We start from the raw sequence: 72,089 nt of genomic DNA, 5'->3' as shown, positions 1-72,089 counted from the left end.
AATAATGAGAATCATTTATTTGTTGTACATCAAGCAGTGCAAATAACAAAGCCCTGTACTTCAAGAAAAAGAACTGCTGTTAGATGGAATGTTATTAAAAACAGAAGAATTTCAGAAATCCCATTTTTTTAAACGGCTTGCAGTTTAACAGTTTGTGCTATGGCTACCTAGAAGGCAGTGACAGAGGGCAGGCTGCACGCAGTAAAATAGACTAAGAATTGGCGTAACTCAAGGGTAACGCATTAAGAATTATTTACTTACTGTGTTTGTGCGGGGTTATAGGTAGGTAGCTTCTGAAGTCTTTTCGCTATGAGTATTGATGAATGTGAAATAGTTTGATGTAGTAAGATATGCTTAGAGCATATGCTTAGAGCATCCTTCAGACAAAGACAAGTAGAAGAACCCGGTTGTGATGCTCAGTGGAAGATGTAGCAGCTCTGCTACTGTATTTGACTATATGTTGATGTCTCTGTGTCACCGTTTTAGAACATCTTGATCAGGTCTCAGCAGATATATTTTTTCTACAATTATTGTAGTACAGAGTGCTTATTTATTCAGTTTATAGATTTATTTTGTTGGAATTTGACTTGTTTTCTTTGGTGGCTCTGCAATGTTGGTTCAGTTAAATGAACTAATGGTGATGTCTCAAAATGGCTTTACAATAAGTGACAAATGCTGAAGATTTCTTGTCAAAGTCTGTTTTTGGAAGCTATACCCATTTAATCAAAGTAACCAAATTATCTTGTCCCCTTGAGTGAGCCATAAAACCAGGCCAAAAAGCCTTTGCAACCAATTTATTAGCAGAATTAACATTGTCACAAATGTCAAATACTATTCCAAGAAAACACTTTCTATATAAGCTGTAAAAGCATACTGAAACATGTCATCCAGTTGGCATAACCACACCCATTTTGGGCTCTTGCTGTGTAATCCAGGTGCATACCTGTCACCTCAGAGAGATGTCATTGTTCAGCCAGTATAGGCTTAACCATCTTTACCTCAAGGAATTGCTTTGAAATTAAATCAGCTCAGTCTTCCTGGTCTGCTAACCCCAATGGGCCACTGAATTATAAAAAGAAAAGAGGGGGAAATATGAAGGGGGTTTAGGCCACAAAGTAGTAGCCCACCAGTGTGCAGGCTGCATGCTGATCAACTCTGCTGGAATCACAACTGGCCACAGGGTGTTCACTGGAACTGTAATATTTAAAGTATTCATTGGCAGAAAGGGCTAATTGCAAGTTGAACAAATCATTGCAGAAGTGATGGATGCCATCAGAACTGTAAAAGTCCTTATCTGGTATAGCTAGATCGCTGAGTTCACTATCTTGGAAACCAATGGAATTTGCCACCTTGTTCTACACAAAAATAGTACAGCCCCCCACCCTCGTTGTTTTCCTTCTGCTGCAATTGGATTTGACTGAATTCACTGAGGTGGTGTTTTTTTGATACTGGTCATTGTGGTTACTTCACTAAATATCGAGTTATAAAAGATTTTTCCTTGAGATGTTATAATGGAGGATGGAAAGGATGTAGTTGTGGTACCTTGTGTGGTGGGTAAAGGGGAAGGAAATATGTTTGCCAATTTGTTAGTATGTGCAAGATCAGGGTTTCAAGTGGATCCTAATGAGATATTACCTTTATTTTCAACTGTATAAACAAGATTGGTTTAATCATGTCGAAGGGGGTGTTTCGTGAATTTAATTTCAGTTATGTATGTTGCATATAGAGACAGCTCAGTTTTCATTATGCTCAATTTGAATGTATTCCAGGTATTTTAGGTTATTGTAGGTGATGATACTTACACACGTGATTGTCCAGGGACTGACAAAAAAAAAAAACTGTTATTGACATTTTGTTAACCAGGTTAGTCCAGTTGAGCCAGGGGCCCATTTTCAGTGGACACCTGAGGAGAAAAGCTCTAGAAATAATACAAATAATTATGATATTTACAAAATATGAAAGTAGGGTCACAGAAACCTAGTACAAGTCCTGACAGCATGGAGCTGCCATATTTTTATGCATTTCTCCTGGCTTTGTCAGTCGCGTGGAATGTAGGTGGTACGAAGGGCACAGCAATATGTAAGTGTTGTACTATTTGACTATGGCCTTATAACAGATTGTGACTGTTGCATAACACCTGCAGAAGGTAATGTAATGAATGTCAACAATTATCACCTGTGTCTGGGCATGCATAACTTTGCAAGTCATTAGCACAGTGCACCATGCATAACTTTGCAAGTCATTAGCACAGTGCAGTTACAATATAGCGCTGAGTCATTGTCACTTTTCAGGTAAAACTGTCAGCAGCTGTCACTGTTATTCACATAAGCAGAAGTCGTTATCACATTGATGAATGCACGACTAACATTTTGCTCTTTCTCCACTTGCAGTGATTGCAATATACCCCCACCCCCTCCACACTACTTTCATATGTCTTGAATAAAATTTCAAGAAATATCAGCAGTCTAGGAGGAAAATTGTAGACATTACATCTTCAATTGCTGTTTTTCTTGAGACAGTGGCTAGAATAAGAGGCTTTGTGGTGTACTTTCAGAATAATTTGAGTATATATTATTATTGACTGCCTTGCATCCTCTCATTTGACAGAAAATCATAATTTTTTTTCAGTAAGGCAATGACAATATCCAAACTCATGTGTTGTATGTATTTGAGGCTATTCTGCACTGCGGTGGTAACTTATTTCCTTTGCTTTTGAACTATGAAGTCATTCTGTTACGTTATTTATTATAGTCTTTCTCTTTTTTATTTATCATTAAATATATAACTCCCTTTGTGAGTGAGATCTGTTTGGTGAGCTAAGTAGGGTGTGAAGTAGCTGGGGATATATATATATATATATATATATATATATATATATATATATATATATATATATATATATATACATATATATATATATTTTTGTAGGAGCATTGATAGTGAGTACCAGGATTTTCTTGTGTTTATGGTAATAATTTGTGGAGGGACGACAAAGAACCTGCACCCACTATTGTTAGTTCTTTTATTTTCCTATGTGGCTGAATTTCCATCTTCTGTGGTTATCATCTTGAAAATAAAGTTCCATATTATTGAGGTGTATTTTTTGCAAGGGATGTGGATACTACTGATTGGTGACTGGTAAAAATCGGTTTTGCTTGAGGCAGGACTTCAGGCCCTTCAGAAAATGTATGCTAATGTAAAACCTGTTAGTCTTATCAAATTTGTAAGTTGATATCACACTAAGAAAGTGAGATGTATGCATTATTATCATTGGTTTTGTATTATGAATCTTTAATGTTTTATAATGATTGATAAGTGAAGCAGTTGGGAGCATGCAGTATAGGACATTAGTGTTTCTTTTCATTTTAAATGCTCATAATAGACCTCTTGGTAATCTTGTAGAATAGGAGTGGTTTCAAACTTTCTGTGATCTGTTGTGCTTGTTCTGTAATAACCTGTTGGTGGTTTACTTTAAGGTCTGTGTAAGAGTATTTAGCTATGCTAGTAAGTAGAAGTGCAGATTTTCACGTGCCTCTCTGCAGGTATATTACATCTGAATGTTGTATTGTATTGTTTTTCAGGTGTGATTTCAAGTGTAAAGCAACACAGCCACCATCCAAAGATGCCATCTGTTGAGGAGAAAGCAAGCAGCATTTACCTGTTGGGTGAAGAAACTGACTGTGATGGTTCTAGCAGTGGTTCAGACAATAGTATGCACCTTGATGTACCACATAATGCCAACCAGAGTGAGGATGATGATTATGACTCAGATGATGACATTCCACTCGCACGTCTGCGTGAAAAGGCCATTGCCTGTGATAAGGATGATGCTCCTGTGCCCGCCATTCCTGAAAGACCACTACCAGTTGCCAAAGCAGACCTGACCAGTAATTATGACAGTGACCAAGACAGTGAGGATGATGTGCCACTTGCACACCTAAGGAAGGTGCCCACACACAAGTTGGCCACACACTATGGCCACCAAGGGCATTCAGAGTATGACGCAGATGATGACATGCCGTTATCTGTGTTCACGAAAGCACCTGGTCTGACTGACACAGCTATGCAGTCCTCCACAGTGCATGGCACTGCAAGTGCTGATAAGGGTGTGGATGTGTCTTCGACTGTGCATGATGTGGGAAGTAGTCCACAGTTTGGTGCTTTTGATGGAGATAATCCTCTAGATATGAGTCCAAGTAGCTCCTTGTCAGAGACTGATATGGGTGTGCCTCAGCAGGGAACTTGTGTCAACAGTTCACTACCAACTGCAAGCAGTACAGTTGCTACTGGCATTGAGAGAGCATCATCTCTCAACCCTTCAGCCTTTCCCATTTCCAACTCTTCCTTGCGACCCAGTCAGGTACGCCGAGCATGCCCACCACGTAAAATCACGTGGGAAAAACATCTTCAAACTTTACACATTGAGGAATTTGTGGGGCCAGTAGGACCAATAGATCACTTGGGCTCAGATAGCACAGAGATGGACTTCCTGAATTTGATGTTCCCAGAGGAGCTATACACCTGTATTGCTAATGAAACCAATCGCTATGCTGCACAGAGGCAGGCCGCAGCAGGCAAGGTTGATACGCGGTGGAGTCCTGTGTGCCCAGGAGACATACGCACATTTCTAGGTGTCAGAATATACATGTCTATTGTACATGTTCCTGAATTGAGGCAGTACTGGGAAACGCACCATGTATATGGTCGCTTCCCAATAGCAGAGTACATGACCAGAGATAGGTTTGAAAAAATTCAGCAGTACTTCCACTGCAATGATAACAGCCTGAGCCTACCCCATGGTGCTGTGGGTCATGACAAGCTACATCACGTACGGCCAATACTGGATGCAGTACTTCATGCATGTAGGGCACGATACAATGTGCATCGTGAGGTGGCTGTAGACGAAGCCATGGTTGGCTTCCGTGGACGCTTGACATTTAGGCAGTTTATGCCTGGTAAGCCTGAGAGGTATGGCATTAAGGTTTGGGTGTTGGCAGACTCAACCAATGGGTATGTACGTGAATTCCAGGTATACACTGGAAAAACGGAGCAGAATACAGAGGTCGGGCTCACACACAGAGTTGTAGTTGACTTAACTAGGGGACTGATTGGCAAGAAGCATCACATTTACTTTGATAACTTCTTTACCTCTGTTCCACTAGCACAGCAATTGCTGAAAGATGATCTATACTGTTGTGGAACCATGCGCACCAATAGGTCAGGATGGCCTCTTACATTCAACAGACAGGCCATTGGAAAAGCAGCTCGAGGCTACTACAAGCAATTGCAGAGTGGACCACTGCTAGCTACTGAATGGAAGGATAGCAAACCAGTATTCCTCCTGTCAACTAACTGTAACCCAACCTTGCCAGTCTCCAGCACATACAGAAGAAAGCATGATGGAATAAAGACATCAGTGCCATGTCCACCAGTTGTAAACATGTACAACAGTTACATGAATGGGGTGGACAGAGCAGATCAGCTGAGGACACAGTATCCCAGTGCCAGAAAGGCCCGCAAATGGTGGCTGTACTTGTTCTGGTTCTTATGGGATGTGGCCATTGTCAATGCTTTCATTATATTCCGTGAAAGTATCAGACATCCGCAACTATCACGTTCTGGACGTATTATTCCAGCAACACAGTTACAGTTCCGAAGGAACCTAGGCTTGCATCTACTTGCCAGTTACACAAAGAGGAAACGATGCACTGAGATTACTGTCCCAGAGGCTGTGAGCAGATTTGAGCATGGCTCTCACTTTCCAGTGAAATGGCATAAATCAAGATGCAAAAACTGTGCCAGCAAGGGTAAACGTGCTGAGCCATCATGGGGATGTCCAACTTGCAAGGTCAACCTGTGTGTTGAATGCTTTGGAGAGTACCATGGCCATAAATCTCTCCCATAGTGCTGTGGGCCTTGAGTGTGCCACTGATGTAATGGTTCCCTCAGGCAAAGGCCACATGCAAAAAAACACAGCCTGGGTCAGTCTAGGCTTTTACATTAGCTCCTCCCTTCGGCCCATTGCAGAAAGGACACATGTAAATGGAAGAGGCAGAGGTAAAGCAGAGTGCCTCAACTGCATTTTCAGTGTACATGTGCTCTTTCTGTGCCCCCTTGTGAGTTAGCAGCCAAGCCCTTCAGCAACAATGCCAGGAAGGTCCCTCTTCACTTTTGTTTTGCCAACTGCTCTTAGGTTGGTGGGTGCATCACAGGGGGCATACCCGGCCAGCATGGATCTTGTGATCCACCGGGATCGCACTTGGGAACCTGGAGACTCTACAGCACAGTTCCATAGTGCTGCTGTCCTCGGTAAGCATGGGCTTGGGTGTGCCACTGTGATGTACTGCAAAAACATGCAAAAAGACACAGCCTGGGTCAGTCTTGGTCTTTTGACATGTTGCCTTGATGTAGCTCTCCCCTCAGTCTCCCTCCCTTCCGGTAGGTCAGGACGCAATTAGTGAGTTACTTCAGTCCCTCATCCCTTAGGTCCATTGCTGAATGGGCACATGTAAAGAGAAAAGGCAGAGGTAAGGCAGACTGCTGGCACTGAAGGAGGTCATGAGACCATAGTGGTATCAGCAGTCTGAGTGGGCAGCCGGCACAGCTATGGGACACTACAGATAACCAACATCTGGAGCCCCATGCCTGTCCTTGGCATATTAGTGGAGCGGCGGTCCTTACCCTGCTTTTTCTCTTTACATGTGCCCTGGCTGTGCACCCTTGTCAGTGTCCACCCATGCTTTATTTCAGATAAGGTAAGACTGTCTTCTGCTGTTCTGGGAGTCACTGGAAAGGGAGCAGCCAAAAACCTTACGCTGTCCCATCGCCGAATATTGTGTTGCTGGGTGCATCACAGGGGGCATACCCGGCCAGCATGGATCTTGTGATACACCGGGATCGCACTTGGAAACCTGGAGACTCTACAGCACAGTCCCATAGTGCTGCTGTCCTCGGTAAGCATGGGCTTGGGTGTGCCACTGTGATGTACTGCAAAAACATGCAAAAAGACACAGCCTGGGTCAGTCTTGGTCTTTTGACATGTTGCCTTGATGTAGCTCTCCCCTCAGTCTCCCTCCCTTCCGGTAGGTCAGGACAGCAATTAGTGAGTTACTTCAGTCCCTCATCCCTTGGGTCCATTGCTGAATGGGCACATGTAAAGAGAAAAGGCAGAGGTAAGGCAGACTGCTGGCACTGAAGGAGGTCATGAGACCATAGTGGTATCAGCAGTCTGAGTGGGCAGCCGGCACAGCTATGGGACACTACAGATAACCAACATCTGGAGCCCCATGCCTGTCCTTGGCATATTAGTGGAGCGGTCCTTACCCTGCTTTTTCTCTTTACATGTGCCCTGGCTGTGCACCCTTGTCAGTGTCCACCCATGCTTTATTTCAGATGAGGAAGGGAAGATGTTCACTGGTTCAGAAGGGGTGGCATTCACCTAACTGAGGAGGCCATTGCATTCTTCTTGACCAACCTCCACAATGGCGTGAGGAGAGCCCTGCATGATTGTGAGAAGAATGGAAAACACCCATGACCAAGCTGGACCAGTATAGTAAGTAAAACACTATTATGAAATGTGTTATGTAAAATTTATTTCTCTGAGCTTGGCAAATAACTGTTATGGAAATTATGATATTTTTTCATATTTTGGTAAATAACTTTGCAAGGGAGCATCTGAATGTGCCAAGTAATATCTCATTTTGAAGACAGTATTGTTGGTTCTAATATGGTAAAAGAATTGTGCCAGTATGTTTGACACATGTGCAGAAATCAAAGTTTGTTTGAGCCTTATGGTTATGGAAATTATGATATTTTTTCATATTTTGGTAAATAACTTTGCAAGGGAGCATCTGAATGTGCCAAGTAATATCTCATTTTGAAGACAGTATTGCTGGTTCTAATATGGTAAAAGAATTGTGCCAGTATGTTTGACACATGTGCAGATATCAAAGTTTGTTTGAGACTTATGGTTATGGAAATTATAATTTTTTCATATTTTGGTAAATAACTTTGCAAGGGAGCATATGAATGTGCTAAGTAATACCTCATTTTGAAAAGATTATTTATAGTTCTAACATGGTAAAAGAATTGTGCCAGTATGTTGTACTCATGTGCAGAAATCAAAGTTTGTTTGAGACTTATGGTTATGGAAATTATGATATTTTTTCATATTTTGGTAAATAACTTTGCAAGGGAGCATCTGAATGTGCCAAGTAATATCTCATTTTGAAGACAGTATTGCTGGTTCTAATATGGTAAAAGAATTGTGCCAGTATGTTTGACACATGTGCAGAAATCAAAGTTTGTTTGAGACTTATGGTTATGGAAATTATGATATTTTTTCATATTTTGGTAAATAACTTTGCAAGGGAGCATCTGAATGTGCCAAGTAATATCTCATTTTGAAAAGATTATTTATAGTTCTAACGTGGTAAAAGAATGGTACCTGTATGTTGTACTCATAGGCAGATATCAAAGTTTGTTTCTGACTTAGGTTATGGAAATTATGATTTTTTTCATATTTTGGTAAATAACTTTGCAAGGGAGCACCACATTGTGTGAAGTAATGCATCATTTTGAAGACAGTGTTACTCCTTACAACATGGTAAAAGAACTATGTCTAGGCACTGTACACATGTACAGATATTACAGTTTGTTTAGTCTTGTACAAATATGAAAATTATACATTTACAATACTTCTCATTATTATGCCCATATCTTTGCGAGGGAGCATGGTAATCACACAAATGATGCGTCATTTTGAAGCTGACATTCAGATGCACAACTTCTACTCTGATATGTAGGCTCTGTCTGTTACAGGTGATGAGATATTATGCTTTGTTTATTTATCAATTATGAGAAATAATATACTAATCATATTTCTGTGAATATCTCATGAAAGGAGTGTCACACAGTTATGGTTAAAGTATCATTTTAAAGCTGACATTCATACTAACAAATTAAATTCAAATTGTATGGGTCTGCATGGTACATAGACCAAGATATTGTGCTTTGCTTTTCCAAAAATTAAAAAATTGCACAATATCAGCATTCCTTGCCAAATATTTCATTATGACTTTGATATGCACTATCAACATTTACACTGTTGGAAAGGTCAGTGTCTGCTGAACAACTTTCGCGTTTACACTTTTAGTGTAGCTCTTATAGTTAAAGAGTTATGAGCATTTGTTTTCTGTATAGTATTACAAATGGATTTTCTGAAAATGAGCTCAGGCTGCTCTGTTGTTCCTATGGTGGAATTCAGCAGGCAGCTTTTCCTGAGCTGCTCTGGAGTGAATGAGTTAAAAGATGTTTACCAGAATATGGGGGATTTCAATGAGGAACTATATCACAAGTTTGTGGGCTAACTGTTCTTTAGAAAAGGGAAGTAAGGCATAAGACCAGACATTACGAGACTTGTTTAAGGCAAAAATGGAAATCATCATCATCTGGATTTGATCACAGCATCAGCCTGAACTGAGCATAGAGCCATTTTGCCAGTGTCGGCCCTGCCTTGACTGAACAGATAGCTGCACTGAATAGGATTGAAGCCTCCTTATCAGTGGCAAAGATGATTTTGTTTATGCATATACCTGTACGTACATGATTTATTAGTTTTTCTGTTTATTTAGTAAGATTTTGTTTAATAAATTGTTAAGTTTGGGCCTTGGTGTCTTGTGTCATTTCTAATTCTGTATTAACCTCAGACTTTAAGGTAACAGACTAGTTCATACTCTTACTACCCTTATCCATATTAACCTACATGACTTCTCCCCCTAACCACATCCTTCTAAACTGTATTCCCCCACCACTTACACTCCTCTTAATCCTCCAGTCTTTATATAACCTTTCCACCCTAGATTCCTAATAATATACCACCCCAACAATTCTCCTTCATTAACATGTTATCTCACCTCTTCAAACCGCAAGGATCAAAAGAAAATATAAAGAGTTACCCGACTGATAATAGGCACCCAAAATATACCCATAACTCACTAGAGCTAACTATAGACATGGACATTCACCTCAATCCAGTACCAAATAAAAAACACAAGGCCTGCAACCCAGAACCATCCCAGGGCTAAATATAATCTCCATAACACACAGGCAAAAGCCCAACCATTCCACCACTGCTGTTCCTAATACAAAATTATCCTTACTACAGATCTTTTACATAAGTATCCAAAGTGTTTGTAATAAAGTAGCAGAACTACATGCTTGGGTATGCTAGCAATCCTCCAATATACTCATCATAACTGAAACATGGCTATTTAAAGGCAGTTTAAAGACAATGGTGGGAGGGTCCAGGGGAGCTGATTGGAGGAAAATCTGGGAGATCAAAAAATCAGGAGCCTATACCAATGCTTACAGGTTACTCCCTTATTTGAATATTCCTCAAAGACCCATATGGGTTTACCAGCTCAGCAGCCTGTGGAACCTCATCCTCAGTTAAAAGGTTTTTATTTTCATTGATAGCAGAATAGGATTGCAAACAGGATGGTAGTTACTTACATTTGTTGAATTTCCCTCTTTATGCAGAGGTAATCCAGAAAGCTCGAATCAGGTCTGGTGTCCTGCATGTGGCTCAGGGTCACAGGACTAACAACAGAGTACAAAGGATTATTCCAGATAAAATCACTTTAGCTAGCAGCTCTGGGAGACTTTCTCTCTCTGATGCCTTGCCTGTGGGAGGAATAAAGACACCGTGTTGAAGTTTCATAATTTGCTTCAGGGAATATGAGCCCCACAAAGGCAGACACAGACTCTCATGTTACATGTGATGCAAAACAGGCTAATAAAGTCCTCTGATACCCTCATAAAAGCAGGGATTTTCAAAGATCAAAGTATAAACCACTCCACAAACCACTCTTTTAGATGAACCAAACCAGGAGTTTGGAAAAAGCAGTCGCCAACCACGAAGTAGTAATCCACAAAGTTTTATTAATGCTAACAACACACAATGCGTTTTCATCCTCAGACTTCATCAGATAACACAATCCACAACAATACACATGCTTATATAATTCCTCACATTAAATAGTTAACTAATTAACCAATAAAACCTTTGCATCAATTAATGGAATAAATATGTAAGGACAAATACAACTTAAAAACATAATATAAAAACCACATTTAAAAAACTGTTTAACAATAAATATTAAATTAATAAATGTGTATATGTATAATATATAATAAATATATGTAAAAAAAATTGGGGGGGTTGTGGGAAACCCGTCTTGAATATAGGGAGCTATATTGGCAGGTATTTTTGGATGCAGGAAGGCACCCTGGTCTGAATGAAAGTATTTCACTTGCACCATTATTAAAACTAAGAGCAGCCAAATTATAACATTTTTTTCCTGTTATCAGCCACTAGAGGGTAGCATTGCAACGTTTTTACATATTTATTCTTTTAACTGTGTTAAAAGGTGAATTTTTTACAATATATTTATACTATATATTTATATATATATTTTTTACGGTTCCCTATCAGAAGCCTGAAACACTATAAGCTTGAAAATCAAAACCCTGAAACCAAAAGCCTAAAAATTAAAAATCCCAAAAACCCAAAATCCTGAAAACACAAATAATGCTAATATGTCACTATAAAGACACTAATATCTACCAACTGACCCTGACCCTAACCCTAACCCTAAGGTCCGTCACTATTGCACACTCACCTGACCCGCGCCCTAACCCTAACTCACTTAAACCGCCCCTAACCCCAATATTTGTCACTACTGCATACATGCCTAACCTGCGCCCTAACCCTAACTCACTTAAACTGACCCTAACCCTAACATAAAACCAACCGCACACTTACCTGAACCCAACGCATGACCTAACACCACAGGGCTAACAATAGCAAAGCCACAATGACGTCAGTATGTCCATTTTGTGGTTTCAGGATTTTGGGTTTTCGGGATTTTGAATTTTCAGGCTTTTGGTTTCAGGATTTTGATTTTCAAGCTTATAGTGTTTCAGGCTTCTGATAGGGAACCATTTTTTACATATATTTATTATATATTATACATATACACATTTATTAATTTAATATTTATTGTTAAACAGTTTTTTTAATGTGAGGAGTTATATAAGCATGTGTATTTTTGTGGATTGTGTTATCTGATGAAGTCTGAGGATGAAAACGCATTCTGTGTTGTCAGCGTTAATAAAACTTTGTGGATTACTACTTCGTGGTTGGCGACTGCTTTTTCCAAACTCCTGGTTTGGTTATTTGGTTGCTGTTGGAGTTTTTTTTCCCTTTTTTCTTGGTTTTTACTCTTTTAGATGAACCCAATGAAGCTCAGGTGAACATGTTTTCTTAGATATAGTTCTGTACTGGCAGTTCATGGTGTGTTGTCATGTTTTGTTTGTTAAAAATAAAAATAAAAACCTTTTAACTAAGAATGATGTTTCACAGGCTGCCAAGATGGTAAACCCTCATGGATTTTTTGGGGATGTTCAAATAAAGAACTAAGCTCTAAGCTTTGGGATTAGCTCTAGTTTTTCAATCTCCCAGATTTTCCTCTAATCACCTCCCCTGGACCCTCTCACCATTGTCTGCCTTTAAATAATTGACCTGTTGAATGTAATGTATTAGAACAAGAACATTTGTCCATCTACCCACCTAACTGAATGAACTACTTGAAACTTTAACAAGGCGTCTTTACTCCCACCACAGGGAGGTCATAACAGAGAGAGCATCTAGATCTGCTAGCTAAAGTGATTTTATCTGGAATAATCCTTTGTACTCTGTTGTTAGTCCTCTGGATCACAGGTGGGATAATGGACCTTACTCAAGCTTTCTGCAGTACTTCTTTTACTTTTGCATAAAGGGGAAATGTTAAGATATAAGTAACTACCACCCAATTGCAATCTTCTACCTGCTATCAAAAATACTAAAAAAGTATGTCCAGTCCCAACTCAGCCAAAGCAGCGCACAAAATAACCTCCTCTCCCCATCCCAGCATGGTTTTTATTTCACTATATCACTACAACTGTCCCATTACATTTCACAAACACAATGCTCTAAGGAATGATGGCAAGCTTGTATCTGCTCTCTTTCTTGGCCTCTCTAAAGCTTTCAACATTGTCTCATACCCTATTCTACTCTAAAATCACTCAGACCTAGGCTTCAATTATACTTTTATTACCTAGATGAAAGCTACCTTTCTATCTGATCGCAAGTTATTAAAGGGCACAGACACTTCTCTATATTTTTTGCTGTTTCTGCTAGGGTTCTACAAGACTTCACCCTTGGCCCTATATTCTTCAATGTTTTCTTTAACAATCTCTCAGAGGCTGCAAAGTCACCCTCTATAGTCCAGTACACCAACAACTCCAGCCTTATCTCTAGTGACCACAACCTAGGCAAAGTGCAAAAAGCTACCCAAGATTCCTTTTCTTCTGTTGCATAGCTAGCCAACTATTAATTACCCCTCAACCCCCCCAAAAATAAACTCATTATCTTCACACCAAGAAAAATCTCAGTTCAGAAAGTCTCCTTTGTCAAAATATCAGCAAATAACACCAAAGATGACACTGGCCTCCAAACTAAACTTCTAGGTGTTCGCATCAATGAGCACTTAAAAATTGACTATCATATTCAAGATACAGTTAAAAACACCATAAAGTAGGTTCCTACTACAGAATCAAACAACACCTTACTGACTCATCCAGGAAACACTTAGCTTTAACACTATTTTCAACATTCCTCTACTTTGCCCCAACTCTGCCCCAATTTTCACTAACTTACAGTCCACTCATCTGATGAAGCTTGAACAATGACACCACAAGGTAGCTAAGTGTCCTATCAGTGACCCTAATAGGTCCCATCATTGTATAGCACTCAAATAAGTAAACTGGCTCGAACTATTTCACTATCTATTTTACTCCCAACACACCATAATACACAACCTCATTTACAGACTCAGCAAATGCACACCAATTATATCCCTATGCTGCACTGAAAAGCTTCTCCTACAAGTCATCAAATCCAACAATGCAGTGGGTGGTGCCCTCTTTTCTAACTATGCTGCTAGAACATGAAATCCCATACCACTGTCACTAAAACAGACACAACATCCTAAATCATTCAAATTTCCATCTAAAATCATACCTATCCAGTCATTGGCTCCGCACATATACCACACCTACATAATATATTTCTTCCATAACCTCCCCTGCCTCCCCACTCCCCAGTACCCTCACATACTCTTAAACAGGAGCAGGCACATCTGCAATAATCAAGATGCTTCCCTCTTCTGTCTACTGTCTTACTGTCTCTGTCTAGGATAACAAGTCTATAACTACTACTCCTCTCAATCCATACAGTTCAAACTCTCCTAATTACTACCCTGTTATCATTAGTTTTCTTGCTATTATTTCAGTATAATCATGTTAGTGTGTTATTACTACTGTATCATTTGATGTTTCTCTCCTGGATTTTACCATTGTAATCATGCCATCACAAGTTATTTTTCTATTTTTTTTTTCATTATTTCAAAATTGTTATGTATTATAATGTTATTATTTTACTGGTGGGGCTTTTCTATCGGGGCCTCCACAGAAAAAGGATCTCTCACCAGTCAGACTCTCCCATTCAATGAAATGCAATCAATAAATATATTTTTCTAAACTTTTTAACTCTGTCATAAACAATTTATTGTTATGCATTACTGAGATAGGCCTGTAAAAGAATGGCAATTTAAATACTTTCTTTTGGTATTAGTGATACTGTTGCTTCTTTCCATCTTTCCACAAAACAGTAACTTTATTAATTTCTAACACCATACTGAAGAGTTGTAGTAGTCCAGGTAGCATACTTTCCTTGTCAATCACCCCAAATTCAATTGTCAATCCATCACTACCCAGTTTTATTCTTCTCACCTGTCCTTTTATAACCTCAACTGACTCAGAAACAGTCATGGCTCATTTACTGCTAATTAAAAATAATTACAAATCTCTCAAGAAGGCTGTAGTCTCACATTCTCCATTGCTCCCCTTTTGTTTTGGTCTAAATAAGACCCTATCCTCACTGGATTCCTAGTATAATATGCTCCACCCCTCTTCTTCAAACCAGTTATAATTTTCTGCTCTTTGTTCTACATCAGACTCATAGCCAAAGTCTTCTGGTAGTAAGGAGAGTTATAGAAATACCTGTCTTTCAGTGACTGACAAAATAATTTCTTATCCAAATAATTCTCCTCATTTTCCATTAACTTTTTACACTACTCCCATGATTGCTTCATCTCCATTTTCCTTCTCAGATTGCAAATGATCTTAACATAACATGAGTATTATGTCTAACCTCCTGCATATGATGGATTTTAAAATAATCCCATTCCTTAACCAAACTTTGATAATTATCCACTATTTCTGTTGATGTTACTTTTATTAATTCTTTCTGCCAACTAACAAATATCCCTTGTTTTTAAAAATACATATGGGCTCTTCAATGCTTTTCTAAAGATGTGGAAATGAATGCACACATATTACACTCCAGGAAACATGACTCAGTATCACCAGTGGATGCAATCTTATCGCCTTAACAAGATACTCATCCATTCATTTTCTGAAAGCCCATTTTATTGCTTAACACTCTTAATAATGTTCACCTCCCAAATCAAGCACATCTGTATATGACAATACTGATGTAAATCTGTATCTATCCATTCAGTCATATTCAGTAGTAATATAAACTGTATCTGCTTATAATGTTAACTGAAATCTATAAGAATAACCGGTTTCACTTTATAATCTCGAAATGCTGAAATCTCAAATTTCAGCATTTCAAGACTATAAAGCCGAGTTTCAAAATGTGGAAAGTGCATAATCGCGAATTCGAATATCTCAAATTTGCGGTTATGGCTTTATGTTACGTGACGTGCGGTGCTTACGTTAGATGTAGTTTGATGTGGTGTATGGATTTGCATGGAGTGTAAGGTAAGTGACTGTTTTTTTAAGGGTTTTGGGTGGGAGTTTGAGTGTGTGTTGCATTGTTTTTAAGTTGTATGTGTGGGTTAGGGTAGGTAGGTTAACGTATGAGTGTGTAATTGTTGGATGTGTTGGTGTTGGTGTTTGTGTTTGTGTGTGTGTGTGTGAGGGACTGTGAAATGTCTGGGTGTGAATGTTCTGTCTGTTACTGTTTGTGTGATCTCGAAGTTAGTATATATAAGTAGGGGGGATGTGGGGGTGCATGGGGGCTTGCCCCCTACTTTTGTGTAGTGTAGGTATTTGCGTGTTTGGTGGGGTTTTTTTGTGTTTATTTGTTGTGTGGTGTGGGGTGTTGTGGTTTGTGAATGGTGTAGTGTATGCTGTGTGTTTGGGTTTCTGGTTTCTGGTTTGTGAAGTTTTGGTTTTGTACTGTTTCAGCTTTATGGTCTCGAAATGCTGAAATTCGAGATTTCAGCATTTCGAGATTATGAAGTGAAACCGAACAACCATATAGTGTTGATTCTGATTTAATGTCGGAAACAGAAGTAAGACCCATTAACATGATATATGTTTCCAAATATCTCCCTCTATATGGGACATGATGCAACTTAGGTCCTCCTCTAATTTCTAATGCAATTGTTATTTACATTCCAGTCTCCCATATAAATAACAATTTCACCTTGGAAGACTATGATCTCGTTTATCATCTAAAGAAATTGTCTAAACTGCTTACAGAGGTAAACATACACTATATAATTGTTATAAATATTGCACTTGTATACCATGTAACTCCACATAATGTACATTAATGTCCAGTAGAATATCCTCCACCTGCAAAAGATAAGTTCTTGATATCAGCAGAACCACTCTTCTTTTTCTCATCCTTGATCCAATAAAAGAAGATGAATCAAGGCACAGCCAGTACTCTCTTAGTAAGGTATCATGCAATAATCATCCAAATGTACTTGTTACAGAGCAGTCACCAACAGGTTTAATCGTATTGATTTTATTTTTCTTAATTAAATTAGTTAAATCCTTAACATTCCATGTTATACTTATAAAGCTCATCCCTCCTCTCTGATAGTTTTTCTTCTCTTTCTAACCATATGTTTATGTTATAATACACTATTTTCCCTCTCATCTTATAATTCATTCTCTGTACAATATTGTAGATTTTCCTTTCCTCTTATCACATTCAAATACTTATATTTATCCTGCTCAAGGCAGGACAGATTCAAAAAGTGAACCAAACATGATATAAAACTATTTATGACAAAATCTAAATGAATAGCCACTCTAATTTAAAAAAAATATATACAGTCCATTGATTTACTGATTCAAAGCTATTCCAAGGCCTGTGAGTCACATGACCATTTCTCTAGGATGGCCATGCTTATTGATCCTGGAGTAAATTTGTGGACAATCATCCAGTCATCTAGTTTATGTTTAAAGGAAGGAAATTGCACTGATTAATATGCAGGGGAAGTTTATTCCAGAAGTTTGGAAGGCACTGAGTTATGAACCTGTCCCTCCACCATGTTTTATTCATCTGTCAGTGAAGTTATAGATCCCTTCTTCTAGTACTGATGGAGATATTTGACTTGTGAAGAAAAAGGAGGTCAAGGACAATTGGGTTTCTAATGGTAAGATAGGTGAGGCAGAGATCTCCCCTAAAAGTCTGTAAGACACTGAATAGAGGGACAGAGCTTCCATCCTGTTTTGGTAGCTCAAGGACTTTAAGCCTCTGATTTTTTGATTAGGAACCTTTGAGTCCTTTCTAACTGTTTGATATGTTTATTGAGATACTTTCCAAAGGGGCCACTGAACTCAGTAACTGGCTTGATCAAAGCTCAGTATAATAGTGATCACCTATTTAAACATTGATGATATTCCTTTGGCAATTAGCTGGGTTAAATGCAAAAATGTACTTAAAACCATTGTCACACTAGCCGAAAAAGAGGTAGCTATCAACCGAAGTGCCTAGGCCGTTAACTACATATTCATTTTGAAGAGGTGTCTTGTCTAGACAGTGTGATGATAGGATGGCTTGCCAACCAAAAGTGATGATATTACACATTTTAGTATTTAGTTTGAGCACACGGAGAGCTCAATCTTTAAACTTTGGGTGTCACAGGGTGACTTAATAATCACATCCAGTTTTCAATTGTCTGCAAAATTTGTTAGCCAGAGATCTTGGCTCTCTGTTTGGAGATTTGAGAATTAAATAACAAAAAGGAGGGGTCCCGGCACTGAGTCCTGAGGAACACAACTTATCACTTTCATACTTCTGATGAGGTACCTCCAACTCTCAATGTGTGGATTCTGTCTTTCAGCCAATCTAATATCCATCTTACCACAAATTGGTCAGTTTCTAAATCTATTGCTACATTTTTTTCACCTAGCTCAACAGCCAGGCTTGCCTATATCATCATTAAATTATAACCAATACATTTTCTCAGTGCAACAACCCACTTTTGACTAGCAGCATGGCAGCTAGTAGGACCAGGAGGGAAAGAATGGAAGTGAGTGGCCATCACTGGCTCACCCATCATGGGCATATGGAGGCAGCTTGGTTCTTTGTATCTGCAACACCTGCAGGAATGTAGTTGTATCATCAGCTGCAAGTATAGCCAAGTGTGCCCAGACTGCAAGTGGTGTTCTACTTGGTTGGGAGGTTTTGGATGCATGGCAGCTTGCATGTACCTTTCAAGGACTTTGCAAAGATATCAAAGGGGTAGAATAGGACAGTCTGTAGGATCTATACATTGACCCACTTCTTAATACATTAATCTCACCTCCACAGTGGGAAAAATGGGCCAGAGAGCTCTTGATGGTGCATGAAGGACAGCCATTGGGATGATCTTGCTTACGGACTACTAAAAAAACAAAATGCCAAGTGCCTCATTAACTCTTTGTTGTTACCCAAATCATACTATACTGGACAAATATGAAATAATTTCACACTCACAGTAATAAATCACTATCTCTCCACAGTCCCAGCAGCCATTTCCTGGTAAAGTAACACTCTAATGTCTATGCTGTTAAAAAGAAACATGCTATTCCCTACTCATACCTTAAAAATCTGTAAACAAATCACATTTTTGTAAAACAAACTAGTAGGGTCATTACTTTTCATCTTAGTTTCTTGACCATTGCTTAGTGATTTACCCGCTACATTGCTCATTTAACAGTGTCAAAGAAAGTTTCACCACCATCTGTGAACCATAATCACTAAATTTCCAACTACTTAAAGCCATTTAGATGTATTTACAAATTAAATAAAATTTACACACACTAATTTTCATTAAACTTATTTTTATAATCCCTATACAATTTAAATAGCTCTACCAATTCATTCTCATTAAGTGGGAACTCCCTTTCCCACTTACTTGTTGAGTTCCCCCAGATCACAATAAACATTTTAATTCAACATAGATCCAGTTTTTTTATCACGCTATGCAAAAAAAAAAAAAATCCACAATTATCTCTTACAAACATTTAGTCTAAACCCATTCTTGAATAGGATTTATATGAGTGCAGGTGAATAAAGGCTCTCCCCTAGATGAAAATCTTTCCACTTTGTTTTTAGCATCATAATATTAATACGTTATTCTTAAAGAAAAAACACTTTGTTTAACTTGAGTAAACATTTCTATTTTAGATTCACTTAAGAAACAAATATATGGTATATATCACATCTTCAAATCACCCAATTTTCTTTCTCACCTTCTTTTTTTGTTCCCCTGTCTACCGATCATCTCCTCCTCTCTTGGCAAATCAACCCAGTCTGTCCATAGCACTAGTGTGATGGTTGACTGAGAGGGGACATTATTCATGAAACAATCAGGAGTAGTTTGTAATTTTTGAGCTTTTTGTCCCTAACAACACTGTTATATATGTACTGCCCTTGGGTTCGGCATACAAGAGAAGTGTCTGGTGAGTCCATGTTACTTGCTTCCATGGGTAATGTAACCTCTCATGACTGCCTAGCCCATCCCCCTCCTTAAAGCAAGCATTCCTGCATGATGTCTGATAGCCATCAGGGATTCCACTGTGGGAACTAGTGACCAGGCATGAGCCTACCCCCTCCCATGAAAAGAGGTGAGGCAATGAAGCTGAAAAAACTCTCCAACCTATACCAGATCCAATATTTGCCTGCGCTGTTACTTGAACTCAGCTCACTTGAGTCATAGTCAGGGATTTATTATTCTATGCCAATGAAAAACATCACCTAGTTTCATTTTCAGCAATATCCCTGCTTCATTTATGCTTTAAAATTTGTTGAGTCCTAATTGTGTAGAAATCTCCTAAACAGTTGTAATTTATTTAAAGCAGGAATATTTTGATAATTCACTATTTACTGACACCTTCACCTCCTTATCTTTAGTCTCTGCAATCTGTCCTTGCCACTCTGATCCCTTAGGTTCAGACTAACAAATGGCCTGGAGTGCATTTTGCAAATCTGTAAATGTTTTAAATCCAATTGGAAAGTATACTCAACCGTAGCCATAACTTGCTTAGATGACGTTTATGAACACCAAAAATTGCACATTTCTCTGACTCATACATAAGCTAGAAGCACTGTCAAAGTGCATCTGTATATCACCAGTTTTAGAAATCTTCCCCATATGCCAACAGAAAGGCAAAATCTGATCATTTACATTATATGTTTCAAAACTCACCAACAGATATATTGACTGTCTCACTGTTTCCACTGCAACAAGCACAAAAGGTGTATGTGCTCTCTCAGTGCTTTCTTATCTAACATATAAACCATTTCCAAATGACAACTTTATATTGTACAATTCCCAAAAAAGATCTGTCCTTTTTCCAGCACTCTGACAATATGGATAATCTTCTGTCAGGCAATACCTTCAAAGTCCACTTGTCTTTTCTTAATTCTGCTAGCTTAGTAACAGAATATGCAAGTTTTCCTTTAAGTCTTATTCTTCCTTCTGCAAAGACTCAATAGCATCCACATGTGAATTCACAGCATCTACCAAGTTAGCCAGTCTCTTGCACTTCATCTTCTGCCATAAAGTTGCACGCTGCTCATTTACTTCTGGTTCTTTATTCATAAATGCTTCCATGAATTTAACTTTAATCTTTGTACTCACTCAGAAGTTCTGCAGCTGAACATCTACTGACCACACCACTTAAGCTTCACTTGTCATGTTTTCCATCTTCATGATCATCATTAGTTGCACTTCCAACTGCTTTCCCATCTTATTTGTCAGCTTATCCGTTCTGTGAATTACATTTGGCACCTCCCCCTTTCTTATTTTTTTCAAGAAACAAATATTTTAAATTTCACACTGTTTCTGACAAAATAATAAATACTAGCTCACTCATCAGCTGGGAAACATGCTAGTCATCTATGCAATTTATTTATTTATTTTTTTCATTTCAGTGAGCAAGTAAATTAAATGGAGTGAATCTCAAATGTTTATTTTCAGTAATGACCTGGTTACACAAATAGCAGAAGGTAAAAATCCAAAAAGCATTAATATTAACAACAATTAATAGCCTACGAATATCAGAAATATGCATTACTGCTTGACAGGCATTATATGCAAAGATTGCAATTGCAGTATAAAGGTACAGATGTGGCAAACAGAAATACTGTCAGTAACTGAGTTTGCAGACATCAGAGAAGCACTAAGGTGCATGCTAGCATTTGACAGACAATATTATAATGAAGCAGAAGGTGCAAAGTGACAAAATGATTAACTAAGCAACTCAGGGAGAATGCTAGTATCACCACTGGAAGACCTACATGACCTTTCTGACACTGACATGGCTTTAATCACAGGTATTGCTGATATCACTTTGCATAGGTCTTGTTGTGGCAGTAGGTCAACAGAGAGGAAATCATCTAACAGCTACCATTTATGACAGTGAGAAGGACAGGATTATTTTTAAGGACATTAAGGAAGTCGGGAAATGTGATACTGATTGAAATAGTAAAACAAATAACATCCAAAGGAAAAAAATAAAACCTACAAGACCTGTTGTGGACATCAGATTTTTTAAAAGACAAGTAACTACAGTGGGTTTCATTTTTGAGAGAGAGAGAGAAAGAGAAAATCGCAATATTTATGGTACTAAACATTGTGGGGTTGGGAGGGTGGCTTAATGGCTAAGGTGTTTGCCTTACAAACACAAGGTGCAGGGTTTGAGTCTCACAAGGGATAATCGGTTAGGCTTAAAATGGCTCACAAGGGCAGTTAGCTTAGTACTAAACTATGAACCTATGCTGTTTTTAAAACAGAAGATTATAGTCATGTCTCTGATCAATGTATGTGTTTGAGACATGGATGCCAAGAAATTCACCTTGCTAGCAAAGGGATGTAAAAATTGAGAGGTGAGTCTTGGCATCCACATAGAGAACACATAAATAGTTGACTACATTTAGAGAGATCCAATCATAATTCTTGGTAGTACATGGAGCTTTAGCTGTCCCGATATACTATACATTAGAAGAGAAAAGAGGAGGATTGTAAATTATTTTATTACATTGAAACTGCTGGAATACTTACCATACTCACACAGACAGTGACCAGAAATGAAGTGTACCTCTGATGATAACAGCTTAAAAAGTTGTTAAACACTTCAGTCTGTCTTTTTGTGTGACAGGGTGAAGTGTGGTACAACTTTCAAAGCTGTTTAGCTTCTTAATGCTGTTCTGTGGTGGTGGCCACTGTTTATGCTCATGCACTAGTCTAGAGCACAACAGTTCTAAAGGGTGCACAGCAAAACTAAGTACATCTTTAATGTCAGAGAGGTACATAAAAAGGGTGTCTTTTTTCAGATTTTTGGGCTCTATTAGCACACTCCATATACTCCAAGAAAATGTTAGCAGGAAGAGCTAAAAATGTATAAGCCTTTTTTTTATAGAACAGTAGAATAATAGTGCTTACTAATGCTACTTTTCCTGCTGCGGTGGTGGTGCCGCGGTAACGTTGTTGCCTCACAGTAAGACGTTGTCCCGTTCGATTCTCAGCTAGAGCATCTTCTGTGTGGAGACATGCGTAAATGGGCGTACCTTCGTTGAAGGTTGTGCATCAGGGCTGGCAACTCGGCACGTAAAAATCTACTGCCAATCATTAGCGGACCGGAGTTCCACTGTGGCGACCCACAACTGGGAAAAGCCGAAAGACAACAACAACTAATGCTAGTTCTCCTAATCCATAATTTTTTCTTCTGGTAGAAACTATAAAAATAATGAAATGGAAATGGGAAGTCTGCTTTAATAAGAAAGCAATTAAAAAAACAATCAAAAGACACTGATACAGATATAGCTCATAGGTTCATAGGTTTATACTAGGCTAATGACCACTAGGGCCCTTAAAAACCTAGCCATGCATCCCCAAATGTGATTTATATTTGATTTATAGGGGTGATTTACTGCCTGAAGGGCGGCCACGGTGGTGCAGCGGTTAGTATTGTTGCCTCACAGCAAGAGGTTCTCTGGTTTGATCCTCTGCTGGGGTGCCTTCTGTGTGGAGTCTGCATGTCCTCCCTGTGGTCGCATGGGTTTCCTCCGGGTGCTCCGGTTTCCTCCCACATCTCAAAGACATGCTGTAGGTGGATTGGACACTCTAAATTGGCCCTAGGTGTGAGTGAGAGTGTGTGGTGTGTGTGTGTGTGTGTGTGTGTGTGTGTGTGTGTGTGTGCCTTCCGCTGGGCGCCAGGCTGGCAACTTGACACAGTAAAACTCTACTGCCAATCATGAGTGGACAGGTGCTCCGCCGTGTCGACCCCTAACCGGGAAAAGCCGAAAGAAGAAGAAGGGGTGATTTACTGTCTTTATCCATCAGAGCCATAGCAGCCAGACCACAGGTAAATTTCTGATTACCCATCCATTGTCTCAAGTTGTACTTGAATAGGGATAGGGAGGAATTCTTCTTCACATGGATGGGGAGCCTGTTTCAGAGAATGGGAATTCTCTTAAAAACATATCTCTCTCTCTCCAACATGTCCTTTTTATGTTGCAAGCAAAATTTAGGCCTTTTAATCTAGTAGATGTGATGCTGTTTGTTTTGCAGATGTGCAAAAGATTCATCAAAACAGGGTCCGGGGATGGCTCTTATGCCAGGCAAAGATCACCTCTCAGAAGTCTGATACCGAACAAAGAGACAGGGCTTTGAAGTGATCAGCATAGGACATTGTGTTTACTCCCTGTGTTCTTTTTGTAAGGAACCTTTGCAGACATTCCAGTTGCTGCATGAGTCTGGCCAGGAACATACCGAATGGAGCATTATACTCTATGATGGGGCTGAAGAGGGCTGAGTACTGAAGTATGATGACCTCTCTGGACCTAGACACCATGCCCTTGCTTATAAGCTGTGCAACACAGAAGGATTTTCTTACTACTTTGGACATATTTTGGTTGAAGGTTAGGTTACTATCTATATGAGTTCCCAGCTCCCTGACTAGTGAATTAACGTTTAATAGTGTTTTATTGATGACATATTTACCTAAGGTGGCACACTTTCCAAAAGGTACTATAATACATATCTTGGTATTGCATTTTAAGCCATGGCTTTGCACCAAGTGTTTGTCTGTATTAGACCTTCCTGAAAGGTGTTCTCATCTTGGGGGAATTCAATGACTGCTTCCAATTTGCGATCATCTGTGAACTTGGTTAGCCAGAGGCCTTTGACATTAGCTTTGACATTCGAGAAGTGGATGCCAAAGAGGAATGGGTCTAACACAGAGCCCTGGGAAACTCTACTGGTGACCAGCTTCTTTGTGGAGGTGGCCTCACCATTTCTAACCTCCTGGGTCCTATCATTGAGCTAGCTAGCTATCCAGAATGTTATAAAAGGGTTTATACCTAGTTCTGTAAGTTTCATAGCCGGCCTTAGGCATAGGCCAACTAGGCGGTCACCTAGGGTGCCGCTCTAGCAGGATGGGGGCACTGGATGGTGTGGTGGGGGGGCGCTGTGGAGCCCTTTTGCCTAGGGCACCAGTTGACCTAAGGCCACTACTGTTAAGTTTGTTGACAATGACTGAGTGGGGTATTGTATGAAATGCCTTAGTCAGATCTAGGTAGGCAATATACACAGTTTTCCCTCATCCCCTGCCTAAGTGACCTTTTCAAAGAAGTCCACCAGATTCAGTAAGTATGACATTCCTTTTACAAAGCCAGATTGGGATGATCCATTGTCTGGAGGTCTCCTATGTCCTTGTTGATAATTTCCATAATAATTCTTTCCATGGCTTTGCAAATAATACTTGTCAGACTAATAGGTCTGTAGTTTACAGATCTGTTGAAGGTCCTCTCTTATGAAGGGGGGGTGACCACTGCAGTCTTCCATTCACATGGCACAAAGTCTGTTTTAAGACTATAATTAATTATTCCAAGGGTCCTGGTAAGTTGTATTTTAGACTCTTCAGGAGGCATCCTGGAATGTTATTGGGGCCCACTGAGGCCATGTTCTTAGCTTTAGTGAGTTAAGGCAGTACATGCTTCCTAGTTATAGTTGGAAGAGTTATGTTTGAGGGTTTTATTGGAGGGATGGTTGGGGTAAGAGGGTTGTAAATTTGATTTTGAAATTGTCTGCTAACAGGTCTGCTATATTGTCAGGATTGGTGAATGCGGCACCATTAACCACCAGTTCAGCACATTGATGTGTGCTACCCTTAAGGTTTTTGATATAGCTGTAGAAGGCCTTATGGTTATCTTTCACCTGGGAGGAAATCTTAATCTCAGAGCTGGCTTTGCTTTACCTGATTACCCCTTTTAGTTGCCTATTTACTTAGATGAGAGACTTTTATCTTTATGGGAATTACCTTTCCTGATTTTTTCCATATTTTCTTCATTTTATTGTATATCCTGTTTAATTTAGGATGCCACCAGGGTGGTTTGTTTCTGGGGCTAGTCCTGGGCTTACTTCTGGTAGGTACAGCAGCCTCTGTGCAGCCACTGTACATAGTTTCTGAGAGCAATTCAGCAACATAGGCTGGTGTGTTCTCTGGGTTTGGAGGGGCACTGAATTTTGACAAACATTTAATAGCAAGTAATTTGCCTTGGAATGGTTTCTAACTGTTACTGGTTTTAATGGGATTATGGAGTTGATTGTGATTTCAAAGGATACAGCTTTATGGTCAGACATTACCAGGGAGGACAAGACATGAAGGGGGTACAGTGTTCTCTCATATTTGTGAGCACAAGGTCTAGTATGTTGAAGCCTCTGGTGAGTGTATTCACTATTTGGTCAAGGATGTTTGTATTTACAAAGTCCAGAAATCTCTGTGCCTTCAGATTTGAGGCAGTGTAGGATTCCTAATCTATATAAGGGTAATTAAAGTCTCCGATAAATAGGGTGTTAGGTTGCATGCTAAGTGCCGCCAGTAGGTCCAAGTATGCATTGTGAGCTTTTTGGGACAAGGAAGGTGACCCATAGCTGGCTAGGATATGGTACAGGATTTGTTTCTATGGTGATCTGCACTTGGACAAACTCCAGCATGTAATCCTGTTTGACCATCCTAGAGGTATGCTCATTACTGATGCATATATCCAGGCAGCTACTGGTCTAAAAGTGTGCAGGCACTGAAACCTTGCATTGATGGGGTATCTCTGCTGCTCTAAACCATGTCTCAGTAACTGTACAGATACCTATATTCTTAAGTGTGAGGAGGACTTGGAGGGAGTATAGTTTTTTTTTTTTTTTTTAGGATCCTGGCATTGAACAGTAACACACAGAGGTTCTGTTGAGATGATTTTGCTATGTCGGTAGGTTTGTCAATTAGGCATTGCCTGAAAAAAGGCACTGTGTGGGGCAGATGAAGCTTTAGCCAGTATTCAAAAATCTAGAGGGGAAAGGTGCAGACCCATTTTTGGCAAAGCAACATGGTCTATTTGACCATGTCCTCCCAAGCTGACAAATATTGGATCCCCATAGACAGCCAGTTGTTGAAATCAATCATTTTTTGCTCATACTGTGGCATCATCCTCGGTGATGGTAATATGCTGTTCAAAGTCAGGCTCATACCAGCCTGACACACATAGTCTGAAAGCTTCATCCAGGGAGGTACATCTCAGGTCATTTACACCTACATGGACTGTGATGGAATTATACTGGCACCTGTGAAGTAATAACTTGAGTGCCTATGGGATTTGGTGGATCCTGGCTCCAAATAAGCAACTAACAGTACCTTCTCCTTGTTCAGCCTGGTTAAAGGGGCATCAGTATATCTTACAACGGAGTCCCCTATGATGAGAGCCCTGGGAAGTGTGTTTTTTTGCTTTAGGAGCTTATTGTTTGGGGCTCCACTAAGAGTGACATTATGTGTGGCGTTAGTTGGTGGTTTTTTTTAGGACCTTTGGGTCTGTTGAGGCACAGCTTTTATAGCAGGTGGACTAGGTGACCTTTGTTGTTTAGGAAGATTGCTTTAAGTGCTTCAGCATATGTTAGTCTATGTGTGTGTGGTGTGCTATGTGAGGTGTGTGTGTGTGTGTGTGTGTGTGTGGTTTCAACAACCTGATGAGGACTTGTATGCAAGAGTTTAAGTCTCCAGTGTCATTGTGTAAATTACACTTCTCAAGTACCATGCCTGATTCTTTAAGGATTAACTGGTTGTCAGTAAACATGAGATACATTGTCTCAAGATGCCCATATCCACCAAGCTGGCTACAGAGATGTTAAGAAATTGCATTCCATACTGTCCAGTCCTTTGATCTGTGAGCTACAATGGGGTAGTGCATTGGTGTCAGAAAGGTATTAAGAGTGTTTTGTTTGTGCAGACTAATAATAGTGGGGCAAATTAAGATGAGCAGTTCTAAATTCTACTAACTTTAATGTTTACATAATTCTGAATTCTACTAAATCTGTAGGCATTGCCACTCAAGGCCTAACTAGCTGCTCTAAGCTTGTTGGCACACATGATTTTTGCAATATAGTGCTGCTTTACAGGTTACAGTTTTATGAAATGTTCTACAGAGAAAGTTTGCTTTTTAGGTGTTTACTACTGTACAGGACACTGCTAACCCATGCAACCATGGAGAATTTATAGCAGCACAGAAAAAAAACTGAAAACTAAATAATGAGCCCAATGGTCAATAAAATGACTACACTATGAGTCCTTTTGTGTATTTCCCAACTCAGATAGATCAGGCAAACAAACACCTCCTGCCACAAGATGAATAAACCTAGTCCTCTTAATGTAAAAACACAGTAGAAGAGACCCACAAGTGCAATGCTAACACAAGCAACTTAAAACACTGAGCTGGAAATACCTTGCTGAAGGCAATTTCAAGACAGTAACAGTGAGAGGAAGAGCTTTTTTTTTTTTTTTTTTACAAAGAAATTCAGTGAAATGCACACATAAAAGCAGGAAAAAAAAGTAATCACTCAGAATAACAAGTGCAATTTAGCAATAAATGGTACTTGACTTTGCCTGGGTGGCACTGGATACAAATAAAACACTTCTGGAATACAAACTAGGTGTATACGGTTTGCTGAGCTCCAGGAAAATGAGCAGAGTATGTAGTAAAGGAGGTTTACTAAATAATACTGGTTTGCTAGGTGGACACTCAGTAACACAGGTCTATGAAAAACAGTGGATTGGAAAAGTACATAAATGGCTTATACAACAGTCAATAGCAATGAAAGAGGGGAGGGAGGGACTTTGAAAATCAGATTATACGGAGTAGAGGTCAAAGACACAGCCTTATAAAACACCATCACCAGAAGTGTGGGAGGCTTGAGAAAGTTTTAAGAAACAAGAGGCTAGCTACACAGGCTAGCAATCAAATAAAGGCAATATTGGAGTTCTTTCAGAAATTTTAGCTTAATGTGTTAGTGGGGGATGGGGCAGACAGAATGCAAGCAGGTAAACTATAAGCAGAATATAAATGCACTGGAGCAGAGATAAATTTCTCACTATTGAACTTCTGCTACAGTTCAAGGCACAGAACTATGACTACATTTACCAGTATCATTGTTTAAGGAAACAATGTCGTAATAAATGATTAAGCACAAATCTGGTAGTATGCGGTTCTGCCACAACAGTGAATTAAACTACAAGACTTTGGCCCAGCAGGGTTTAAAATATAAACAGCTAGCTTTTACAAGTAATTCTGCTTGTGGAAACAGAAGCACAGAAACACAATATTCCCACAGCTGCTAATTAAAATACAAGATGAAGGTCCCAGAACAAACTAAAAAATGCAATCAGATGGAACAGATCAGAAAAGTACAAAGTAGTATCACCACACAGGTTACAGTGTTCATTTAAATATTTAAGCAGAATTGAAATAATTAAAATAATTTAATTTTCTTTCCTTTTTTGTGAAAAGCTAGTTTCTCACAGTTCAACACCTCTCCATGTCTTGGATAAAAGACTCTTGGCTAACATGAGAACCAGGCCTATAACTCTTGAGTGTAACTGTTCTATCTGTGGCTGCAAGTGAAGTGATTTATTAACCTCACTTTACAAGGAGATCTTATTGCTTCTGCTCCTCTTACCAACTTATTGCCCTAGCTGGAAGGTTTAGAAAGGGTAGCAGGTTTGGGTCAGGCTGCTTTGTTACTAATTATGGATTTAAAATTGTGCTGAATGCTGGTATTTTCCATATTTCTTTTTTTAACATCTTTATTAAATCTTCACAATTTAAGTTGCAACATGAGGTGACATAAATTAATAGAAAAGAAAATGAAACTCAATAACAGCATAGCCTAGGGGAGAGAATTGAGCTGCTCCATTAGGATTAGAGAGCAGTAAGGGTCTTTTAGGTTTGTGGGGGGGGGGGCTTAGGGTTATGGAAAAGGAGTGCTGTTTTAATGTCAGGAGTGAAAGGGAATTTTAGGTTTAGTGAGTGGGGAGTGGAGATTTAGGTTTAGACAGCAATCGGGGACTTGGATTAATGATGGGAGTCCTATGGTAAGGGTCGGAGACAATGTCAGATTTTAGGATTAGAGTTAGGGTCCTGGTACAGACATGTAGTTAAGTAGGGTTGCATGGCACGATGCATAGATAATTTACTAGAATCAGGTTGTTAGGCTGGTGGGAGCTAGGGTATTTGCCAGTCAAATCAAGTGGCAACAAGTAAGTGCCTTTTTTTTTTAATAACAAGAAGCATCTTCATTAAATTATCACTTATGACATAGGTAATCATGCATTTATATAAATGAAAACAAACCATACTGACATAGTCTTAGTTGCAAGCATTTTAGATCACAGACTGTACTGACATAATTTTAGTTGCAAGCATTACGCATCACTTAGAATCTACCCAATCATTGTCAGTCAAACATTATATAGCTCATTCAAATCCTGCCTTCTTTTAAACCTCATTCCTCCCCTCTATGTATTGTTCCCAAAGTTCCCATTTTTTCCTATGTAATTTGCTCCTACCCCTTTTTAAAGATCCCAATTCAGTTGTTTTATCTCTGTTACTACATTCACTTCTAGTAAAGTTGGTTTACACTTTAAATTCCATTTTCTAGTAATAGCTTTTTCTTGACAGCCTTCATAATTAGACTCAGCAAGACCTTACTATGTCTAGGCAATTCTGATTCTGTATCATAGCTCAAAAAATAATTTCCCTAGTTACACCAATTTTCTCAACGGTATCCCTGATAGAGTAGCCTGCAGGGAATCTTTAAAGGCTGCCAACTCATTATACTCCCACAAAATATGTTCCCACAGGTAAGTGCATCTTGTGCTAGTAGCATATGAGCATTTCTAGTACACCTGGTTATTCTCCCTAAGCTAGGCAAACATCATCTTATATCCATTTCCTACCAGGAGAGATAAAATGCTCATTTCAAGGGAACAGGCTCACTTCTTTGGGAATTTGGATACATGACAAGTTGCCTTATTAGCCAATCTCCCCCCAAAATGGTATCATTTAACAGTAAGATTTCTCCCCCTAAGCAAATTTTGAGGGTTAATATGACTCTTTGTAAATCAGACAATCTGGAGAGTCTTTTAAAATAAGTTTTTGTGTCACACTGCACACTAGTATAAATTAATGTTCAGGCCCTTTCAAGTGAGTAGGAGGCTTTGATACTTAAGCTTCTATTTACATTTCAAGATACTAAAAATGTCAACAAAGTTATGGCTTTTCATACCATAGTGTAGCTTCATATAAATCTTAAGGGAATCTCATAATGACATGGTCAGGGATTCTCCAAATACAGAGGAAAAATGAAAGGGGGCCAGGAAAACATTAGATAAATACATACAATACAAAGCTAAGTTTGCAAAAAAATACTTTAGGGTAAGGGCTATAGAATTCACTCTGTCTAATCAAAAATTATTAACCATGAAATAAAGACAGCAACAAGCTGAGAGAGATATTAATAAACTTAAAAAACAGTTACTCTTCCTCTAAAGAAATTTTGTAAATCTTTGCATCATATTATAAGCAATTAATTATACTCTGAGTATGCTCATTGTGTCTCCTCCATTGCAACAGTCCTGCAATACCTAGCTGAAGCTGACCTTCCTAAAAAGAATTTATGTACTCACCATAATGTTCCATGTTTGTAGTCCATCTCGCCCTTCATTCTTACATATGGGTTCGGAGCTGGTCCTTGGCTCCAACCCAGCCGATTACAATGCTCGAAGTCTCTCAGTTGGCTCGTGGCAATGTAGGTATCCCATAGTTCCTTAGTAAGAATCCCCAGATCTTGTTTGCTGCTGTCTAAAAAGTGATAGAAGGTATTTCCACAAGGAACAACAAAGATGGAAGGTCTCCACCATAAGGAATATAGATACTATCTTGTCTCCAGATCCTCCAAGGATACATGGATGGGGGTAGGAGGGTGGGTTCATAAGAATGAAGTGCAAGATGGACTACAAACATGGAATGTTATGGTAAGTACATAACTTCTTTATGCTCTGTAGTCCTATCTCGCCTTCTTTCTTACATATGGAACAGCATCCCTAGCACCTTTTTCTCGGATGGCTCGCGGGAATATACTCCTAAGAACCGTGGAACTAAAGGAGGCTCTGCCCCTGGAGGCCAGATCCAATTTGTAATGAGTAATGAAAGTATGAGGGGTAGCCCAAGTTGCTGCTGCACATATACTGTCCATTGGAATTCTGGCTTGAAAGGCAGCAGATGTGGATGCGGATCTAGTAGAATGAGCTTTAATTTTAAACGGGAGTTCTTTGCCATTACAGGAGTAAATAAAAGATATACAACTTGAAATCCAGTTTGATAATGTTATCTTGGAGACTGGCATACCTCTTCTTGTCTCCGAAAAAGATACAATTGATCTGATCTCCTAAACTCTTTGGTTCTATGTAGCTAGAACCTTAACTGTCTGTGAACATCAAGCTGATGAAACGTATATTCTGCTTTGTTTGAATGATTAGAAAAAAGACTTGTAGTTCAATAGTTTGATTCATATTAGACTGAGAACAAACCTTGGGGACGAAGGATGGATTTATACGAAGGGAAACTCTGTCTCTATGAAAAATCAAGTAAGGAGGATTGACTGAAAGTGCTTGCAACTCTGACACTCTTCTGTCGGATGTAATGGCTACTAGAAAAATGGTCTTCCATGAAAGGAACTTTAATTCACAAGTATGTGTGGGTTCAAAAGGCAGAGAAGTAAGTTTAGAAAGAACAAAATTTAGATCCCAGGGAGATATAGGTTCTTGAAAGGGAGGCCTTAGCAAGGTAGTGCCTTTTAAAAATGATTTATACAATCTGTGAGCCATAAGATTAGGTTTGTGTTATCCCAAATGAAAATTGGAGATCGCTGCTAATTGAACTTTTATTGTAGCAGCAGCTGATCCCTGATGAAAAAGTTTGGTTAGGAATTCTAACACTAAGGGAATGGAGGCTGTGTAAGGATCTATGTTGTTTCTCGTGCCCAGAAAGAAAATCTTTTCCATTTGCTAGCATACAATGTTCTCGTAGAAGGCTTGTGAGAAGACGTCAGGATATGTGTAACTGCAGTGGAGAAATCATGAAGCCTGACTAGGGGTGGAAGTGGCGCAGCCACACTGTCAAGTTGAGGGTGTGGAAACAGGGATGGAAGGTGCCTGACATATGTGTCAGAAGGTCTGGTACTGGGTTCAGAGTCCCGGGATCGTCCAGAAGGTGAGGCCCAAGAAAGGGGAACCAAATCTGATGAGGCCAGTAAGGAGTGATAAGAATCATTCTGCTTCCCAAGGTCTTTGCTTTCTGGATCACTTTCGATATTAGCGGAAAGGGAAGAAAGGCATAAAGAAGTCCCGAGGGCCAACTGTGAATAAGTGCGTCTCTTGGTGTCTCCCCCAGTGGGAGGATAAGGGAGAAGTAGCTGCTGCATTTGGCATTCATTGGGCTGGCATACAGATAACAGCAAGGCTGTCCCCATTTGCGGAAAATCTGTTCCGTGACTTTCTGGTTCAGAGACCACTCATGAGACATCAAGATTGCCCTGCTGAGCTTGTCAACTATCACATTGGTTGTCCCTGGGATATACGTTGCAACTAAAAAGCATTGGGAAGATATCACCCACTGCCAAACATGAAGAGTCTCTCGACATAGGGGGTAGGATCTGGTTCCCCCTTGTTTGTTTATATACCATACCACTGATATATTGTCTGATTGGATTGCTATTGTCCCTAGAGGAAGAAAGTTGTGAAGTGCTTGCAACGCTAGTAGCACTGCTCTCATCTCTAGGACATTGATATGCAAGTGAGCCTCATGTTCTTCCCATGTACTTTGGACTGTCCTTCCTAGATATTGCCCCCCCCCCCCACACACACACAACCTATCTGGGAGGCATCCATGGTCACAGTAGCAATGTGTTGACGAGGAATGAATGGTGTCCCTATCATTAGTTGGTTGGACTGGATCCACCAACGAAGGTCCTTTCTGCAAGATTCTGTTATCAAAATGGGATGAGACAGAGGCAGTTACTGAAGAGACCACTGGGAAAAGAGTAACCACTGTAGAATTCTCATATATAGTCTAGCTAGTGGAACTAGAGTTATAGTAGAGGCCATGGTTCCTAGAAGTTTGAGCACTGTTTTCACTTTGACTTGGGGAAGCAGGCTGTATAACTGTTGTCTTAGATTTTGTATTCTGTCTGCAGGAAGGCCATCATTGCGAATGTGTCTATTTCTGAACCTGTAAAAGTCACATATTGAGAGGGCAACAAGGCAGACTTTTCCCAGTTTATAGTATTCCCTAGGTGAGTGCAGACTCGGATGGTTGAATCCCTGGCTTGTAGAAGTAGGTGGCTGGTGGTGGCAGTCAGGAGCCAGTTGTCCAGGTACGGAAACACTTGGAATCCAAGACGTCTCAAGTGAGCCATTACTACCACCATGCATTTGGTGAACACCCTGGGGGCTGTGGTGAGACCAAAGGGCAGAGCACAAAATTGGTTATGACTGGCTCCCAGTCATAAGAGTAAATGACTACCCAATGCTCTGTCCATTTTTATGTGGTAGTACGCATCTTGGAGGTCTATGGAGTACATCCATTTGCCTTTTCCTAACAGAGGGAGTATAGACTGCAGTGTTACCATTCAGAACTTGGACTTCTTCACTGATTCATTTAACTTGCTGAGATCCAAATTGGGCCTCTAGTCCCCTGTTAGTTTTGGCACTAAAAAGAATCTGGAGTAAGTTCCAGATCCTATCTGGTCTGCGGGGACGGTTTGGATGACTCTCTTTTGAAGCAACTTTTGGACTTCTATAGTTGCTTGATCACCGTGATTGGGTGGAACATCTGGGATTTTCTTGGTGGGATGAGGTGGAAAAGAGAAGGGTATGGAGTATCCTCTGGAAATTATTCTTTGTACCCACTTGTCTTGGGTGATTTCGTCCCAGGCTTCTAGATACAAAGATAAAGCGACCCCCGACTGGCTCCAGAGAAGCGCACTCAGTCCCCACTTCAGGAGCACTGATAGGGATGTCCATGAAAGGAATCGTGGCCACCCTGGTTTTGCGGACCCCCCTCCCCCTGCCTCTAGGGCAATGTCTACCATTACTTTCTCCTCCTCTGCCTCTTGAGAAGGAATCACCTTGTGCGTCCAGGGAAAATCTCTAAGATTTCTTGAACCACATTTTCCCGCATCTCTGACGCTTAGGGTATGGTCTAGAAGGGACGGAAAAATGTACTCCCATAGCAGAGAGAGTTTTCCTTTCCTGCTCGCACATGGTGAGTGTATCTTTTACCTTTGGTCCAAACAGAGAGGAATCGTCAAAGGCGGCAATGGTAAATGTAGATTTGAAGGACTCCACAAAGTTACATAAATGCATCCAGGAGTGTCTCCTAAGGGAAACTCCTGAACCCGCTGCCCTGCCCGCTCCATCTGCTGCATAAGATATCAGCGTCATGAAGGAGTTAACAATGGAGTTTAAGGTAGACAACTGAGCAGTAACCTTCTCAGGGACTCCTTCAGCTAAAGTACCTTGGAGAGTATCTTCTAGCTCTTTTAGGAGATCTCTTTGAAGCCTAGTGAAATGGGTAAGGTAATTCAGAGATCTGAGTGTAAAAGCTGCTGAAGAGAAGATATGCTTCTCGTATCTGTCCATCATTCGAGACTCCTTGTTTGGTGGGTGGACAGATGAGGAAGTTTCCGCTAGTTCCTTCTTTGTGGCAGATGCCACCACAATGGCATCTACAAGCACACCTTTAGTCAAAAACTCTTTCTCTTTGGGGGCTGAAATTTGTTGGGCCTTCTGGGGACTGGATCCATGGCATCAGGAGTTTCCCACACCTTTCGACTAACTAAATCTAAGAGCTCATCAAAAGGTGGAGACACCCAAGAAGCTGAAGGTTGAGACCCGAAAGCCTTTAGGTACACTGACCCCTCATCAGAAGGAGTGACAGTGTGCTAGCTGCCTCTCTGTTTCAGGATCTTTAGGATATCTACGAAGGTGTTATCATCAGAGGATGACCTAGGGGACCCTTCTGACTCCTCAAGGTCAGTGTCAGAGGTGATGGACCCATCAGGGGAGTCTACATGCTTCCTCTTGCAAGTTCTCTTCCAAGGAAGCTCCTCAGAAGGGTATTCTGGGGAGGTCTTGGAAGACTGGGGGCCACCCAATGGGGGCTCCTGGGGTTGTAGGTCTCTGCTGTCAAGAGAGAGAGATGGTACTGAGACAGAGTTTGGAGCTTGAGGGGGAAGAGCATCGGTACCCTTGTGTGGAGCTGAAGACCTAGACAGCGCACTCCTCATCTTGAAGGCAGATCTTTCCTGATCTGAGGACACCCCTGGTTCTGAGGAAGCAGAAGTAGCCCTCAGCTCCAAAGCGACTGGCTCCGAGATAGATGTAGAATCTGAGCTCAACCGAGCCGATGCACCAAGAGGGAGGCTTGAAACTGAAGAAGTTTGGGTCCAAGTGTCCCTGTCGGGGACGACTGGTGAGCTTCGGCTCCCAGACACCATGGACGGCGCGAAGGTGTCGGAGCAGAACTCAGCTCCAAGACAGACAATAGAGGTGCTGGAACCGATGGTTCCACAAGTGGCAACTGATAGCTCTGGCTCTGAAGGACCGACATGGCTCGGAGGAGGAAGTATGGCCTTAGACGGCTCTGGAACCGATTGGGTCAGAGCCGGCAACAAATTAGCTAGCACCAACAACTTCAAGAGTCCAAGCACTACTCTCTCTACATCCTCTTCAGAAAGACTCTTGGAGGATCTGGAAGACAAGGTAGGTAGGTGATCTAGATCTCTGAAAAATCAGAGATCTGAGAGTTGGGGAAATCAGTAATAATTCTCTAGACCAGCTCCAAGGTAAGTGTTCAGTAGTTGGCTCCAAAAAACTTGGGGCCGATACTGGAGTGTCAATGTCGATAACCTCCACTGGCTCCAAGGACAGTGGAGCCGAAGAGGTAGAAGGTTTGTCCAATTTTGTAATTTTTTGTGGAGGTCCAGATAAAATAGTCAGTGTGGGAGACTGTCTCTTGGCTGACTTGACCTTCTCTTTTTTTTAGAAGAGGGAGACCTGGAATGCGATGATGAAGAGCTGGCTAAATCCTCCTCAAAGGAAGGCTTAAGGAGACCTTTCAGGATCAATTTGTTCTTCCTTTCCTGGAGAACCCAAGAACTAAAGGAGTGGCAAAAAGAACATAACTCCTGAAGATGTATGGCTCCCAGGCAGTAAACATAAATACTATGTTCATCAGTCAGGGACATTTTTTGAGAACATTTGAGACACATTTTAAAATCCGAAGGTTTAAGATCCTTTGATTCCTTAGACATACTGTCATGAACAAACAATCACAAGATGGAAAAGCAGAAAAAGAGGACAAGGTCCTCTGACTTAAACGGGCCTAGCCCTGCAAAAAAAGCACTGCAAACAAGGAAAAAACAACAGAGGACTAGGTCCTTTAACTTAAACGGGCCTAGCCCTGCTCAAGAACAACAAACAAGGACAAGCAAAGACAGAGGACTAGGTCCTCTAACTTAAACGGCCCTAGCCCTGCTGAGGAAAAAACACACTAGAGAAAAGGTAACAGAGGGCTAGGTCCTCTAACTTAACTGGGCCTAGCCCTAAACAGAGGAGTAAGCGACGTCAACGATTTGCAACAACAACTGCAATAAATTCTATAAACGCTCTAACTAGTTAGCTAATAAGAGTTAATAGAGAAACACTGCACACAGCTATCAATTTTATACTACTTATTCTAGTCAAAAACACAAGGCTAGAATGGGTCCTAACCAAAACACGGACCTACACCTAAGCGATCTAAATATAACAAAAAAAAACTAGCACACCAAAGAAGGGATATCACTCAGAAAGAAAAAAGGGCCTGCGGAAGCGACAACCAACAAGTTTTCAACAACGAATTTGCAAATATTCAAAAACACGCTAACTAATTTACTACTATAATAACAACAGTTAAGCTAATTATACTAAAACTACTAATATTATCAAAAAACGATCAGTATAGAAACAGAATAATGAAGAAAATCCAACTTAGCCACGGCCAAGAAAGAGAGGGGGGGGGGTTGGCCTAATGTTTAAAGTGTTTACCTTACAGACACAGGGTGCAGGGTTTGATTCTCACATGGGGTAACTGGCTAGGCTTAGCATGGTCTAAAGGGGCAGGTAGCCTAGTACTAACCTATGAACTTTTGAACTCGTAGATATGGCAAACGAGATCTGGGGATTCTTATAGTGCACTATGGGATACCTACCTTGCCATGAGCAAACTGAGAGACTTTGAGCTTTGTAATAGGCTCCGAACCCATATGTAAGAATGAAGGCGAGATAGCACTACAGAACATCTATTATCTAATCAAGCTTGGGCTTTATTACAACCCTTTTCTCTAGATAAGGTTGCTATAATAATCAACAAAACATAAAGGGCAAAAGCACCATACTGTTAATTTCTACTTTAAATCATGAGTATAAAATATTTACTTTACTGCTAGCACACAGGATAACCTGTTTCATTCCCAAGCTAATTCATTTGGACTAGACTGGCATTGTTTTGGGACACACTACATTATATGATCTTAAAAACATCACTAGTTATGGATAATGTTGTCAAACCAGGCACCTGTCTACTTACTACTATCCCTGAAGCTGAAAAAGCTTTCAACAGAGTCTACTATTTATTTGTAGTTTTGGAAAGAATTGGCTTCCCCCTTGGAAATTATTTCTCTAATAAAAGCCTTATTAATTGTAAGACAAAAAAATAATAAATGTGCAAGACTCTCCACAAAGATTTTGTTACAAAGGTTAACAAGACAGAGGTGTTCTTTATTACCATCTTATGGTTGCACTGTATTTGCAACCTCTAGCAGTTCATAGGTTCATACTAGGCTATCTGCCCTAGGGCATTTATAAGCCTAGCCAGAGTTGTGTGGCTTTCACCACCCCTTAGGTTGAAGAATACTATACCCATTAGTTTGCCATGCCTCTGTCCAGCAGTGATACAGAGATGATCCCCAGGGTAAACCTACGATCTCCCATCCACTGGTCAAGATTCCTCTTGAACAGAGCCAGCGAGGTGCTCTGTCTCACATGGACTGGGATTCTATTCCACAGCATAGGGAGTCTCTGGGTGATGAATCTGTCCCTCCAGCACGTCCTATTTATATCCGTGTTGAGGTTTAAGTCTCTTGCTCTTGTGGCTCTGGTGGATTTGGATTTTTTGAGGTGGAGCATGTCCATTAATTCCGGGTTGGACATGGCCTTGTATGTCAGGCACAGGTCACCTCTGAGCAGACGGTATGCGACTGAATAGAGCTGGAGTTTCTTCAGTCGGGCAGCATATGGCATATTTTGAGCCTCTATCCTTTTGGTGAGGAACTTTTGGGGTCTTTCCAATTGCTGCAGGTGTCGGGTAAGATACATTCCGAATGGGGCATTTTACTCAATCATTGGTCTGATAAGTGAAGAGTACAGGGGAACAATGACCTCCCTTGATCTGGATGTGAATCCCTTCATAGTCAGGTGGGCAATGTAGAAGGTCCTCCTAACCACTTTGGCAATGTGAGTGTCAAAAGAAAGGTTACTGTCAACTTGGGTCCCCAGGTCCCTGATAACCTCTTCTGTGCTTAATGGATTGCCACCTATGTGGTAACTTGGGGTTACCTTGTTTTTACCAAAGGGTATGACTATACATTTTTTGGCGTTTAGCTTAAGGCCATGGCTCTGGCACCAGTTATCTGTTTCTATGAGACCTCTCTGAAGGATATCTGTGTCTGATGGATTTTCAACTATGGCGCCCAGTTTGCAGTCATCTGCAAACTTTGCCAGCCACAATCCTCCTATGTTTGCCTGCACTTCTGAAAAGTAGATGCCGAACAAGAGGGGGCCCAGGACTGAGCCCTGTGGGACACCGCTTGTGACCGGCTTGGAGTCTGACATGGCACCAGCAACTCTAACCCTGTGGGTTCTGTCCTTGAGCCAGTTTGCAACCCATCTTGTGACAGTTAGATTGAGAGGAAGGAAAAAATAAACCTGAAAACACAGGAGATCTCAAACATTCCGCTTCTCCTTAAAACTTCTTTTTGCAGGGAGGGTAAGCCCCCCGTAACCTCCACAGCCTCCAAACTTATATATAAGAACTCCGAGATTGCCATACCTTGAAAAAAAGGGAATATGCTGAGAAATGGCATCAGTCTTTGCGTTTCGGGACTCACTGAACCGTCTAAAGGAGTTACTTTAATCATTATTTTTTTAAACATCTTTAATGAATTATTAATTGTGCCATAGGCAAATTTACATTTATATACAAGTAATCAAAATATATTAACAAGTCCACATTTACAAATATTATACATCACATACATTATTCTATACAATATAATTAATACAGCATTGCATAAATTGTTCAACTCCTGCCTTCGCTTTAACCTCATTTCTCTTCCAAAACATTTTTCTGCATGTATTGTTCCCACAATTTCCATTTTTTATGTAATTTACTCTCATCCTTTTCTAAAGATCCCACTCCATGTTCTGTTATCTCTGTCATAATATCTACTACTTCAGGTATGGCTGGCTTAAAGTTTGATTTCTATTTTCTAGTAATTGTGCTTTTTGCTGGCTACCAGAATTAAACTTAACAAGGCCTTACTATATCTAGGCAATTCAGATCTTGTATCCCAGCTCAAAAAATATTTCTTTAGTTAAACTCATTTGCTCAACCAGTATTCATGACAGAGTACTCTGTAGGGAATTTTTAAAGTCTTCCAACTCATTACACTCCGAAGACATATGTTCCCAGTTGCTTCCTTCTTCCCAATTACACTTCCAACATTTGCCATCTACTTGAGGAAAATTGCTTTGGAGACTGCATGGGGTAAAAAAGTACCTATGTAAAAACTTCCTGGCAAAATTCCTAAATCTACTAGACTTTGTTGCATGTTTCGGAGCCATACATATGTCCTCCCATTGGTTCTTGGTGAATTGTGTATCTAGTTTCTTTTCCCAGTCTTTTCTGACCTCCTCTGATCGATTCATATAGTTATGCAATATTTTATATGCCCTACTAATTATTACTTTAACAGTAGGTTTTGTTCTATATTCATCTAAAAACTCAACCAGTGCAGACTTTTCACTTGGGACTCCCCTATCCCTTTCTCTCTACACTCTGAAATCAATCCCTGATACAAGAGGCAATCTCTAGCCTACAGTCCAAATGTCTTCTTGGCCTTTTTTCATTCTATTACCTTTTCCTATTTGTTCCCAGTACCTTGGTTCCTTTGCTAGCTTCCTCCAATAAATTCCAGACCCTTTCCCCTATTCTCTTTATGCCTAGTTGCAGTCATCCCTACTGGCAGTCTCCTTTCTTACTTTAGTCATTTTGAGGATGACTTCTACTTTTCTCTGGGTAGGAGAAAAACTTTGATTTTCAAGGAACTACTTTCTTACCTGGGAGACATGAGGATGTTTCTTTACATGATTTTGAATTTTATCTTAAAGCAGCCTACTTGAAGTTATTGCATGGTCTCCTTATCCCTCAAGTGAAGGTTATATGGAAGCAGATTCTGACAACAGTTTGAAGGCATCTATTCATTTTATAAACTTTTATTGAGAAAGGAAAACATTTAAAAAGGCAAAGGGCACATACATAAGAAAGTTAGTGGCTGTAACTACCCAAATTTGTTATAATGGAGTTAAAAGTTTATGCCCAATATGTCAAGCTAATTTGGGAAAAGGACCTAGACTTGCAAATCCCAAGTAGTGTAAACTGCCTTAGATTCCAAGGTATGCCACGAAAGCAAGAACATTTAGATTCTCCACCTGGAAATATTTATTTATACACCCCAGATATACTTAGTAGGATGTTTACTGGCATCCCATTTGATTGCTGGAAGTGTGGAGCTGGGACTCCCTGAGACCTGAAAGTTTTGGAACTGTTCATATTTAGACCAACTAAAGGATGAACTACAGGGTGTTTGTGATAAGGGCTATCACCTTATCCCCTTCCATTTTTAACTGGGTATAATCATAAGGTGAACTCAGCTCAGACGGATCTAAATCTAATACAGTTATAATTATGTTAGGTGGGAAGAATGCTATTATTAGATCCTCAAAAAGAAAGGGTCTCTAACTTTTAAAATCAAGACAGTGGACATTAAAGAGTTAAAATCTCAGACAGAAGTATCTTTTAGAGGAAAGGTGTTAGATAAGCAGCTTATTTAGTCCAACAATTATCCCTAACTCTAGGGTACCCTACTTGTTAAGGGGGGATTTGCATAAGGTGAGTAGGAAGTGAGGCATGTCTATTTGTAGTTGCGCAGTTGGCTGTAACAGAATAATATCTTTAAAATTACTGTACATGAGCTTTCATGTCTTTGTAGAATTGTATAAGTTTTATTTGAAGTATGTTTGTTATGGTCTATCTTTTGTTAACTTGTTGGATGCATGTGTATTTAACATTGTAAATAAAGTGTGTTTGATTTAAAAAAATGTTTTGGATACCATGAAGACAAAGGAGGAACAGACAAGTCTAAGTAAGTTCTTATATCCAAATTCAGTACTGAAAATGGGAAATTATCTTGCATAGTACTGACACAATCTCTTAAGCGAGAAACAATTTTAAAACAATTTTAAAAAATCATGTTAGAGTGCCTATTTTTTCAAATTATAATTCTAAATGTCTCCTTCATTTGCTGATATAGTAAATAGAACTGTAATAAAGGAAAATACACACCAAACTCTTATCACTCAGAACTAAAGGGCCTGCAGTTCTCTGTTTATAGCAGGGTATAACATTTAAATGATAACATGTGACAAGGTATGCAATTTTTGCATGCTTTTTAATTTCCTTACTGCCTGTTGGACATCAGCCCTCAATGATCAATCAGTTCCTTCTTTACCAATAGGGCAAGAGATGATCACATTAGCCTTCATTCAGAGAGTTACTTTTTGCTATATGATCTCACTTCCAGTTCTTTTATCTCTTTTATCCCTGTTACAATATTCAGTACTTGAATACAATTGGTTTTCTAGTAATTATTTATTTATTTATTTTTTTTGGCAGCTACCACAATTAAACTTAACAAGGCCTTATTATGTCTAGGCAATATATCCCAGCTCAAAATAATAATTTCCAAAGTTACAGCCATTTACTCATCCAATATTTCTGATAGAGTACTCTGTAGGGAATTTTTAAAATCTGCCATCTCATTATATTCCCAAAATACAGATTCCCAATTACCTCTCTCTTCCCCATCACACTTCTAGCATTTGCCATCTACCTGAGGAAAATTCTTTAAAGTCTGCTTGGGGTATAAAAATACCTATGCAAAACCCTCAAAGCAAAAATCCTAACCTTCTGGACTTTGTTGCATACATGGCAGGCATATATATGTCCTCCCATTTTCCCTTGCAAATTGCTTATCCAATCTCTCTTTCCAATCTTTTCTAACCTCTTGGAATTCATTCTTATAGTTATTGTGCAATATCTTACATGCCCTATTAATTATCCTTGTTTTTAAACAGCAGCTTCTGTTCTAGATTCAACTAAAAGCTCTACCAGAGCAGGTCTTTCACTTAGGATTCCACTATCCCTTTACCTGTACTCTTAGTGTGTCACCCTTTGGATGAGATGTTTAACAGTGGTCCCATCTGCCTGAGTTTGTGGTAGCTCAGATTGATGTAAAAGATCCCATGGCAACTACTGAAATGAGTAGGGGTCCTTTAACAGAACATAAAATATTTACATATTCACAAAAAGTACATATTTACAGGCATGTATATACATATTTCTATTTTTTTTAATATTTATAATTTTTCTTAGAACATCCTTATTCTTATTTTTTCATAATTGGCCCCACTCCTTCTTCCACAACCATAATCTAATTTTGTATCTGCCAAAATCCATTTCCTATTAAACAAAATTTCATTTGTCTTTCATTCCAAATAACCCACGTTACGGAAAATAAATTATCTATCCTTCTCACATATTCTTTTTTGTTCTTATAATATCCATACATAATCCTATCCATATCTATGTTGTTACCATCATTAATATTCTCAAAAAATGTTTCTTCTCACAACTTTTGAGTCAAGTCTTTTACATTTCAAAAAAAAAAAAAAAAAACACTCTCTCTTCTTCCCCAAAAATAAAATAAAAATAAGCACTCTTTCAACTTTCTATTTATATGGCATATTGCCCTTTATTGGTAACTTACTTATTACCAGTCTCCATAGGAAATCAGGATACTCTACTATGCTGGTACATCTCTTTTTCCTTACTTTAATGGCTTTAATCACTTTTTCTGGTAAAATTCCCCATGGACTTGCATAACAATATTGTTTTATCACATTATTATTATACCTAGTCAATTTTTCTCTATATCATAATTTTTAATTTCCATGTTACTATTTTTCTTGATAATTTTTAATTTCATTTACATATTCATTTTCTCTTTTTCTTATTTTCTACATGTCCCAGAACTTTTTGTGCTTATTGTAACATCCCTCCTCTGGGCCAGGAATCAAGGCGCCTCAATCCTCACCATGGACACTGGTGAGGGACGTTCACTTGGAACAAAGATAAATGTATACAGTATTTCCAGAAGCAGCTCTCTGCACCAAGCACAATTTTCCTTACAAAGTTACAGGAAACACACTCCCGTCCTGAGGATGGGTTTCCCTCTCTCTCTCTCACCAGGCCCCAAAATAAGATTCCACACTCACCACAGCTGTAGAATTGAGTCGTCAGTAGAGTGATACAAGCCAAGTCCACCACCACCCTCTCTGTGAAACCAGTGCTCTGTAGCCCCGCTCCTTGTAACTAACAGACACACTCTCTGAGATTTGACTTTCTCACACACACACACACACACACACACACCTGGGAAAGGCTGGCACAGATTACCCACTCTATCCTTTGCCCAGACTATAAGGTAGTTACACTGCCACCAGCCAGCTACTCTAAGGCTCTTACAAGGGTACCCAATTATACTGAGTAAAATATAAGTACTCTCAAAGTTTAAAATATTCTCTAAAAGACCAGTCACAATGACACGTTTAAATATATTTAATAATAAATAATAAAAGAACAAAAAAATATTAAATATTTGTTTACACAGGAAATGTTAAAAATAACACATGAAAAGGTTTACACAGATACAGAAAAACACCACTTAACTAATCTCACTATATTTTCCTGACGGATCTAAGAATTACTGTTCCCTAGTTCACTTACTAGAGCAGGATGAGATGGGGTGGGTGACTAATCCTTCTTTGTCAAGTTTCAAAAACAGACTGCCTTGAGACTTCTGTCACATAGTATTAAAGCATCACTTCAGTGCTGGATTACATAATAACATCACATACATCTAGTCATCTGACTCTTGTTCTCACATTACCCCCTTTACTAGAAACTGACCAGAATCTAGCACATATGTGTCATAATAGACACACACTGAGCTTTGCTAAGATGTGTTATAGCATCTGGAAGTGATAAAACCATTCAAAAACTTCCACCCTCCCAGGGTAGCAATTAGTTTACCCCTAGGGACAATATAGTATGATTCCTAGTCCTTGTTTTCACAGATATTTTGTCTCTGGCTGCAGTCAGAGCTGTAAGACACAATCGTTATGGCCTAATAATTTCAGACTAAACTTCAAATTTAGCTGGATTGAGATTAACCTCTTCTCTTGCAGTATCCTCTGTTACAATATACTCATTTCAACAGTTCACTCAGTCCAGCTAAATACAGTCTGACATACAGGTGCATTTCTTTTCCATCTAGCAGTACCCACTGTTGGTACATTTTTAACACAAGCAACTTTACAAATACATTTTCAACATAAGCACCTGTACAAATCAGTTTGATATACAAATGACATATAATTCTTTACAAAACTCCAGCTAACTATGCTGGCTTATGTTACACATCAACTGCCTTACTTCTCCTGGCATAACTGGCAATACCTTACATCATAATAAAAACATGAAATCACAATGTCAACACTTTAATGATAAAGCCTTCGGACAAAATCCTTCATCAGTATAAAAATTCAAATTAAGAACTCATTTAAGTACAAAATAAAAAGTAATCACATAATGTCACACAGCCAATAATGTTTAAGAACCATTTAAAATCACTATTACCTCAAACACATTTGTTTAAACTTCAAAACAGGGTTAATAGAAATTATTTTATTTATTCCAGGGGAATGATCTGCATTTAAACACAACATCCACGCATATTCCTTCAACTCTAACTTATTATTCAAATCACCATATCCAAACCTAAACGTAAAAACATGACTGTCCCCATTTTCTTTCAAATGTTGAGCCAATGCATTGTTCATAATACCCCTATGAGCTTCTGATCTATGTTCCACCATCCTCTCCCTCAATTTCTAAGTCAATTTTCCTACATAAAATGCAGGACAAATCTTACAGGTAGCCAAATAAACAATATTACTACTATTACAATTTGCATAACAGTTCACCTGAAATATTTTGTCTGTAATCACTGTGCTGCACTAAAAGAACTAAAATGGCTTGAGCAACCACAGCTACTTAACTATCACCAGCTGGGCACAGCCTACAATATTCTCAAATATCCTGAAAAAAACCCCTCATTAACCAACCTACTTACTATCTATACTGCAAACCGGTACCCAAGATCCAGTGAAAAATCTCTCCTCTCCATCACCAAGGCTAACAATAATGCAGGGAAAGCGCTCTACTCCCACACCGTTGGCAGAAACTGGAACTCTCTTCCCCTATCTGTGTCCACTACCCCCTCCACATCCATATTCAAAAACTCCCTCAAATTGCACCTTGTACCTGGTTATGCCCTTGTAACATATAACCCTACCCATACTACTATTTGTTTGTGTCTTTTGGCTTTTCCTGGTTAGGGGTCGCCACAGCGGAACTCCGGTCCGCTAATGATTGGCAGTGGATTTTTACGTACTGGGTTACCAGCCCTCATGCACAACCTTCAACGAAGGCACGCCCCATTCATGTATGCCTCCACAAAGAAGACGCTCTAGCTGAGAATTGAACGGGACAACGTCTTGCTATGAGGCAACAACGCTACCACAGCACCACCACCGCAGTATCCTACCCATACTACTATTAACTCCCCAAATTCCTCTCTGATCACATGCTGGAGCTGGTACCCATACTACTACTAACTCCCCAAATTCCTCTCTGATCACATGCTGGAGCTCTGATCCCCTGTAGGCTTGGTCATCTGAAAGGGTACTTTTAAAGTACAGTTTTGTACCTACCATAAATGTAGATATTCGAGTGTTTACACTGCTGCAGTCATTACACTTGGGTTATCCTGCCATCAGCCCAGTCGGCCTGAGTTCCAAAGTCTTGGTCCGGCGTCGGTTGCTGTCGCCTCCTCCCTGACGTCAGTGCGACAGGGGTATACAAGATGCAGCTGACGCAGTTTTCTTCAGTTTTTCTTGCCCCAGACGTCAGGTGCCCCCAAATATGTAGGCAATTCAAATTGCTAATAAAACATCAATAAGACAAGCAAACAATAACTTTCAGTTACCAGCAAATACTCCCCATAGGTAGTAAAGGGTAGTTGACCTAGGTACGTATCAGCAATAAAGAGGGGAAGGAGGGAGGGTAACCTGGACTGCAGCAGTGTGAACACTCGAACATCTACATTTATGGTAGGTACAAAACTGTACTATGTTCATCGTGTTACACTGCTGCAGTCATTACACTTGGGTAGAATCCCAAAGCTTAGGTAGGGTGGCTGGTTCTATAATGCATCTGGGGTGGCTATAAGGCCCTGCAGCACTGCAGAGCTGAAGCCAGCTCTGGATTTGGAGTATAGAGGCAGGTGGTAATGCTTGGTGAAGGTATGCACAGAGATCCATGTTGCTGCTTCCAAAATATCCTTGGTAGGTACTCCTCTGAGGTAGGCTGTTGAAGTGGCTGTTGCTCTGGTGGAGTGAGATCTAATGCTGGTAGGCACAGGTTTTCCATGGTGTGTATAGCAGAAACATATGCAATGTCCTATCCATTTGGAAATAGTCTGTTTTGAAATGGCTTTTCCCTGTGTTCCTGCAGCATATGCTACCAATAATTGCTCAGTTTTTCTGAAAGCTTTGGTTTTGTCCAAGTAGAAGCGTAAGTGCCTGTGAATGTCCAGTGAGTTCAGTAGTCCCTCCCCTTTATTCTGTGGTTTTGGATAAAAGGTTGGCAAGTGAATGGTTTGGTTTAGAGACACACTTGAAATCACCTTAGGCATAAAAGTAGGGTTAGTTCTTAAGGACACCCTGTCCTGGTGGAAAATGAGGAAAGGTTCCACTGCCATTAGTGCCTGTAATTCTGAGACTCTTCATGCTGATGTTAGTGCCAGGAGCAGAGCAGTTTTCCAAGAGATATATTTTAATTCTGCTGTGCTAGCTAGCTCAAAAGGAGGTAAGGTTAATTTTTACAAAACAAAGTTGAGGTCCCAAGTTGGAGTAGGTGCTCTACGGGGCGGTCTTATGTTTTTTGCCCCTCTGAGGTACTGTTTTAGCAAGGGATGAGAGAAAACTGGTGGATCCGTGTTGTAATGAGCAGCGATGGCAGAGGCGTGGATCTTTATGGATGAAAAGGAAAGGCCTTTGTCCAGCATCTCAGTCAAATATTGTAGTATCTGAGTAATGTTTGGCACAAGAGGATCAAGGCTGTGAGCCTGGCTCCAGGCACAGAATCTCTTCCATTTATCTGAATAGGCTTTCCTGGTACTAGGCCTTCTGGCCTCCAGGATGACATGCATAACAGCTTTGGAGAGAGGCATTACTTGTTTGGCTAAGGTATCTTCCATGCAGCTAGGTTTAAGGTCTTTAGCTGGCTGTGGAGTATCTGATTGTTGTTCTGAGACAGCAGATGGAGTATTTGAGGTAAAATCCAGGGTGGTCCTTGCGCTGTTTTTTAAGATTGGGTACCAGTGCTGGGGTGGCCAGTCTGGTGCAATCAGGATCATCTTTGGCTTCTCTTGCCTGGCTTTTATGAGTACTTTTGGAAGAAGAGGCAATGGTGGGAAGGCGTATACTTGTAGGTTTTTCCAGCTGAATGAGAGGGCATCCACTTTCCATGCTTGTGGATGGTAACTTCTTGTGCAGAATTTCTGTAGCTGGCAATTCCTTGGGGATTCAAACAGATCTATGTCTGGACTCCCCCATTTCTGTGTTATCATTCTGAATGTTTGTGGATCCAATTCCCATTCGTGGGGATCCGTGATATTTCTGCTTAAGTCGTTTGCCAGTGTGTTTTTCTCTCCTGGCAGGAATTGTGCTTGTAGATGAACTTGCCCTCAGAGGGGGTATGAATGGGTGCCCCCTTGCTTGTTTATGTACCACATAACTGTGGTGTTGTCTGTCTTTAGTAGTAGTTGCCCTGGATGCAGCAGGTCCTTGAAAGCTATAAGGGCATTTTGTACAGCTAGCATTTCTTTTTGGTTGATGTGAAGATGCCTTTGTTCTATGGGCCACCTGCCCTGAATACATTTTCCTGCCATGTGTGCTCCCCAGACGTAATCCGATGCATCTGTTGTCAGTGTTTGCCTGGCCGTGGTGACCCTTGTTGTGGTGACAAGCCTGAGCCTACCATCGAAACTCCTTCTGAAGGCAAGGTATTAGTGGTATAACAGTTTCCAAACTTTGACAGTGTTGAGACCATACACTCTTTAGGTACCATTGTAGTTTCTTCATATGCAGTCTGGCATATGGAATTAGTAGTATGCAAGATGCCATGTAGCCCAAGGCCTGCAGAATTTTTCTTGCAGTGAGTTGGGTCTTTGTTGCCATCAATTGAGAGTATTGAGTCAGATGTCCTTGCTTGTCTGGCATGAGATAAGCCATCTGGGCCATTGTGTTCAAGCTGGCACCCAGGAATATTATCTCTTGTGAGGGCACTAGTTTTGATTTATTTTCGTTTACTGTGTACTCCAGACAACTTAATACCTTTTTTACAAAGGCCAGATGCCTTAGGAGAATGTCTTTGTTCTCTGCTTGAATCAGGCAGTCGTCCAGGTACGGGTAAATGTGTATTCCTCTCTGTCTGCAAAATGCAATTACTGGTGCCACGCACTTTGTGAAGACCCTGGGTGCAGTAGATAAGCCAAAGGGCAGTGCAGAGAATTGATAGTGCATTGGACCAGCTATGAATCTGAGGTATCTTCTGCAGTTTTGTCCGATAGGGACATGCAGGTATGCCTCCTTGAGGTCCAAGGTCACAAGCCAAGCTTGCTTGCCCAGCATGGGAAGAAGCTGCTGTAATGTCAACATTTTGAATTTCAGAACATCCAGGTAAGTGTTTAAAGAGGAAGGATCCAGAATGGGCCTCCAGGCTTTGTATTTTCTTGGAACCAGAAAGAGTCTTGAGTAAAATCTTTGTCCTTGTTCCTGTGGAGGTACCTTTTGAATAGCTCCCATATTCATGAGTGCTGTAATTTGTTTTTGAGCCTCTGCCCACTGATTTGGTGGCAGATTTGGCGGCAGATTTGGCATTCCTTTTAACCATGGCAGAGTGTGAAAGTGGAACCTGTAACCTTGAGATACAATATTGAGGACCCATTTGTCTTTGGTGACCATATGCCTATTGTGATAGAAAAGAGCCAATTTTCCTCCCAAGGGGGCTGCCAAGAGAGAGTTGTTTGGCAGCTGTAGTGGGAAGTCATTGGGACTGTTTTTTACAAGGTTGGTGCCCGTCTTCCCCTTATTTCTGGCCTGATGCACCCCATTGTCGAGGCCTGTAAGGACCTTGTGGCTGACCTCTACCTCTTGGACGTCTGTATTTGCCCCTTTGAGGTCTGTCTGTAACTGGAAAGGACCAATTCTTTGTTGGCCAGTTTCTACTAAATCGAGGAGGCTGTACCTGTAAGAAATCCTTCACTGTTTGCATAGATTTAGCCTTATCCTCCATTTTCTTTAATACCTCTTCCACCTTAACTCCAAATAAGACATCATGCTGCAAAGGTGCATCCAGTAGTTTAGCTTTAACATGATCTGGTAACGTATGTTCTTTTAACCATGCATGCCTTCTAATGACAGAGCCTGTAACTGCTGCTCTACAGGAGGCCTCTAAAGAATCAAAACCACATTGCAAAGTATGTTTTCCCACTTGTTCAGCAGCATGCAATAAATCCTGCATTTCTTTAAAATTAGGAGGATCTGTATCTGGAAGCAATTTTTGTTTCAACTGAGACATCAGAAATTGCTGATATTTTAGCATGTGAAACTGGCAATTTAAGACTCTCATTGCTAAAGTTGCAGACGTATATACTTTCTTTCCCCATCTGTCTAATGCTCTGGAATCTCTGTCAGAGGGAACTGGATTCTTTGCTGTTGCGGCCTTAACCCCTTTGGGTCCCTGAGAAATAGTTTCTGGGTCTGCCACAGGGCTTTTATACAGAAATTTATGTGAGTCAGGGACTCTGTAATACCTCTGTACAACACCAAACTGAGTAACGAACTGGATATCGATCTGGAACACCACTAAAAGGAACAACTACCAGCGAAAATAAAACTTTATTTTCTCTCTTATTCTCTCTAGCGCCTCGGCTCAACAAAAGCCTTCAAGGAGAACAATTCACATACATCCATAGCATTTATACACCATCATCAACTTATTATACAATTAAACAATTAAATATTCAAATACAAATCCAATTATCTACTTAAAAAGACAGTGTATTAAATCAAACTTTTCCAGCAACAGTCAATATTTAACCCTTTAGGGGTTAATGTCTCATATTTTAAAATAAAAATCATCTCTTTCTTTAAAAGTTCATTTCTTATTCTACCCTTACTAGCTTCATTTATAAAAATCTGCTCTAAAATAGCTACCCTCAAACTGTCACATTTTGAATTATGAAACTCTACAAAATGTTGTGCTAAGGGACTTTCCATCTTATTTGTTTTTATGTCCCTTAAATGTTCCATAATTCTAACTTTCAAAATTCTTTTAGTTTGACCCACATAAAACTTTTTACAACCACATTGAATAATATATACAACTCTCTCTGTTCTACAACTAAAGCAACCATTAGGTTTAAAACTAATTCCATTTATATATGGAAAATATTATATCTTTAATATTTCTCCCTCTCTTATATGCAAACTTAAACTTCTTTTTTCTTAACTCATTCAACTCACTGAAATTCTGTAAAAATTTAAAAAAATGTAAAATACATCTTTTAATGTCTTCACTACAAATATTAAATGTAGAGACCATATATATTTTTTCCATTTCTTCTTTATTATACATATCTACTATTTTATTTTGTCTTGTCCGATATATAGGCCCCTTCTTGTATCTACTATTTAATATTTTATTTTTACTCAGATTTATTAATTGACTATCATATTGTCTTTTTATAAACATATCTGTTGTATTCTCTATTTCCCTTAAAAAGTCTCTTTCATTATTACAAATACGAGATATTCTTAAATATTCACCATAAGGTAAAGCTTCTAGTGTATGTTTAGGATGACAACTTGTGCCCATTAAGAATTGGTTCAAACAATCAAACTTTCTATGTATACTAGTAACTATAGGTTTACCTGTGATACCATGTAAATTGATGTCCAAAAAGGAAACATTCCTACCACATTGTATACCATCAAATTTAATACCAAACCTATTTGTTTGTATATCTTTTACAAACTTTTTCACTTTCAGATTGACCTCCCTTGCACAAAAAAATCAAATCATCAATAAATCTAAAAAATATATATGACATCATTTTTAACAAACAAATGAGTATAAATATATTCAGATTCCACCAATCCCATAAATATATTTGTATACATGGGTGCAAATGCTGCACCCATGGCTGTACCTTGGATTTGGTGGAAAATTCTGTCATCAAAATAAAAATAATTGTTCTCTAAACAAAATTTCACTAAATCTGCAATATAATGCGTTAAAGGTGAATCTCCCATCTCTCTATATAAAGCCTCTATTCCAAATGAATTTTTTATGTTCGTATAGAGACTTTTAACATCCAAAGTCAACTAGTACATATCTTCACACCAGATCACGTTTTATTCTCCTCAAGAAATCAAATGAATCTTGTATGCAAGATGAAAGTTTCTTTGCCTCTTTTAATAACACATGATGTAATATCACCCCCAAATTATGCAAAAAATAATTACTAGCCGAAACAATCGGCCTACCAGGAGGATTAATCATATCTTTATGTATTTTTGGCAGACAAGCTGGACTACATTCTTGAATGTGCAATTTATTCTCAACATCTTTCTCTGTCCAATAACCTAATCTTAAGCCTCTATATATCAGGTTGAGATAATTTTCCTTAGCTCGTATTATAGCTTCAATAGGAGCTTCACAATATGTAAACTCATCACCTAATAAATCCATACACATTTTGTAGTACTGAGTATAATGCATAACTACAATTTTATTGCCTTTATCAGAAGGCTTCACTATTAAACTAGTTTGCCTAGAAAAATTCATTAACTCAATCCACTCTTTTTTCGATAAATTATAATTCACATTTGTTTTATTTATACTTTCTATTAGCACATCTATTTCAAAACCAACCATTGTATGAAAGTTTTTTATTCCTTCATGTATAAAAGGTGGCATGAATTTAGTACTAGTATTAATAGACGACGTGTTTATAGTACAATACGCATTCAACTCACTAACACAAGACAAAAAGGATTCATTCAACGAATCATTACTAACTTCTGCCACTTGCTCATCTAAATTATAGGAGTTGTAATACTCTGTAATACCTGTCTGGTTTTACTGGAGCTGGAGGTAAGGAATCAGGATTTAAGCTGGATTCAGTATACACATCAATCACAATATCTAGCACTGGTGGAATAGCAAGGGGTCTGTGTTGAGGTAATAATAGGAATTCTCTGAGCCTTTTCTTGGATTCTGAGTAATCCTGGCCTTCCCAATGGAAATGCTCCCTCATGGTGTGTAAAGGTTCCCCAAAAGAGTGGTCCTCTGGTGGAGAGGCTGATGGAATAGATTCCTCAGCATCAGAATCCTCATAAGGGGGTAAAGAGTATCCTAGGTCTGAGAATGAACCCAAGGAAATGGACACCTGGTCGGATGAGTCATAGTCTGCATCCTGTCTAGGCCTTTTATCAGGTGGGGGATGGAACCCCCTGATCAGAGTGATTAGGTCTTCTGCCATCTTGAGCATTTGTTTCTTAGGCATGGAGGCCTGTTCTGGAGATTGTATTTGTTTCTTTGCTTTTAAAGGAGGCTTAGACTTAGAAGAGGGTTTAATACTTAGCTGAGTAGGTCTGAAGACACCCTCTGAAGCTGCGGGTTGCTCATGTACTCCGGATCCCTCAGCAGGGTCGGTTTCGGTAGTCTGTAAAACTAGTGTGTCCGATGCAAAATAAACAGCAGGAGTGAAAGATGAAACACATGGTAATAGCGTAACCAGAAGTTTAATACCCGCTTTCGTAAAAACTTCATCAGAATACAAAATAACCACAATCCAATGCATTTAAATAGCCAAATAATTAACAAGCAATTACTCAATTAAAATCAATCAAACAATTGAATTTTTTAAAAAAAATTCTCTTTAAAAAAATTTTTTAAAAAATTCAATTGTTTGATTGATTTTAATTGAGTAGAATTTTTTTTAAAAAATTCAATTGTTTGATTGATTTTAATTGAGTAATTGCTTGTTAATTATTTGGCTATTTAAATGCATTGGATTGTGGTTATTTTGTATTCTGATGAAGTTTTTACGAAAGCGGGTATTAAACTTCTGGTTACGCTATTACCGTGTGTTTCATCTTTCACTCCGGCTGTTTATTTTGTGTTAGTTACTTTTTTGGCGATTTTTTACTTAGTGTGTCCGATGGCCCAGCCATCTCCACAAGGGAGTCGGTGGCTGCCTGTGGTTCTGCAGAAGCAGTCGTCAGGGGCTGCGAAGGCACCTCGCTGAAAACCGGAGAACTGGCGACTGGCCTAGAAGAAGCCTCGTCGTCAGTTTTGGGCCTCGGATGCCTGTCTTTGCAGTTTTTATGAATTGCTGTCGTCGGAAGTTCCGATGGCATGGTGTAATTAAATTTTCTGTCAAAGTAATGTCGGGCAAAATCAAACAGACATTTAATAGTGCTCTAGTTAAACCTAGCACAAAACCGACAACCAGTGACGTTGTGGTCTGCACCCAGGCATGGGATACAATAAGAATGGAAATCCTTATGAGGTATTTGCTTCCCACAAGAAATACAGTTATTAACTTTTACTGACATCAGTCTGAGGCAAGAAAAAGTTTCCCCAACGAGGTACTTAGCTTTGTAGAAGACTTCGGTTCTGGATTCGGAATGAAAATCTCAGGAGTCGGCCGACCGGCACTTGCAAACTGCTTTTGCTTCGGGCACTGCGTGGAAAGAAAGACTGAAGAAAATGGCGTCAGCTGCATCTTTCCCTGTCGCACTGATGTCAGGGAGGAGGTGACAGCAACCGACGCCAGACCAAGACTTTGGAACTCAGGCCAACTGGGGAACAACCTGACGGCAGGATAACCCAAGTGTAATGACTGCAGCAGTGTAACACGATGAACATCTGTAGAATCTTACTTGATATATTTTCTTTTCTTACCAATGTATGACTGACATTGTCTTTTTATCCATGTTCTATATCTTCTTTTACCTGGAGTGTTTTTATTAATTCTTGTTATATTACTATGCTCAGCATACATGATGTAACCTATTTTGTGTATTATGCTGGATGGACTGTATTTGTATAACTTGATGTTGGAACTTTTCTCCCCGGGCCTCCGCTGAAAATGGACCTGGTCCAGTCGGAATTTCCCGGTTAACAAATTTAAAATAAATAAATGATGTATTTGTCCAAAAGCTTTATCATTAAAGTGTTGACGTTGTGATTTCATGTTGTTTTTATTCTGAAGTATTTTGCGTGTTTTTGCTTCACCACATTCCATTCTGCAGCTGCTTCTTTGAATACCTTACATCACCACACTTAAAGACTCTCACCATTAATTTCTCATTATCTTCCTTTAGCCACTTTAATATTCTATAAAGGTTTAAAGAAAGAGGCAGAATAAACAACTGGAATTAGTAATTCCGATGCCCCTTTATCTTCACTTATCTACAGCACACCTGTTTGCAATGGGTTTAATCTTGAACCCTGTATGAAAGAAAACACCAACTGGACAATTTCTTTGTCATATTTTACTGTGATCATATAAACACTTGACATATATGCTATTTTTTTCATTAATATAGAATTCTCAGGATAAACCTTTTTTCCTGAACGTTATCTATACATCCGCCACAGAAATCATATTTCTTTCATTTCTTTGGTCAAAACCCTCACAATTCTTCAAATCTACATAATTTTCCCCACATTTTATCCCTAGCAAAGACACTTTATTCACTGAAAAATACCCCCCACACTTTTCACCATATAACCCAAACCCTTCATTTTATCTTTATTCAAAGTCATTCCCATTTCTTTTAAACATCCATTCAGACAAACCAACACTTCCCCCGTCTATATTTTGTTCTTTACAACTATATCATCTGCATATGTCAAAACCACTGGAATCACCACCTCCTTTTGCTTCACATATCTAGCATCTTTCATTTTAAAAGCGTCTTCACTACCACATTCATTACCAATGCAAACAATATTCCACTCATGATCATCCTTGTCTTATACCACACCATGCATATTTCTTTACTCAGCCACCCATTCACTAACACTCTCATTCTATTACTTTGATATGCTGACATACACACACTCCTAATTCTATTACCTGTTCAATACTTTTCCATACCATCCCACAAAGCATTATGTCCTACTGTATCAAATGCCTTGCTAATATAACCTACCAGAAGTTTCACATCCTTTCTTTTACTTATATTATCCAGTTTCTCTCACAACCAATAACAATTCTTGACATCCACTCACTTTTACACCATATATACGTTCTTCCATGATATCCCTAATCCTTCCTTCAATTCTCTTCTGTACTATTCTCATAAAAAATTTATAATCTGTGTTATTTAATGTGATGGGTTTGCTTTTTCATTTCATTCTTCCCATCTGTCTTCCATATAAATTTTAATATACCATTATATAACTCTTCATAAACAAACCATTTCTTCAACCATTAATTCAGTACAGTTACAAAATACTCTTTGCCAATCCATTAATTTCTTGTGGATTCCCATATCCTATACCATCTGGGCCTGTTACTGATACATTCTGGAAAATCTTTTCTTTTAATCTTCCATTCTCTCTATTAACTTCTTTTTACTCCTATACTTATTTTCCACATGCTGTGCTACAATACTCATAATATGCTGCTGTGTTGTTTTTACTGCTCCTTTTACATTTTTCATTTCCCTCATTACACCAATATCCTCTTTTACTATTTTACCGAAATATGCAGATACCACCTCCCTTCTCCCTTGCAGATATCTCTGCCTTAACAGTAATGCCTTTTTTTCTTGATTTAATTTCTATATTTTTCTCTATCATAATACTCCCTTGTATTACTCTCTAAATTCTCCAATACATTTTACCGTACTTCACTTTTAGGTTCAGGCACCTAGGCAGCAAGGCATTTTCCTGTTGTACAGTTGGTTGGGAACCCATGGGTGAAGTGACAATCAGCTGCAGAGAAATATAGCTGTTGTGAATTCCCTGTGGACAAGGAGAAGCACACACAACCATACCCACAACTTTAATAACCAAATGCACAGGGGTAGAGAAATTCATGAATGTCGTGTTCAGTGTACAGTACATGCTTATTTAACTACATGTAGATGTGTGTTACAGCATGAGGAAATCCTGCTCGCTACTGTAGTCACATGTATGTTCCAGTATGAATTTTAGTTAATGTTCCCTACACACTGTAAAGGTGGTAGTGATCTACAAACACCAATTATAAAGGCACTGCCTATTGTGCTCTGCATTTTTACTGCCACTGACATGCCCACTGGCCAGTCTGTTGCTGAAGCCTGCCATACTACCTAATGTTTCATGTTGCCTTGGGGGTCATGAACATTAATTTCCCCAGTGCATTTAGTTATTGAAGTTGTGGGCATAGCACCACATTCTTCTCTTTGCCCACAAGAAATTCACAACAGCCATATTTCTCTGCAGCTAAATGTCACTTCAGCCATGTATCCCCAACCAAATGTACCAGAGGGAAATGTCTCGCTGCCTATACCCCTGAAACCTCACTTTCTTGCATCATCCTGCCATTGAAAAAAAAACATTTTATACTTCTTTTTAAACTCAATCCACCATTCAGACCAGTTTTTTTATAGAAGTCCTTCATGGTTATATGATCCTTCCATAACTGCAAACTTCCCACTCTCGAATCTCATTGAATAATTTCTCTTTTATTCTTTTTTAGTCATTTTTCTATTTTAATATCCTCCCTTTCTTCTAGATTTTTCACTGGCTAGAACTTCAAAAACTTAATATCAATACCTTCTTCTGTGCTCTCTTCCCGCATGCACTTTCTATCATTTTCCCCTCTATATGTTTTTTTTTCTTCTACAATTTTTTCTTCACCTATTTCACCTTCTTCCCCAGTCTCTTGTTGCCCTTTCTCATGTATGTTTCTTCCTTTTTCCCTTCATTAATACTATTTTTTGCTCTTGAAAATCCATCCAAAGTGCCCCCCCCTCTTTTTTTACACAACCTGCATTCAGGGGCATTGCTGTATGTCCTTTCTCCCCACACTGGTTAGATCATTCCATGTTGCAATCATTAGTTAAATGAGAAAAGTCCCCACAAAAGAAACATGAGTTAGGCTAGCCAGCATGTCTTAATGACTCTCTATGAACAGCCATAAAAATAACAAATGGAAAGGATTTCAGCATGCTTATTTTCACATTTCCAAACAGCGTCAAACCTAGACCCTCCATTCTATAAGTTTCTTTCATCTCTAACTTTCACAATATTATCAAGTTTCACACAAGCCCTAAATGCATTTTAAATTGTCTTTTTCCAGTTAATCAGTTCTTAACTGCAAAGTAACTTTTTTAACATTTAAGTTACTACCAGAAAACAAATCCTCCAGATAAATGTCCTTTTTGTTACACAGTTCCTGAAATTTCACCATCAGTTTCAAATGTTGTCACACAAAGTCTCTGTACCAATATGTATAAAAGAAGACTTGAGATTTAAAACCCAAAACAGTTACCACATTTCCCCATACATATCTGTCTATTGTAATGTAATTTTTATACTTATTCTCAGTTGATCTTATCTTCTTTTATTAAAAAAAATTACATTTGTTGCTGCTCTTCTTTTTTGTCTGCTGTCACTGCTTCAGGTTTTATTTACTACATTATCTGCTGTCACAAAACCAAACACTTTCTCAGTATGTTACTGCTTTTCTCTTTTGTTTTCTGTCACTGCTGCATGTTTCAACTTCTGCATTCTCTGCTGCTACATCAGCTGGTTCCTTTTCCACATTACCATCCTCAGCACTTCTAAAAAAAGTTATCTGTTATTCCACCTCACAAGACAGAAGAACTGTCATGTGGATTATCTTGCTTGATTATTTTTAACAGATAATCATCTGCAATCCATCTTGATGCCAGTTCTGTTATCTGCACCACAGACTTGCTTACTTCCTTCTCCATGGGGACAGCTAAACACTGTTCATTCATAACATCCACCACACACAAATAAGAAGTTAAGTACTCACCATAACGTTCCATCTGAGTAGGTGGCTTCATTTGTCTGCAACCTGTGGGTCTTGGATCTGATATCGGATCCGAGCCGGCAACTATTTATACAGCTATGGATCCGAGCTCCTAGCTCCTCCCCTCACCCATAATCCCCTGCCAACCCCAAATGACCTCAGATCAAGTTTGCCCTCCTATATATACCTAAAAACGTATTCCAACAGGAAAAGGCAGGAATAATACCACCATCTAACTCTTCTGAAAGCCAGGGGAAAGGAGGGGGGGATGGTTGCAGACAAATAAAGCCACCTACTCAGATGGAACGTTATGGTGAGTACATAACTTCTTAATCTGGAGTAGGGACTTCATTTGTCAGCAACCTGTGGGACAGAGTCCCCAGCTACCTGAATCTTGGGCGGCCATCATGGAAGGATGTTCCAGAGCACTGCGGAGCCAAAGGATGCTCTCCCTCTGGAAATGACGTCCAGTTTGTAGTGGTTAATAAAGGTATGAGATGAGGCCCAAGTGGCTGCCGAGCAAATATCATCCAAGGGGACTCTAGATCTGAATACAGTAGAAGTAGATATGGAGCACAAACCCTTTGAGGTGCGGGCCTCCCAGAAGCCTCATAAGCTAGAAGGATACATCGGGAAATCCAGTGTGATAAGGTGACCTTCGAAACGGCTTTACCCAAATTGAATTTGGCAAAGGAAATGAACAGTTGATCAGATTGTCTGTGACCAGCAGTCCTATGAATATAGAAACGTAGCTGCCTGTGCACATCTAATGAATGCAGCATGTATTCTCCTTTATTTTGATAATTAGGGAAGAAAACAGGAAGGTTAATGGACTGATTGATATTGGTTTCTGAGGCCACCTTAGGTAGAAAGGATGGATTGGTCCTGAGGTACACTCTATCCTGATGAAAAACCAAGTAAGGCGGTTTTACGGAAAGAGCTTGAAGTTCCGAAACTCTTTTCGCAGAAGTGATGGCTACCAGAAATGCTGTTTTCCAAGACAAGTATTTAAGATCAGCTGAGGCAGCTGGTTCAAAGGAAGAAGCAGTCAAGGCCTGGAGAACTAGCAATAGGTCCCAAGGGGGTATGGCTTCTTTGATAGGGGGCCTGAGCAGAAAAGTACCCTTGAGGAAGGTTTTACATACTTTAGCTGACATCAAAGGACCTGTCTCGTGTCCTGCATGGTAATGGGAGATGGCTGCCAATTGTACCTTGACTGTCGAACAGCTAGCCCCTTGCTGAAAAAGTCCGGTAAGGAAGTCCAAAACGGACGTTAGCGGAGCAGTGAAAGGGCCCAGGTTATGATGTTCCGCCCAGACGGAGAAGCGCTTCCATTTACTGCGGTAAATCTTCCTGGTGGAAGGTTTATGCGCTGCCACCAAGATGGCTTTGACTGGTGAAGAGATATCGGGAGTCCTAATTAAGAGTGGAACTGGAGCAGCCAAGTTGTCAGCTTCAGGTTGTCCAGATATGGGGTCGGTAAGCCTGATGGGTGGGAGATCAGATCCGGGCTGGGATCCAGAATCCAGGGAGGATTCACCAAGTGAGACCACAGGTAAGGGAACCAAGTTTATCGAGGCCAGAATGGGGCAATGAGGATCATTTTGCTTCCCAACTGAGAGGCTTTCTGTAACATCTTTAGCATCAGGGGTAGAGGAGGATAGGCATAAAGTAGACCGGGTGGCCAAGCATGCACTAGAGCGTCTCTCGGGGCTTCCCCTGGTGGGGGAATCAGGGTGAAGTAGCTGTCGCATTTCGTATTTGAGGGAGAGGCAAAAAGATCGTAGCAGGGTTGCCCCCATTTTGCAAAAATCCGCTTCGCTACTCGGGAGTTGAGAGACCACTCGTAAGGGGAAAGAATAGTGTGACTGAGTTTGTCCGCCAGAATGTTGGACCGTCCCGGAATGTGCGTTGCGATCAGAAAGCGGTTGGTGGAGATCGCCCATTCCCACACTCTCATGGCCTCTCGGCAGAGAGGATAAGACCTGGTCCCCCCTGTTTGTTGATATACCAGACAACTGACATGTTGTCCGTCTGTATTGCAATATTTCCTACGGGAAGAAGGTAGTGAAGTGCTTGCAACGCCAACAGCACTGCCCTCATCTCCAGAACATTGATATGCAGGGAGGTCTCTGTGTCGTTCCATGTGCCTTGGACTGTTCTGCCTGAGCAATGCCCCCCCACCTGAGGCGAGAAGCGTCCGTGGTCACCGTGACGAGAGGAGGTGGAGCGCAGAAGGGGCGACCTGTATGGAGGTCTGGGGAATGAAGCCACCATAACAGGGCCCTCCTGCAAGCCTTGCTGATAGAGACAGGGTGATTGAGAGGAAGAAGCTGAAAGGACCATTGTACTTGAAGGGTCCACTGTAGTACCCTCATGTTTAGGCGAGCGCATGGAAGGAGTGTAATTGCCGCCACCATAGAGCCCAGTGCCCTCAGGACCAATTCCGCGGGTGGAGCTTCTGATTGGAGGATGGCCCGCACATGTAAATTCAGATTCTGTAGTCATTCCGAAGTGAGGTAGGCTCGCAGACTTCTTGTATCTAATCTGGCCCCTACGAAGTCTATCACTTGTGTCGGAGCAAGGGAGGATTTGTCCATATTGATTGTGATGCCTAACTGGGGGGCTAGGCAAAGAAAAAAATCTCTGGCAGAGCAGAGTAGATGCCTTGTTGGGGCGGTCAGGAGTCAGTCGTCCAGGTACGGGAAGACCTGCATTCCCTGAAGTCTCAGGTGGGCCGCTATCACTGCTAAAACTTTGGTGAACACCCTGGGGGCTGTGGTGTGGCCAAAGGGAAGGACCCTGAACTGATAGTGGCTGGCTCCCAGCCGGAAGCGGAGGAACCTCCTGGATCATCTGTCCATTAAAATGTGGTAGTACGCATCCTTGAGGTCTATTGAGCACATCCAGTCGTTCTCCCGCAACAGGGGGAGAATGGATTGAAGAGTGACCATTCGGAATTTCTCCTTGGTTACCGACAGGTTCAAGAGGGAAAGGTCTAGAATTGGTCTCAGGTCCCCCGTCTTTTTTGGCACCAGAAGAACCTGGAGTAAAACCCTAATCCGAGCTGGTGTGGGGGGACGGGTTGGATGGCCCTTTTTTCTAGCAGCTGCTGGATTTCCGTGGCTGCAGCCTCCCTCTGATCGGGTGGTACATCGGGGAGGTTCTTGAGTCTGGGAACATGTAGCATAGGGATTTTGTAACCTCTGGATATAATCCAAAGCACCCAGTGGTCTGACGTGATGGACTCCCATGCCGCCAGATGCCTTGAGAAGTGCTCCCCGACTGCCTCCAGAGTGGAGCAGTCGGGCAACCCTTCAGGGCTGTTGCGTGGGCCGATCAGAGAAGGATTCTCTGGACCCAAAATTTCTCAGTGCCCCTCTGCCTCTAGGGTGGCGTCCTCCCTGTCCTCCTCTGCCACGGAAGGACTGGTTGTCTGGAGCAGGTTGGAAATGTTGTGATTTCCGGAACCACATCTTCTTCTGTCCCTTTTGGTTCTTGGAAAAGGACCTCTGGGGAGCGGAGAAGCGGACTCCGACGGCAGACAATGTCTTCCCGTACTTCTCGCTCTGGACAAGTGTCTCGCGAATGGTCTTGCCACACAAAGCAGAACCATCAAAGGGGGCATTCGCAAAGGACGCCTTGAAGGGTACCGCGAAGTCACAATGTCGGAGCCAGGCCTGGTGTCTCATAACTAGGCCTGCTCCGCTAGCTCTAGCGGCTCCCTCAGTTGCATGAGACAATAGCCGCATAGAGGTATTAGAAACAGATCTCAGAGTGGCCATATGAGTGGAGTACAATTGCTTGTCCTCCGCCAACATGGACTCCGGGGGGGGAGCAGCGTATTCTTTCATAAGATCCCGCTGCATCCTGATGACATGTGCCATGTAGTTCAGAGACCTTACTGAGAAGGTCGCTGAACTGAATACCCGCTTCCCAAGGCGATCCATCAAGCGAGACTCCTTGCTCGGAGGATGGACCGAGGGGCTCTCCTGAGCTAGTTCCCTCTTAGTGGCTGCCGCCATCAACATGGCATCTACAGGGGGACCCTTGCTCCAGTGGGGCCGGTCTGCGGGGGGGGGCTCAAAATCCTATCTGGGCACTTGGGAATTGGCTCCACAGTGTCCGGCTCCTTCTATGCCCTGGTGGTCACAAGGTCCACCAGGGGGTCGGCCGGAGGGGACACCCAAGAGGTAGACGGGCCTGCTTCAAATGCCTCCAGGAACACGGACTCGTCGGAGGAAGCCTTGGAGGCAGACCACCCCCCCTGAGCCTGAGCATTTCCATGATGTCTCCAAAGGAGACATCCTCGGGGGTGACCTTGGGGAGCCTTCCCCTTCATCCAAGTCCGTGTCCTCTGTTAAGGACTTGGGGGAGTCCACGTGCCTCCTCTTACACTTATGCTTGCGAGACACTTCCTCGGGGGGGGGCTGTCCGAGGAGGTCTCACCAGCAATGTCCTGTTCCAAAGGAACAACCTGGGACATCGAAGCAGGCTGTCCCTGTGGCTGGGTGATGGAAGCCTGACCCAGCAGAGAGGGAGTGCAGGGCGGAACTGAGACAAGGGCCGGAGGTCTGGATGCTCTCGACAGAGCCCTCTCCACTACATCGAAGGCCGAGGGGGAGCTGCTCTCCCTGGGCTCCGAGAGCCTACTCTCACTCGGATCCGATGAAGGGATCGGAACCGGCACCGAGACCATCGGATCCGAGGGACCAGTGTGCTCCGACCTGGACAGAGCTGAAGGCACACTGAATCCCTCGGATCCGAAGCTCGGGCCAGGGTTCCGAGAGGTCGGATCCGACGATGGACCCGACAGACTCGAGGGTAGGGTTGGATCCAAAGTACCCAGTGCTGTCAGCGCCGACCCACCCCTGGCTCCAAGCGCTCCGAACCCGGAAAGCGGGTCGGAGAAGGAGCTATCGGAGCAAAAAAGGGTGTCGAGCTCCCCCCCGAAGGGGGGGGAGGCAGGAGCACTCCCATCTGCAGCTGGGCCTGGATGAACCTTCTCATCATCTGGTCCAAGTCTGCATCAGACAGGCTCTAAGTGGACCTCGACAAGGCCACCGAGGCAGGCTTGGAGTGCTGCCTCCATGACCTCGACGGAGATTGGGAGTTCTCCTCCTCCGGTCCCGGGGAAAAGCAAGGTGATCGGAGCCAAAGAGGAGGAGACCTGGAAGCCGTGGAGGGAGAAGCCCGCTTAGCTGGGGGGCTGAAGCGGAGGCCTCGGCCTGCCGCTTGTGGTGCTTCTCCCTCCGTTTCTCCCTCCTGGCCTCCCTGTCCTCCGGCGCTTTAGTGGGAGTTTGAATCCCGGCCGGAGGAAGGGGGGCAGGAGTGGCCACCACCACCACAGGCTGGGGAGGTGCCACGGGAGTAGCAGAGGCCGAAGCCGACTCCAGGGGCAAAAGTCCCGCCAGGACCAGCTTCGACCTCCACTCTTTCAGTGCCCTGGGGTTGAACCTTGCACAAATCGTGCATCCTGAGGACAAGTGTTCAACCCCAAGGCACCGAACACACCGAGTGTGGCCATCCGCTGGGGAGATCTTATGGCCACACTCGGTGCATTTAGAAAAAATAGGCTTTGGGGCCTCAGACATGTTCCAAAACTAAGAAACACTACTCAAACACACAAGGCCCCAAACGCAAACACACACAATCACACACTAACGACCAGCGAGGGGAGGGTAAAACTAAAATTTTCAAAAAAGAACAGACTAAAGGGAAGCCTAATACACACACACTAATTACTGACAGAAAAAAGGGGCTAAAGAGATAAAATAGGTACACTTATCTCAAAATTGCCAGGAGCTCAAAATCCAGCTGACACACTCTAGAGCGGCAAACTAGACCTGAGGTCATTTGGGGTTGGCAGGGGATTATGGGTGCGGGGAGGATCTAGGAGCTCGGATCCATAGCTGTATAAATAGTTGCTGGCTCAGATCCGATATCGGATCCAAGACCCACAGGTTGCTGACAAATGAAGTCCCTACTCCAGATTCTTTGTTTACATTCTGAAGCTCTATACCAAACAAATGTACTCCAAATTCTCTCTCTTTCCACCTCCAAACTTGTCATAGCTTTTCTCTCCTCCTCTATGCTGCTGCTTCCATTAGGCCTCTTACTTGCTGCTGTAGGAGCCCTCCAGCACCATCTAGCAGCTCTAAAGAATAAGGAAAGTTACCTGATGGCCTGGCCAAATTTCCTTTAGTAGTGTGCAAACCACCTCAGGTCTCCCTTAGTAGTGTACATACCACCTCAGGTCTCCCCTGAAAAGAGGCTACATGTCTAGTAGGACTAAACTGGTCAACAAAGAATAAATAAATTAATATGCCCTACCCACTCCCTTTCCCTGTCCCCCACACTCATCTACTATATCCCAGGGCAACTACACTCTTTGGATCACATCTCCATTAGGCAGTATCATCAATGAGCTCTCTCCCACCCAGGACAGGCATGACCATCATTCTCTGCCACTCTGACAGTCACTCAAGCCTTAATTGAACCCAGGTTACCTGGGCCATGGTCAGGGCTTTATCCCTGTACACCACAGCAGCTCCATACTGAATACTCAACAGAAGTGCAAACAATTATATTACCTAAGGAAAATATTCTTTTGAACTGCAATATTGGATCTGAATTTTCTAGACATAGTAATGCTTTACTAAGTTTAATGCTATTTGCTGCCAAAAAGGAATTACTAGTAAAATAGAAATCAAAATCTGTACCAAATGTGCTAGTTTTTAATACTGTAAAGGAGACAGAAAAAAGGGAAGTAGCAAAATTCATAGAAATAAATGGAATTTGTGGGAATACAAGCAAAATAATAGGAGATGGACTGAGGTTTAACAGAAGACAGAACTGCTCATGTTATGGAATTTTACAGTGAATGAAAATTGGTAAAAATAAAACAAATGTGTATACTGCATGACAGCTATACCTCATTACAGTTTATTTTCTTTTCATTTAAGTATGTGAACTCAAGATGCAGTTTAAAATGTGACAATTTCATAAAGATGCTTTAAAAAGATGCATTTCTGTACCACTGGTATCGACAGGTGGAGTTTCATTAATTCCATCTGCAATCTATCCAACTACTACAGTCAATATTCTAAACCACTTCTCCTGGTGAGGGTAAAAGTGGTGGGGAAGTACAGCAGGCAGATTAGACTTCCCTATCCAAAGCGACAGTCTGGAGTTCACCTTGTTGGATTCCCAGGCAAGAGGGGAGATATAATAGCTCCAACATGTTCTGGGATGGCTCTGGATCTCTTCCAGTGGGCCATGTCAGGTATACTTGGCACCCAAAAGCTTCCTCACTAGATGTCTAAATCACTCAATAGACAGTGATGGGGATTAACTGCTAAATGGAAAACTTCATTCTATGGGCAGTTCTTACCTTGCCACCACTGTCCAGCACAATGGATGCCATACAGTTACTGCAGTGACCATATGATGGTCAGTTTCTCTATCTCTTCTGACTTCACTTTACAAACAAGGGCTGAACAGTCTTAAATTTCTCCACCTCAGACAGCTGCACCAAGAAAATCCATTCCTCTTCCTTGGGACATAAACTGTCTCCTTACCTGCAGAGAGCAAGCTACCCTTTTCTGGGTGAGGACAATGTCAACCGAGTTAGAGGTGCTTATTTTCATTCCCTCCACTTCACACACAGCAATAAACTACTTTAGTGGAAGTTAGAGACTGCAGTCACATAACTTAACAGGACATTTCATTTACAGTGTAACATTCACATCTTCATATTTCAATCCTCACCAGATCTCAAATGAATCTTGACGAAATCATCTAAAATCAGTCAACTAACTGGAGTTAAATTAGTTATGTCATGCAGACACTGCAAGCCAACTTCTGTACAAAGTCCAGTGGTTAAGCACAGCAACAAACTGACTTGGTATGATATGAAATGTGTTGCTCAATACTTGATGTAGAGATCTACACCTCGACTTCCAGCTGTTTTTATTTCCTGTAAAAAAAAAAATGGAATCCTGAAAAAGTAAAACATTTTATAGAGTAAAAGTTGGCTAGAAAGGTGACCATTAAATGTCGTTCTTCTTATGTGCATTAAGAAGATGTTGAGGCTTGGGTGCTCATTTAACTAGTTTATTGCATACAAACACATAAAGAGAAATGGCAGGAACATTGAACTTAAACTATAACTCTCTGACTACATACTTGCATGCTGCTCACTCAAAATGGCACTGTTGCTTGCATGTGCTCAGTACTTATATGCCATGCTGACTCACTGGAAAGCTTCTTAAATATATCACACACACTGATCTACAATTAATATTTGGAAATGTTTTCATTTCATTATTCTAGTTCTTTTTTACCATTAAAAATGAGGTACTTCCACAGAATTTAAAAATAAGTTTTTATTGACTGCAATCAGCTATTCTAACATCCATTATTTTGAGAAATTTGAAGTTATATGCTCTCTCCAGAAACTAAAGTGTGAATACTCAAAATGCCACAGGATAATTACAAATGGGAGACAGCTAGTTTAACACCGGTACTTCAAAGCTTAGAAAAAACAGGACTACAAGAATAAAATTCTAGAACTTTCAAATAAAAAACTGCCTGAATTAAAATATCAACATGACAAGAACTTAAAAATGTCTACACACAAAAATATTTCTAGGATTCAAGAATATAGTAATAAAGCCAAGAAAATTACAGCAGTCCACAAGTGGCAAACCCGTTTTGCAAATTTTTTTGACAACACATATGGCTTTTTAAATGATGCATCTTAGATTTTCAACTGAAAAGGGTTTGGATTTATAAAACCAACAGTTTCTTTTGACACAGTACCTTGTATGTTTTTCCTGATAAGCCATCCCAACACAGCACCACATAATAGTTAAATCTGCTTTTCACAGAGAAGTTCTCATTTTCAGTTACCTTTACCAAGTCATTCAATTTATCACATTTTACTTCCTGGTAGTAAACAAACTTGAGTGATAGTTTTGCATACAAGCTTTTAGTAATTCCACTGTCACCAATGTCACCAAATACTGCCTAGCTGAAGACAAACAGTGCTATAAGTCTGAAAGCAATTGTTAAAGAAGTCAAAAAAGGTAGGATTAAACAAATACCACTATGGATTTTGAAAACTTATTTAAAACGCTAAAGACTAATAAGAAGCTGTCAGAAAGTTTGCACAATGTGCGAATCACATGGATGCATTATGAAACAAAGAATCCAGCATCACATACACTAATAACAAGCTTAACATAATGGCAATAACAACAGGAATGCAATTCTTCAACAACAGAGAAAATACAGAACATCATTTAAAAATGCGTCTTTGCCTTCATACTCTCCCTTACATAAATCTACTATGTTCATGGTTGTACAACGTGCAAATAAAGGATAAACACTGTGGGGGAGGATAAAGTGTTATTGTTCCCCATCTGCAATATTTTGTTGCAGAAAACAGTAGAATTAAGCACCTGCAGTTGAAAAGAACAAATAAAATTAAAATGTCCTACTTCTTCACTTTCACTGTCTTAAAACATAATTACAAAAACGGGCCAGAAATACCAAACAGACGTGCACAAATATTATCATGAACAGCAGTATTGTTGTTAAGGATCTCTGATGTTTCTGGTCAGACAAAACAGAATATGACTAAGCAACACACTCCCACAACTGCCATACAAAAAAGGGTTTGGAGAATGGCTAGTTATTATAAATATATACCTTCTTACAGCTCTAGCAATTTGTAAGTACCCATAAAATTCATACTTGACAGTGAAGAAGTCCACCTGTAGTAGCATTCAGAGCAGAAGAGTCCATTAGAACATACCCTTAACGTCCATGGCACCAGAGGAAGACCTGTGGAAAACAGACTGAGAAACCATGTTTAACTGGCAGGATTCTGCAAAGGTATTCAGGGGTGACCAAGCAGCTATGGCATAAATGCTATCTAATCTGACACAGGTAGCAGTACTCTGTGGATGTAAACCCAGCTCTGGTAAAATATGGTTAAGGTTTGTCTGTAATGCTCTGCTATATTCAGTATGGTTACAGCAAAAGAAATGCAACAGGAAGGTCACAGATGGGGGAATTTTTCCTATATTTCTTTTTATGGCCCTTGTGCCTGCTTACCATTAAGCCACTGCCACTACTCATTCATTATTCATCAGTGGATTCAGACTGATATGTGGCAGGCAGTCATGCAGGCAGCAATGAGTGATGTTTTCTATCTGGATATAACCTCACCCCTGATGGCTGATGTGAGCACTTGCATCACTGTTGGGCCACCCCGTGCCCTTAAATTGAGACATGCATATTTATTTTCACTTGCTCCATGTTAGCTACTGTCACTTGCTTGAGTCACCCAGTACTAGTTGTGGCCAAGCCTCTGCTTGTATGGGAGCAGGTAGTTAACTGGAATCACCAGTATCTTCGACCATCCCCTGCCTGTCTCTTCCAGTCCTTGAAATGGTTATGTATTCTCAACCTTCTATGTACAAATCATCTGAACTGCCTGTGTACATCCATGTGTCTAAGGAACTTCCTTTATTTTGTAGAAGTACCTATAAAAGACTGACATCGGAGACTGATTTAAGTTAGAATCAGTAGTCACCGTAAACATAAAGGAAGGAGTAGATTTAAGGGAAGCACTCTCCTTATGGAAGGTCATCAAGGAAGGTTAACTGATAAAGACTGCAATTCAGGGAGTTCTTTTTAGTGGAACAAGGTTTGCCAGGATAGAAAATTTGAGTCTTCCAAACCCACTGGCTAAAATGGAGGAGAAGTCAACTTCTTTATAATAAAGTAAAGTGTACCAAAGGATTGCCAGCTCCCACAAGGCTGGTTAAAGAAAATGCCTTTTAGACAGGCTTTAATGACCTTAAGAGAGGGCATGGACACAGAGTATTGGCTAATAGGAGGAATAGAAATTGTTATGAAATACATTTCACCTGAGAAGTAACCAACTCCCAAATCAAATCTCAGTCAAGTAGTACTGTAAAAACTGGGAATGAGAAGCTCAGAAGTGATCTAAATTGTGCTCTGTTGTCCAGCAAAATAAACTTTTAAACTTATTTCAGTATATCTTCTGCAAACATTTCTAACAGTATATAATAATAATGGACAGAACCCTAGGGAGGAGTCCATCTCATACAGGAATTAATGGACCTACAGCAGCCACAATAGTGACCGGAGTGCATGGGGGCCGGACATGTCCTCTCTGATGGCGGAGTTAGCAGAACACTGTAAATAAACAGTCTAAGGTAGGGAAGATGGAAGTAAGGTTAGAGTAAAGGAAAATAAATCTGCTTTAGCCAACTGTGGAATTATGGATCACTCTGGCCTTCTTAGGTCTCACCTTCTGTGGAAACTATATTATCAGAAGAAATGGGGGAAAACACAAATAAGAGCTTAATGAATTGGCTGAACCAAGATATCCTGACTTTGGCCACATGGTCGATGTAACAAGTAAAAGTAATGGCAACATTTGGCATTAACTGTTACAAATATGAAAATGCACCAATTGGCTTATTGTACTTGAGGAAAAATCTTCCTTACAACCAAAGATTAAACTGAACACTTGAGGGATATCAGTATGCAATTATTTAACTTGTTAATGAGGAAAATGATGCCACCTAGGAGACAAAAAGCTGTAAGAAGTATTCTGACTAAATGGTCCACTGGCAGAATTTCAAAGCCCCTCTACAAAGGGACAGTAGTAAGTTCCTCACCATGCACTGACACATGAGATAACTGCTATGCTGTTGGACCCCATAGGAAATATAAAGTTCTTGATGTAAACATATATGTGAGACTTCAGAGATGTCCACATTCCCTGGGCTATCCTCCTTCAATATCTCACCAGATGTACCCTCTGTAATAGCCAGAGGACAACCAGGGTGAAGGATTTATCTGCAAAAAGGTTCCTGGGATAGGCCCACCTGCTGCGGTGAGATCTCTCAAACAACCTAAATAGAGCAACGAGAAAGGCCCTCTGCCTGAGACCACCGAAAGTGTGGAGTACTCTGTTGGATCTTCACATATATTCTAGCCTGTGGAAGCTTGAATGTGGTTGCTGCCATGAGGCCTAGTACCTAAAGGCACATCAATGTTGTGAGACAAATGGCAGGGTGAAATTACATTCAAGAATAATATCTATGTGCAAAACAAAAAAGAGCATGTCCTTTACCTAGGAAATAGCCTATAAAAGTCAACATCTGAGAAGGACAGAGCTGAGGCTTTGGAAAATTCACTGTCACTCTTAAGGAATGGAACAATATGTGCATAGACAAGGAGACAGTCGCCCAGACAGGGAAACACTGTTACTTTGCAGCTATAAAATGGGCTGTTAACATGGGCACCCACTCTGTGAACTTCAAGAGGAACTGAAGTGAGGCAGAAGGAAAGAGCATGACCTTGATAATGAAAGACCCCTAAGTGGAACTGAAAGAAGCTTTGAGAATGTTTTGAGTATTTTGATATTCAAATAACCATCCTTAAGATCCAAAGGGTCCATTATATCTCCTCTATATAAGCAAGAAAGGAATGAATGAAGTGTATGAAAGGATTTTTTGGGAATGAAACAACTGAGGCTGCTTAAATCCAAAATGG

The sequence above is a fragment of the Protopterus annectens genome, chromosome 6.part0 (genome assembly GCF_019279795.1).
Source record: "Protopterus annectens isolate FY-2018-M chromosome 6.part0, PAN1.0, whole genome shotgun sequence".
Taxonomy (NCBI): Eukaryota; Metazoa; Chordata; order Ceratodontiformes; family Protopteridae; genus Protopterus; species Protopterus annectens.
The sequence above is the reverse complement of the archived record's forward strand: the minus strand, read 5'-3'. Positions refer to the sequence as shown.